This window comes from Triticum aestivum, chromosome 5D, assembly GCF_018294505.1.
Source record: "Triticum aestivum cultivar Chinese Spring chromosome 5D, IWGSC CS RefSeq v2.1, whole genome shotgun sequence".
NCBI lineage: Eukaryota > Viridiplantae > Streptophyta > Magnoliopsida > Poales > Poaceae > Triticum > Triticum aestivum.
In genome coordinates, this window is record NC_057808.1 from 103,146,694 (window position 1) to 103,218,782 (window position 72,089).

The window sequence follows — 72,089 nt, forward strand, 5'->3', positions numbered from 1 at the left end:
TGTTTGATCGGGACTAGGACGGAGCCAAATTGCTAATTAAGCTCTTGACGAGCCGGGCTGTCTTGCTGCAGAATAGTCTGGAATCTTTTAATGGTGTCCGGGGGCTTGGCCGCTGAACTAAGGTTCTGCTAGAAAAGGCCGCGCTGTATTTCTGCTGCTAAGGCCGTGGTATGCTCCTCGGTACGGAGGGAGCGTTCTGTATTTCCATTGATTGTTATGACGCCACGTGGTCCGGACATCTTGAGCTTGAGATAAGCGTAGTGAGGTACCGCATTGAATCGAGCAAATGTGTTTCGTCCGAGTAGTGCGTGATAGCCGCTGCAAAAGGGGACGATATCGAAGATTAACTCCTCGCTTCGGAAGTTGTCCGGAGATCCGAAGACGACATCTAGTGTGATTGAGCCCGTACAGCGGGCCTCTATGCCTGGTATGACTCCTTTAAAGGTAGTCCTTGTAGGTTTGATCCGTAATGGGTTAATGCCCATTTTGCATACTGTGTCCTGGTAGACAGATTGAGGCTGCTGCCACCGTCCATGAGGACTCGCGTCAGGTGGAATCCATCAATGATTGGGTCTAGGACTAGTGCGGCTGATCCACCATGCCGGGTACTGGTCAGATGATCCCGACGGTCAAAAGTGATCGGGCACGATGACCATGGATTGAATTTTGGGGCGACTGGCTCTATCGCATAGATGTCCCTGAGTGCGCGCTTGCGCTCCCTCTTGGGGATGTGTGTAGCATATATCATGTTCACCTTTTTGACCTGGGGGGGACTTCTTCTGTCCCCCTGTAGTTGGCTGCAGGGGCTCCTCATCATCGTCCTTTCTCTGTGATCCCTTTTCCTTGTTCTCGGCGTTTAACTTGCCGGCTTACTTAAAAACCCAGCAATCTCTGTTGGTATGGTTGGCTGGTTTGTGTGGGGTGCCTTGGATTTGGCACAGATGGTCAAGTATGCGGTCCAAGCTAGATGGTCCCTGATTGTTTCTTTGATACGGCCTTTTCTGCTGACCGGACTTGGAGCTGCTGAATCCGGCGTTTACAGCAGTGTCATCGGTTTTATCGCCATTGCTTCGGTGTTTGTGTCTGCTGCGTCGGAGCTTGCTGTTGCTGTTTTTGGCCTCGGAGGGGCCTGCTTTGCTGGCCGTATTTTTACTACGAGCCAGCCAGCTGTCCTCACCCGCACAAAAGCGGGTCATGAGTGCCGTGAGGGCTGCCATAGATTTCGGCTTTTCTTGGCCGAGGTGGCGGGCAAGCCATTCGTCGCGGATGCTATGTTTAAAGGCCACTAGGGCTTCGGCATCCGGACAGTAGACGATCTGGTTCTTTTTGGTTAGGAACCTAGTCCAAAATTTCCTGGCTGACTCTCCAAGTTGTTGGACTATGTGGCTTAAGTCATCGGCGTCTGGTGGCCGGACATATGTACCTTGGAAGTTGTCGAGGAAGGCTTCTTCCAAGTCCTCCCAGCTGCCGATAGAGTTTTCAGGCAGGTTGTTTAACCAGTGCCGAGCTGCCCCTTTAAGTTTTAGTGGGAGGTATTTGATGGCGTGAAGATCATCCCCGCGGGCCATGTGTATGTGGAGAATAAAATCCTCGATCCATACCGTGGGATCGGTTGTTCCGTCATATGATTCAATGTTAACGGGTTTGAACCCTTCGGGGAATTCATGATCCATTACTTCATCAGTGAAGCAAAGAGGGTGTGCGGCGCCTCTGTATCTGGCCGCATTGCGCCGTAGCACCGATGGAGTTCGTCTACAGTTATCGGCTCGGGTGTGACTAGGTTTGTCACATCCGAATAGGTAGCCATCATCATGTGTCGAGGGACGTCCTCGCGAGCCATAAATTGATTGGGTATGCCCTGCTCTACTATCCAGGGTCTGCCGGACGTCGTATGTATGACCCCGAGCTGTTTCGTCTCTGCTTTTTTGTGGCGGCAGGGCGGGCTGCTGTTCAGCTTGAGTTGCAGCTCTATCTCGACCGCGAGGTGGTCGGTTCGCCGCACTATCCCGACCGCGTAGTATTCGGTCGGCCGCGTAACGCGTGGGAAGTACGTGGTCCAGCACCTCTTCATCGAACTAAGGTAGCAATCTTCGCTTCAGGTAACACTTGGCTGGGCGTCTGAGGCCGTGTTCTTCGGCTGCCAGGACATCAGTCCATTTGTCGATGAGCAGATCTTGGTCAGCTTGAAGCTGCTGCTCCTTCTTTTTCAGGCTCCTTGCGGTGGCTATTAGCTGGCGCTTGAAGCGCTCCTGCTCGAGAGGTCCCTCAGGCGCGATAAAATCTTCGTTGTCGAGGCTTTCTTCATCCTCAGAGAGCGGACAATAACTACCATCCTCCGAGTCATTGGGCTTGGCCTGTTCGTCGCGGCTAGCTTGCCCGTTTTCTTGCTCCTCCTGTTCGGATGTTACCTCAGCAAGGTCTTCATTGTTTTCGGCATCGTCCGGAGTATTATTTTCACCGGTGCCAGCATTGTTGTCTTTTGAATGACGTGACTTAGAGCGGCGCTGAGGACGCCGGCGTTTTTGCTGTGTCTCAGGAGGTTTATTCTCAACTGGATTTTCTTTGTCATCGTCGTTGGTTGTTTTGGGTGTATCCACCATGTACACATCGTACGAAGAAGTGGCCGTCCAGCGTCCAGTATATGGAGGATTTTGGTCTTGCTCTTCCTCAGCATCGTCATCCATACCGTCGATGTCTTCGGAGCCGTAATCAAGCGTGTCGGTTAAATCCTAAATCGTGGCTATGAAGTGGGTGGCGGGTAGGAAGCAAAATTCTCCATTGTCAACCTCTTGTTCGTACCGAACATAGTTCGGCAGTGAGTCCCCTGCCAAGGCCAAGTTCTTTAATGAGTTCAGCACATCGCCCAAGGGCGAGTGCTGGAAGATGTCTGCGGCGCTGAACTCGAAGATCGATAAGCGATCAAGTTCGGCATCCGCGGACTCACATGGTTCGGAACTTATACCCGGAGAAGAGTCCAGAGTTCCGGTGACACGAGTATTGTGTGAGGTTAAGTCCAAGTGCGGCTCCAACGCCAGGGAATCAGTGGCCTCCATGGTGGGGTTGAGCCTCCAAACCTTGGATGCCGCAGTGTGCTCTGGATCTGAGGCCAGAGTGGTTACAGGAGCTATCTCCTGGATGTGGTCTGACGACAGATTTAGGTCATGTTCGTCGAGGTGACCAGGAGCGGTCGCCGCGTCTCGAATCCGGCGAAGATCAAATCTCCACGGATGTCCGCAACATAATTCAAGCTCCCAAATCTGACCTGATGGCCACGGGCGTAGTTATCGATCTGCTCCAGGTGGCCAAACGAGTTGGCCCGCAGTGCAAAGCCGCCGAACACGAAGATCCGTTCGGGGAGGAAGGTTTCTCCTTGGACAGCGTCATTGTGGATGATTGAAGGGGGCATCAAACCTTTTGGGGACGGCACAGCGGAACTCTCAATGAAAGCACCAATGTCGGTGTCAAAACCGGCGGATCTCGGGTAGGGGGTCCCGAATTATGTGTCTAAGGTCGATGGTAACAGGAGACAGGGGACACGATGTTTACCCAGGTTCGGGCCCTCTCTATGGAGGTAATACCCTACTTCCTGCTTGATTGATCTTGATGAATATGAGTATTACAAGAGTTGATCTACCACGAGATCGTAATGGATAAACCCTAGAAGTCTAGCATGTATAACTATGGTAATGCGTATCCCCTCTCCGGACTAAGTCCTCCGGTTTATATAGACACCGGGGAGATCTAGGGTTACACCAGGTTGGTTACAAAGGAAAGGAATCTATATATTCGGTCGCCAAGCTTGCCTTCCATGCCAAGGAGATTCCCATCCGGACACGGGTGCAGTCTTTGGTCTTCGTATCTTCACAGCCCATCAGTCCGGCCCATGGCTAACAGGCTGGACGCCCGAGGACCCCTTAGTCCAGGACTCCCTCACCGCCCTCCCTTCCTTGTCCTATTCGGACTCAAGGGGAAGGGGCGCACGGCCTGCCCTGGCTGGCCCCTCTCTCTCTCCACTAGGGCACATCATGGCCCATTAGCCCCTGGGGGGTTCCGGTAACCCCCCCCCCGGCACTCCGGTAAAATCCCGATTTCACCCGGAACTATACCTATGTCCAAATATAGGCTTCCAATATATCAATCTTTATGTCTCGACCATTTCGAGACTCCTCGTCTTGTCCGTGATCATATCCGAGACTCTGAATTACCTTCTGTTCATCAAAACACATAAAGTCATATTACCGATCGTCACCGAACGTTAAGCGTGCGGACCCTACGGGTTCGAAAACTATGTAGACATGACCAAGACTCATCTGCGGTCAATAACCAAGAGCGGAACCTGGTGCTCATATTGGCTCCTACATATTCTAAGAAGATCTTTATCGGTCAAACCGCATAACAACATACATTGTTCCCTTTGTCATCGGTATGTTACTTGCCCGAGATTCGATAGTCGGTATCTCAATACCTAGTTCAATCTTGTTACCGTCAAGTCTCTTTACTCGTTCCGTAATGCATCATCGCGCAACTAAATCATTAGTTACACTGCTTGCAATGCTTATAGTGATGTGCATTACCGAGAGGGCCCTTAGATACCTCTCCGATATTCGGAGTGACAAATCCTAATCTCCATCTACGCCAACCCAACAAACACCTTCGGAGACACTTGTAGAGCATCTTTATAATCACCCAGTTACGTTGTGACGTTTGATAGCACACAAGGTGTTCCTCCGGTATTCGGGAGTTGCATAATCTCATAATCATAAGACATGTATAAGTCATGAAGAAAGCAATAGCAACATACTAAACGATCAAGTGCTAAGCTAACGGAATGGGTCAAGTCAATCACATCATTCTCTAACGATGTGATCCCGTTAATCAAATGACAACTCATGTCTATGGCTAGGAAACTTAACCATCTTTGATTCAACGAGCTAGTCAAGTAGAGGCATACTAGTGACACTCTGTTTGTCTATGTATTCACACATGTATTAAGTTTCCAGTTAATACAATTCTAGCATGAATAATAAACATTCATCATGATATAAGGAAATATAAATAACAACTTTATTATTGCCTCTAGGGCATATTTCCTTCAGCCCAATACGGCGTCACCAACAGAGCCTTTGGCAGGCGAAGACCACCTTTAGCCAGGATAACTCGTAATAGTTGTCTCCCTTCGAATTTGGCCATTGTTGGATCCCTTCCCGCTCAATATTTGGGGAGAGGACCAGGGCCTCTATGAATAGGACTAGCCACCACAGTAGGAGGGGACAAACTCATCTTGGACTAGATCCACCCCATCCTCACACTCACCAAGCACAAGAACACCTCCCCTCAGGAGGCTGTTCTTCCCTTGTACTGTTCATCCTCAGCCCAACAGGCAATCCACCACACCACACTGGAGTAGGCTATTACACCACAACGATGGCCCGAACCAGTATAAATCTCGTGTCTCTTGTGGTGCGGGTTCAATCGAGCTAGGCTTTGAGATCGCGGTGAGGCTGAGGGCGTGATTAGGTAGGGGCAGATCTTCGTGCGCACCCCAGTGTTCGAACTTCAAGGGTTTTGCCGGAACCCGAAATCCGACACAATGGTAGTGTTAAAAACATTGAACATGTAATGATGATATCGATCAACCATGCTCGAATATATCTTGGCCTCTGTGCGAGCCCGTGTGTGTGTTCTCGCTCCTCGTCTCTCTCAAGGAACGGCGGGTTGGCAATTTTGCCGTCAATTGAGATCGGTTTGCTCACACTCCGGTCCCACATGACAGTGATATGCCAAGAGGAAGTGCATTGACCGACTGGCCACACGCGTACTTGGTTTTGCACCTTCAGGACATGCTTGGAATGGTTGTATTTCAATACGGAGGCGTATAACTTACACCTGTAAGTTACTGGCCGCTGTGCAAATTCCAGCCGGAACTGAAACGATGGGCACAGGTGTTTATTTTTTACAAGTGTATTCAAAAGAGAAACGGTGATCCAAACAGGGCCTCATACTACTCCTCCCTCTGTCTGTAACATCCCAAAATTCTAAATTTTGGAATGTTATAATAAACAGATAGATTGGATTGATTGTTTGATTGATTGAGTGAAATTGAGTGGAATTCGAAACTTTTTGAAAGTTAAATGAGAGGGAATAAAAGGACTTTCCCAAACTTTCATTTTTGCTGTTATGATCTCCATGAATTCAAATTCTTTTCACCACAAAACCCTGGAGAGAAGATGACATGACTTCTTCCATTTATTTAAATGACAAGGGGTGTTGAAAATATTTGAATTTTATTTGAAAATATTTTTCATTTCTGAAACTTTATGCAACTCAATGATTTTCACGAGAGAAGATAAAATGACTTCTTCAAAACAAATGAAATATGAGTTGGGAGTTTCAAAGGATTTATTCAAAGTCCCGTTGCAATTATTTTTCAATATTGGAGTCATTTGAGTTTTATTCAAATTATTTTTCTCCAAAAATAAAATATACAGAAAATAGGGAACATGATTCCCTACATCAGAAAATTGGAGAAAAATATATTTGAAATCATTTTGGTATTTTTAAAATAATTTTTATTGGAGTTTAATAAGGCAGCAGCACTGTTTGATTTATTAAAATTTGCGTGAATTTTATTTGACTCTACAAAAATGTTCATGTTGTAGGAAATCTTTTTCTGAAAATTTTGATATATTATATGCCTATATAATATTTTACTTTTATTTGTTTTTATTTTGTTTGTCGGAGTTTAAAAAAAAACCCTCCCCTCCGACTGGGCCGGCCCAGCTCCCAGGCCAGGCCGCGGCCCAGCCCAGCTCGCCCGTCGCCCCGTCCCCGATCTCCCGCAGGAGACCGGCTCCCGCACGCCGACCGCCGCCGCCATGGACGCCGCGTCGCCCCCGGCCTCTTCCTACCCCTCCTCCACGCCCCCTCTCTTAAATAGCTCTGTCCCGACCCCCTCTCCCTCTCCGCTCCCGCCGCCGCCCGCTCCCGCATAGCCGCCGCCGCCGGCGAGATCCGCCGCCTCGCCCCGCGCTCCTCCGTCGCCCTCGGCCACTGCCGTCACCACCGCCGTCACCGCCGCATCGCGCCGCGCCTCCCCGTGCCTCCGCCCGTCGCAGCCGAGCCCCGAAGCCACCTCGCCGCCCTCACCAGAGCCCCGCGCCATCTCGCCGGAACCGCCGCCGCCGGTTTATTTGCCCAAGCCAGTATAAACCGTGAACCGCCCCGGTTTATTTTTTTTATTCGTTTTGGTTTTGTTAAAAAAACCCTAGCTTAGATCTGTTTTTTTGGTTTTACTAAACTGCGAACGTCCACTGTTTAGGTCTTATAAACGAGCGTTCGTTATTTAGTCTTTTCGTTTTCTGTTTATTTACGCCAGCGACCTAGTTGCAGTTATTTTATTTACATATTAGTCCCTGATTTTCAAACGATCACTACTTTTTACTCGTTTATCCAAATCCAACGAAACCAACGCCCACATCTTCGTTATGATCCCCTCTATCCAGTAAAACAACTTAAACATGTTTTTGAAAGTTTTAAAATTTGAATTCAAACAGATTTGTATTCAAACTTCTTTTGTTCATAACTTAAGTTCCGTAACTCCGTTTGAGTTGATTCTTTTTGCAAAGCGAAGCTCTTAACCTAAACTTTCTGATAAGGCCAAATTCACATAATTTTGGTACTGTTAGAAATTGTTTTATGTTGCAAGAGTTAATTGCTTGGTTTTGAAGTTTTCCGAATTGTTTCCCTCGTTCTTTTTGATCTTTTGAGTGATTGCTTATGTGTGGTTACTATTGCTTGCTTGCGATAGATTGACCGGAGTGTGACGATGTAGATCTATCAAGAGTTTTGAGTGCGAATCATCTTCATCAACATTGCAGGCAAGTAACACTTTGATCATACTTTTCATACCCAGTTTTATTGCATTAGATCTTTTCCTCAAACAATTGCATTATTAGGATCTAATTAAATTGTGGGTATTGGGAAGTAGTTGAGGTAGAACCTATTACCTGTTTTCTATTCAAACCCTTGGGAGTTACTTCTACGCTGCTTTTATTATTGCCATGCTATGCTCGTAGACGTGGATGGGTTTGAGTGATATTCATGACAGATGTGAGATGTTTATTAATGGTTCAACTTAAGGTGGCAACTAAAACTCACATCTGGGTGGATTGAGGCACCTGGAGAACCCAGTGTTGTCTGATTTTATAAGGTCCGCCACCCAGGCTCAAAGGGATCATAAGATTGTTCATGCTAGAAACTTCCGTGTGCAGCCACAAGCTATTATGGGCTCTAGCATAGTTGAGTAGGTTACAGGATCTCTTGAAGAGGTGGGCTAGCAGATGTAGGGGAAAGTAGGTGTACCGGTCCACCCAGAGTAAAGAGTGATTGTTTCTGAAAGACTGTGTCTCGGTCATCCGTTTCTCAAACATCATGCAGTGCGAGAATCAAGCGGAGGCGATCGAGTCTTGTGGGGAAAAGTGCGCAAACCTCTGCAGAGTGTACAAACTAATCATGGTTAGCCGTGTCCCCGGTTATGGACATCTTGAGTATCTAGTTCTTGGATTATCCCGTTGATCTCATCATGTTACTTTTAATTAATTTTGCTGGGTTAATGATGACACTTAATTGGGATTGAGTTGGAGGTACCTTCTCAATGTTTCACAACCACCATGATAGTTAAATAAAATTTATTCCTTTGAAGTAGGGAAAAATTGGCTTTTCGCAAAAACATTATAACCATAGAGCTTTTCCACCAGCCATATATGCATGTAGTGATAGCCTTTGTTCATCATTTCTCTATGGTGTGAATTTGCCAGTACATTCAATGTACTGACCCGTTTTCGGGCTGCAACGTTTCATGTTGCAGGATTCTTACGACGAGTAAGTGATACGTTAGGGTTACGATTTCTACACTCAACTTTGCCGTTGGTGTTGATGGCAATCCACAACCTTGTTACTTCCGCTATTTGGATTGAGGTAATAGTATTTACGTTACTTGATACATGTGATTTACCTCTGTTATAAATCCTCGAGTACTGTGTGTGTCAGCATACCGATCCAGGGATGACACTTAAGCACAGAGACTTGATCCATTCGGGTCGGGTCGCTACAAGATGGTATCAGAGCACATGTTGACTGTAGGACGTGACCCTAGAAACTGGCAAGCCCATAGGAAGGATTTTCTCAAAAAACTTTCCTTTTCAAAAAGATCTTTTACCTCTCTTCTTTTCCGAGTCTTATTCAAATATTCCCTTTTAGTGAGACCATACCCTTTTTCCTTTTGGACCACTCGAAGATTCGACGGATGAGACCACTTCAAGAAGTACAAGATATCGGACAACTAAGACCATTCGGAATAAAGAGGATTTTATCGTGCATTATGATAATGGATACTACAACGGTTGAAGACTCCGAAGACTGGGAGAATTTGTAGGCTCTGAAGAATTCCCAGATTTGACCTAGTAAGGCTACCCCTATGGAACTTGGCAGACTATGGAAGCTGTCAATACTCGAGAGCAAGGTGTATCGGAGAAAGACCGAAACATGGAGAGTTAGAAACTCAAAGTTTTGTCAAGGAAACCCTAAGGCAGGAGATATCAACTATGGAATGATAGCTCATGGTAATGACAAGAGCAGAACCACGGATACCCATGAGGTTATCGCCCACTTATGCTATTGTCACCGTGCTGAGTTAAGCATGCATATGCATGGTAGGATTGGATGGTAGAAGGCTGATGTAGCACCTACCAGCAAGACGAAGTTTTAACCTTAGCTGGTGTATCACCAGGATCTGGAGCATTACATCAGGAAGTTAAAGATGAACCTTCAGGAAGCAGTATTCGACAAGAAGTGTTTCGTGAAGAACTCAGAACCCAGAAACTGAAATTAGCCAAGCTGGGAAAGCAAAACCTCAAGACATAAAAGACTCGTCAGGAACTGAAGGACAGTAGGATCATGGTTCATGTCAAGGATGTTGAAACCCAGAAGTTTGGAATGCAACTCCAGAAATATTCAAGGACGTCATGAGAGACTTCGCGTCAACAGAGATGGTTTGGCAAAAGAACTTGAGAAGGACAAGCATGATTGGAAGAAGCCATCGGAGACATTAACAAGACTTGAAGAGTTTGGCGACGTTGAAGATTTGTTGACCTTTAGAAGACCAAACCCCTGTTATACCTACGTTAGATGCGACGTTTGTGAGCTGTCATTTGTTTGTTGTTTTTCCGACAGCCACAATAAAAATCTGTCTTTTCAAAAATTTGTTTGTATTGTGTGCATCCCTCTCGACCTCTCTTATCTCACCCCAAACCCATGGACCCAATAGAGGATGAATGGAGATGAGCTTGTATTTTCTAGACCGATGAGTCAATTGGAGACGGACCGATGGATTCAGAACATGGAGGATCACATGAAGAATAACCCTATAGTCGGAAAGGATATGACCCGGCATGCTCTTCAATGTTTTGAAAGAGGTGCTGCTACTTCGTGGAGGATGTACCAAACCATCAATGGATGGTAAGGAGTAACCACTTGGAAAGAATTTAAGTGGACTCTACAAAGATCTCGTCTTGTGTCCCAGAAATTGAAGCCTTATGGAAAGGATATGAAGAAACCTTGTGCATACAAGCCTTGTGGAGAAATAGGCCATGACCATAAGGAACACAAGGAGGAATGCCCTAATTGTGAAGGAAGTCACCCAGCTGAAGAATGCCCAACTCGGCAGATCACTTGTTTCTTGTGTGAAGGGACTACCCACTACCCTGCTCAGTGTCACATCTACCCCATGGTACAAAGGACCGTCCAGCAGAAGAAAGAAGCAATGAAAAGAGCCCTCGTGGAAAGTTTAGAGGAATCTGTGATGAAGGAAGAGGTGGAGGACACACCCAAAGAAGAACCAAATAAACCCTGCACCAAGTCATGCTATTCATGTGGAGAAGAAGGACACATCTCCCAAAATTGTCTGAATGGGGATTTAGTAGAATTCCCGACAGAGGAAGTAGAGTATGACCCACAGGAAATAGAAGCCCTGATTGGAATGGAAAAGTCCAGGAAGAGAAGTAGATTGGATCCCAGGAACAACCCAATTTCTACAAAGAGAGACCTGAGTCATATCACATGTTTTAGGTGCAAAAATTCAGGACACTACTTCAATGATTGCCCAAAAGGGAAGATGAGGACCCCAGGAGGTTATATAATCACAAGGAAACCTCGAGATATGTCAGAAGAAATATGTTTCCGTTGTGATGAAGCAGGGCACTTTGCCAGAGAATGCCCCAAGGAGACGGAGACTTGTGATAAATAGTTGAGTGCAACGAGAAATATAGTAGTAGTAGTGTGGACATTTCTTTTATTTGTGAGGTATCGGGTTGAGGCATGTAATGGAATGCAGGAGATTGTAATAATTTGAGAATCAATAAAGTTAGCATCATTGGTATTGATTTGGATTTTATGAGTTGTTACTCTAGGAAGAAAGATTTTGACCATTTTCGAGGATATGAGAAATATGGTCTATGGAAGATTGTGCATTTTAAAGGTGGTAGTACCCTGTGAGGAAACTTGACCCTTGGAAAAAGGTAATGATATTCCACGAAGTGGATTTCGAACAAAATAAGTATGAGTTTTATCTCGATATGTTGGATACCCCAAGAATATGAGGGTATGGAGTATTATTGGATGCAAAGGAGGTAGTCTATGAAATTGGAGACAGAGCATGTCTTCGTGTGTCCCCTCTGCGAGGAGTTAAACTATTTGAAGTTAAGGGAAAGTTAGCCCCGAGATTTGTAGGACCATACCGAGTTTTGGAGCGTATGGGAGAAGTGGCCAACAAGTTGGAGTCACCCAAAGGACTGTCATGAGTTCATGATGTGTTTCACGTTTCCCAGTTGAAGAAGTGCCATGCAGAGATGGCCAATATTCCCCTGTAAGGACGCTTGACCCTGGAAAGGATAATGATGTTCCACGAAGTGGAGTATGGCCTTCATAAGTATAAGTTTTTTTTATCTTGGTATGTGGGATATTCCCCGAGGATGAAGAGATGAATTACTATTGGATATAAAGGAGGTATGATGTTGGAAATATGGATCAATGGAAATTCCATGATGAGTCTGAGTAATCATGTCCCAGTTTGGTGCCAATAGAAGGAAGGAAGACAGTACAATTGGATGGATTTAAGAATACTAGGAAGTTGGATGTTGGATTAAGGATCAGTTTCCCCGATGATAAGTTCAAGGATTACAAGTGATGAGATGGGCCATAACCCACAGGCCCCAGGACCTGCCAAGAAACAAGCACATTCTTGCTGAAGGAAAAACCCTGGAAGAAGTTACGATTTTATCGACAGACGATCTTATAGGAGTTACGCAAAACCTGAGAGTTGTGAAGGAACGATAGAGGTTTGTTTGGCTTGCAGAATCAATGGATTTATCTGAACCTAGTTCGTTGACAAGAGAAATTCTGCAATGCTTGTGAGGATGACCGAGTGTTAGAATGCGAGATTCGCTAAACCATATACAAGGTAATGATTTGGGTGCGGGATGGATTGATCACCATACCGACTTACTCTTATTGTTCGCTTTGCTATATGGTATGGTAAATCTGAGTGACCTACCTATAGTAGAGAGACGACGGTATTAAACCTTGTTTGAACCTTAGAATGGTATAAGAATGTTTCCCTTGTACACGGCAGTTGATGCCAATCGTAGGTTATACGGTGAGGATCAAGCAGACCCATTTCCTGCAGGAGAAACCGTAAATTGTTGACCACCATGAGATATCGATAGCTGTTTAGTTTTGGCGCCAGACCCGTCAGCTAAGAAGACCGAGTCATGGAAGAACCTTACCAAGATGAAAGGACAGAAGAATTGAGGAAAAAGGTTATGCCACTACCGGAAGAGCAAGAGAAGGAATTTTTCCGAGAATCTGAGAAGACTGACACTGTCAACAATAAGGATGGAGTATACGAGTTTTGATGGAACCGTAACAATGCTTTTAAGGGTGGTAGCACCCCAGACCCCTGAGATGATCGATGGATTTTGAGTAGACCCCCAAACCCTAACCTATTTCTTTCTAGCCTCTCCGAATCTCGAGGACGAGATTCATTTTAAGGGTGGTAGGTTTGTAACATCCCAAAATTCTAAATTTTGGAATGTTATAATAAACAGATAGATTGGATTGATTGTTTGATTGATTGAGTGAAATTGAGTGGAATTCGAAACTTTTTGAAAGTTAAATGAGAGGGAATAAAAGGACTTTCCCAAACTTTCATTTTTGCTGTTATGATCTCCATGAATTCAAATTCTTTTCACCACAAAACCCTGGAGAGAAGATGACATGACTTCTTCCATTTATTTAAATGACAAGGGGTGTTGAAAATATTTGAATTTTATTTGAAAATATTTTTCATTTCTGAAACTTTATGCAACTCAATGATTTTCACGAGAGAAGATAAAATGACTTCTTCAAAACAAATGAAATATGAGTTGGGAGTTTCAAAGGATTTATTCAAAGTCCCGTTGCAATTATTTTTCAATATTGGAGTCATTTGAGTTTTATTCAAATTATTTTTCTCCAAAAATAAAATATACAGAAAATAGGGTAACATGATTCCCTACATCAGAAAATTGGAGAAAAATAAATTTGAAATCATTTTGGTATTTTTAAAATGATTTTTATTGGAGTTTAATAAGGCAGCAGCACTGTTTGATTTATTAAAATTTGTGTGGATTTTATTTGACTCTACAAAAATGTTCATGTTGTAGGAAATATTTTCTGAAAATTTTGATATATTATATGCCTATATAATATTTTACTTTTATTTGTTTTTATTTTGTTTGTCGGAGTTTAAAAAAAAAACCTCCCCTCCGACTAGGCCGGCCCAGCTCCCAGGCCAGGCCGCGGCCCAGCCCAGCTCGCCCGTCGCCCCGTCCCCGATCTCCCGCAGGAGACCGGCTCCCGCACGCCGACCGCCGCCGCCATGGACGCCGTGTCGCCCCCGGCCTCTTCCTACCCCTCCTCCACGCCACCTCCTCACCCCCTCTCTTAAATAGCTCCGCCCCGACCCCCTCTCCCTCTCCGCTCCCGCCGCCGCCCGCTCCTGCATAGCCGCCACCGCCGGCGAGATCCGCCGCCTCGCCCCGCGCTCCTCCGTCGCCCTCGGCCACTGCCGTCACCGCCGCATCGCGCCGCGCCTCCCCGTGCCTCCGCCCGTCGCAGCCGAGCCCCGAAGCCACCTCGCCGCCCTCGCCGGAGCCCCGCGCCATCTCGCCGGAACCGCCGCCGCCGCCGGTTTATTTGCCCAAGCCGGTGTAAACCGTGAACCGCCCCGGTTTATTTTTTTTATTCGTTTTGGTTTTGTTAAAAAAAACCCTAGCTTAGATCTGTTTTTTTGGTTTTACTAAACTGCGAACGTCCACTGTTTAGGTCTTATAAACGAGCGTTCGTTATTTAGTCTTTTCGTTTTCTGTTTATTTACACCAGGGACCTAGTTGCAGTTATTTTATTTACAGATTAGTCCTTGATTTTCAAACGATCACTACTTTTTACTCGTTTGTCCAAATCCAACGAAACCAATGCCCACATCTTCGTTATGATCCCCTCTATCCAGTAAAACAACTTAAACATGTTTTTGAAAGTTTTAAAATTTGAATTCAAACAGATTTGTATTCAAACTTCTTTTGTTCATAACTTAAGTTCAGTAACTCCGTTTGAGTTGATTCTTTTTGCAAAGCGAAGCTCTTAACCTAAACTTTCTGATAAGGCCAAATTCACATAATTTTGGTACTGTTAGAAATTGTTTTATGTTGCAAGAGTTAATTGCTTGGTTTTGAAGTTTTCCGAATTGTTTCCCTCGTTCTTTTTGATCTTTTGAGTGATTGCTTATGTGTGGTTACTATTGCTTGCTTGCGATAGATTGACCGGAGTGTGACGATGTAGATCTATCAAGAGTTTTGAGTGCGAATCATCTTCATCAACATTGCAGGCAAGTAACACTTTGATCATACTTTTCATACCCAGTTTTATTGCATTAGATCTTTTCCTCAAACAATTGCATTATTAGGATCTAATTAAATTGTGGGTATTGGGAAGTAGTTGAGGTAGAACCTATTACCTGTTTTCTATTCAAACCCTTGGGAGTTACTTCTACGCTGCTTTTATTATTGCCATGCTATGCTCGTAGACGTGGATGGGTTTGAGTGATATTCATGACAGATGTGAGATGTTTATTAATGGTTCAACTTAAGGTGGCAACTAAAACTCACATCTGGGTGGATTGAGGCACCTGGAGAACCCAGTGTTGTCTGATTTTATAAGGTCCGCCACCCAGGCTCAAAGGGATCATAAGATTGTTCATGCTAGAAACTTCCGTGTGCAGCCACAAGCTATTATGGGCTCTAGCATAGTTGAGTAGGTTACAGGATCTCTTGAAGAGGTGGGCTAGCAGATGTAGGGGAAAGTAGGTGTACCGGTCCACCCAGAGTAAAGAGTGATTGTTCCTGAAAGACTGTGTCTCGGTCATCCGTTTCTCAAACATCATGCAGTGCGAGAATCAAGCGGAGGCGATCGAGTCTTGTGGGGAAAAGTGCGCAAACCTCTGCAGAGTGTACAAACTAATCATGGTTAGCCGTGTCCCCGGTTATGGACATCTTGAGTATCTAGTTCTTGGATTATCCCATTGATCTCATCATGTTACTTTTAATTAATTTTGCTGGGTTAATGATGACACTTAATTGGGATTGAGTTGGAGGTACCTTCTCAATGTTTCACAACCACCATGATAGTTAAATAAAATTTATTCCTTTGAAGTAGGGAAAAATTGGCTTTTCGCAAAAACATTATAACCATAGAGCTTTTCCACCAGCCATATATGCATGTAGTGATAGCCTTTGTTCATCATTTCTCTATGGTGTGAATTTGCCAGTACATTCAATGTACTGACCCGTTTTCGGGCTGCAACGTTTCATGTTGCAGGATTCTTACGACGAGTAAGTGATACGTTAGGGTTACGATTTCTACACTCAACTTTGCCGTTGGTGTTGATGGCAATCCACAACCTTGTTACTTCCGCTATTTGGATTGAGGTAATAGTATTTACGTTACTTGATACATGTGATTTACCTCTGTTATAAATCCTCGAGTACTGTGTGTGTCAGCATACCGATCCAGGGATGACACTTAAGCACAGAGACTTGATCCATTCGGGTCGGGTCGCTACACTGTCATAGTTTACAGGGCGCGCTTCATTCTGATGCATTTCTCTCCATGCATTTCCACCAGCAGAGAGACTTTAGAGCGTATTGATGGTTGCTTCTTCCGAGCAACTTACAGTGGGAAAGGTGGGGCTTATGATTTGACTCCTCATTACTACTCACTATTAGTGCGGCGCAACAACCGGGTTGAGTCTCCCATGTGGTTGTGCACTACTCCCTCCATTCTTAAATATACTACGAAGTATTTGTCTTTCTTGAGATTTCAACGAGTGACTGCATACAAAGCAAACAGAGTGAATCTACACTCTAAAATATGTCCATTTGAAATTTGTAAAAAGATAAATATTTGGGAACGGAGGAAGTATAATTTTGTGCATGGCACATGGACCAAGATGTTGAAGAGGCTTCTGGCAATGCTATCAAGATTCCAGCATTTGTTTACGTAATTGACGTACTATACAAATAATTTTCCAGCGACATGAGATTATACAATGCTCTGAGCTTTTAGCTTTTGTTTTGTGTGTCTTGCCATCGATGCTCTTTCGGAAACAATAAAAAACTAACTTCCTTGCTAATGCATCTCAATGATTAGCAGATCAGAGCTAATATTTACATCACAACTGAAGACAAAGTTGTGAGAAGGTGTTAAATTAAAATTGATCCATGCTTTCATTGGCAGGAACGTCCCCCCAGCTCTGTCTAAATCAACAAGGCATGTTGCGAAAAAAGTAGTTGTCTGGAGCATGCAACATTCCGATCATTTTGTGCAGTTCCACTAAAATAGAGCTGAGCGTCCCTATTCCAAAGATATTAAGTGTGATTACAATAATAGAGGACTGTTGATGAAACAATAACCACACATATCACCTTTGTAGTCTCTCTTAAGACTAACTAGTTGGAGAAGATTAAGCAAATATTTGGAGAAGATTAGGCTCGGAGTTGGATGAGGAGGATAGAGCAAAACCAATCTCCCTTTGTGCAGTCGCACTGAAATGTAGGCGTTGCCCGTGTGACATTTTAGTACAACTGCACAAAACACTCTTAAGAAAAAAAGTGATTTGTGCAGTTCACCAAACGGTCGCAATAGCAACGAGGTGAAATGGATAGCCCTGTTTGCAAAAAAGAGGTAGAAAGGAAACAATTACTGGCCAATAACAGTTGATGATACATGCGACGACAAAAAAGAAGCATATTCCATGTCATAAGGGAAGATAACAACCCGGTTGTGTTTGTCTAAAACGGTGTGAGGATGAGATTGCAATATGGAATGTACGTCGGACGAGCTACGTTTTGGGCAAAGAACTATGTTAGATCCACATGCGGCGACGTGGGAAGACGGGCAGTGGAGCAAGGCCGGAGGGGATACCTGGGGGTCGTCGGGATGTAACTAGGTGAGCGGCGGCGGGTGGGATCTGCCCATACTGCGGTAGCGAGCAGGTGGCGTAGGCCCTACCGCGCCGGAGCTTGGTCAGAGAGAACGGCGGGTACCGCAGATCGGGACGTGCTGCCTCGGCGCCGTTGAACGGAGAAATGATGCACATCCTCCCTTTCCGTCGGCGGACGGGATGCGGCCAGATCAGTGACCAATGGTGAGAGAGAGAGAGAGGCCACCGCCGCCTTGTGTGAGATACTCTGAAGAGAGACAAACCCAGGCAGGCAGGCTCCATTGTATATAGTGGAGCGGACTACCTTTTTCTCCATAAAAATCGTTTTATATTCTGTGTACGTGCCATTGAGCAATATAACTTTATTTAAAAATAACGCGCCAATACATCAAGTCGAACTTTGTTTCATGCACGCGTGGTACACGACCTCCATAGGTAAACAACCGCTACACGCATTCAAATTAGCACGTGGGCTGCCATTTCGTACAGAAATGAGCTCCACCATGTACCCGCGCGGGTGTGGCTGGGCACGAAGCGTGAGTATGTGCACCTATTATCTTCGTGTACGTACACCACCTACGTGGGGTTGTGTGAGAGAGATACAAACGTAGAGAGATATAGTGTGTGGGTTCATGAGTTTTTTTTTGGGGGGTGTCAATCAAAAAATGTAACATATGCTATGTGTGTGGAAATAGAGACCTGGATATATCATATATATAGAGGGGGCGATCACGAGAAGAGAGTGGAGATATCATCGGCTTGAGGTATCCATAAAATCGAAGAGAGGGATGATGTGTGTGTGTGTGCGCGCGCGCGCGATCGATAAAGAGTGCCATCGAATTTGTGTGTGCCCACGTCAAAGATATAGGGTGGCTAGCCTACTGGAATGTGAGAGGGGACAGGTGCAGTTTGTCTCTGTGGCATGGATACCTACCTACAGCGCTCGACTACCGGTGTGTGGTGGGGGGAGGCCTTATTAACTATAGAGGTACAATGGCTGGTATATGTGTGGAGCAGGAGAGAGGCCTACCTTATGTATTAAGGGAGATTGATCGACATCCATGCATATGTGTGGGAGAGGAATAAGGTTGGGAGAGAGACAGAGCTAGAGTGTTGGAGGGGGTGGTAGTGGAGTTGCTTCTAACAAATGGTGGGAGAGGTTTGCTAGACAAATGGAGGGCACGCCTGCAATATCAATAAGAGAGGGGATGGCTGCCTGTCTGTGCGCGTGCGTGTGAGAGACGGGTCAGGAGGCATGCACGAATGATGAGGGGGGACGATATGGCTGTGGTAAGCAGACATAACTACATAGGAAGATCAATCGTCCTCTGTCAAAGAAAGGAGAGACATAACTTGTGAGGTGCGTCGATCGATGGGTGGGGGTAAAATAGTTAAAGTCGGCCTAGGTATATGTAGGGAGATCGATCGGTATACATGCATGTATGTGTTAGAAGCAAATAAGGCCAGGGGAGAAGGATAGAGAGAGAGGGATGCATCTAAGAGGTGGTGCGAGAGGCATACTATATCGAGGGGGAAGGAGTGTGCGAGTACGAGATCGATGAAAAGAGTGGTGGGAGTGAGGCATGGACGGTGAGAAGAGAAGAGGGGAAGCTTGTGTTTGTGGTAGGCACACCTGGCTAGAGAGGCATATCGATCGATGTGTGCCGTAAAGAAGGAGCTGGGGGGCCTACACACACCGTGGGTGAACGACCTAAAGTGAAAAGACGAATTTGCGCGATGGAGCTAGAGAATGCTGAGGGAGGGTGAGAGGGATGCGGGCGTGTGCATGCACGAGAGAAAGTTAGCGCTAGCTACAAAGATAAGAGGATTGTGTGGGTGTAAAAGACGAATAGAGATCATAATTCATTATAAAAAGCGAATTCGGATATTTGAAGAATTTATCATAGTGTTTTAAACCGACGCATGCGTGAATATATATAACGGTGATACACATGGTGTGGTTATGAACATGTTATACTACATATAATATATTTTATCTCTACTCTTATAAAAAACAGAGTTGTTGATGATGGTGTGCCTGCCATCCTGCAATATAGGCCGTCCGATTTATATCTGACGGATAGGAAGGAAACTATGGCAATTTTGAAAAAAGATACCCACACCCCTCTCCATATTTGCAAATAAGGCCTCCCCTTGATCATGTTGATGTTCCGTGGAACGCATGGGCATCTTGCTAGTACTACATATAATATATAGAACATTGATTATAATTTGGGCTAATGTGTGGCTTTTGCAGCTCAGGGCTAAATACTTGTCATAATGTAGGGGGCGGGGCACTATACTTTGTGTGATAAACACGGTGTACGTATGGAACATGGTTTAGATTATGAATATATAGTTAGTACATCAAATGTACTATTATTTGGAATCAACATCAAGTGTATTCAAAAGATTGAATTCGAGTTCATATAGTACACATAGTTCATATCTATCTCTATAGTAATCATGTGGTGTGTTGTTAAGGTAATACACGAATGATGGTTGAAGTTGGCAACAATCATGATTGTAGATTCTTATTGAAATAGAGAAACGAATTCAAATTGCAGCGGTAGTATAAACATTTGGAATGCACTAAAATGTTGGTATGAGTAGGTTACATGCATTATACAGCCAGCGAAAAAATTTAATTGGACATAACATGGATTCATACTCTCTCTTTGTGTAGCTTTGAATAGCATTTGTATAGGAAAACGGGACAAGACTCTCTCTTTGTGTGGTGTGAATAGTTTTTATTTTTTCGTTTTTTTTCGTTGAGGGAAGTGCGAATTGATTTGGTACGTACAAGTACAATATTACAGGTTAGGCTTGTTCCTAAAATTCAACCCGCGCCTTGTTATATCCCAAAAATTCTGATATCGTGCTCCCAAAACTGGCGCCTTCACAACCCGCGCCTTATTATCCTGAAATTACAACGCGCGCGAAAACTCCCTCCAGCTGCCAAATCCCGACACGAGAAATCCCCCTTCTAACCCTGAGCCGAAAGGGCCGCTAGTTCAAATCGGTGGGGTACTTTTGTAACACACCCTACATTTTGGACAAGCGCGTCCCTAAGTCATGGTTCCCCCTCCCATTGCCTCCTTTTCGCCATTCGAAATCTGGCCGCCATAACCTCTCCGCTCCAGCCATGAAACCACACCCTCCTCCGCCCGCCACCTCACCGCTGCCCAGCCGGAGCCTCTTCCCCGACGATGACATCCACCGCAACAGCTCAACATCCCTCATCCGCCTCCCCGGATGAGGATCCGTCATCTATCCCATCGTCCCGCCGATTTAGCCCCGTCCTCCACCTCCAAGGAGCTGCTCCGACGATCGCCTCGTCTATCACGGCTGCTCCATCCCCATAGCGCCGCCTTAACCTGCTCCACCGGAACCGCAGCATCCTCACCGACTCCTCGGACGAAGCCGAGGCCTACTCGGCGCCACCAAAGAGGTTGTACACTCATCGCATCGCACCTTCTCCTTAACTCGACCTCCCGGCGCAGACGGTGCTCCATCCCGCACCCCCATGGAGCGGCTACCTCGAAGCCAGCGCCGCGGGCGACATCTCCATGGCGGCTCTCCCCAGTGCGAGGCCCCTTCGGCGGCGGCGTCCATACCAGCTGGATCTGTGTTGCTGCTCCGGCTGTCGCTTGGTCGCTCGCGCTGCTGCTGCTCCGGCTCTCGCTCGCGCTGCTGCTCTCCCCCTCGCTCGTGCTGCTGCTCTGCTCCGATTTAGCTACACTTCAGCCGACTGAATCGACTTTTGGGTCAGTCGATTTTCAGGGGGTGGTGGGTCTCGCCGGAGTTAAGGAAGAACCACCCGCAGCGGGGAGGGGGGCTTGCCGGAGAGGTACCCCACTATCTATCTTAGGGTTCTGGGTGGGGTGCTGCTCACCGGCGATGGGGGGCGCGGTGGCGTGGGGATCATCGGAGAAAAAGCTTGGCGTGGGGGTGGGGGGCTAGAGGGCTGGCCGGGGCGACGGCGGACCGACGGTGGGGAGTTGTTTCGGGGCGGCGGACCGGCGGTGGGGAGTCGTTCCGGGGCGGCGAGGCGGCGCGGGGTTCGGCCGGTGGTGGCTGGCGGCTCAGGGCGTGCAGGTTGAAGATGAACTGCAGGCCCTCCCTAAACTATCCCATGTGAAGTGCCTCTCTGCTACCATTGCGTTCAGTTTCGACCGTAACATTCAGATTCCACAGTAAATCTCAGTTTCGATAGTTAAGTTCAGAGTCAACAGTTTTACCTCATCTGTTGTAGTCAGGTGGTTTTTGGTGATGTAAATTTTACGTCTATCACTTTTTGGTAATGCATTTTACATCATCTATTGGAGATGCTATTAGAATCCCACTTGAGATTAACAATGTCTGTCTTGTGCTGCTTCAGCCTTGACGTCTTACGGCTCACCGGAGCTGCTCCAAGGACGGAACGATCCATCACAACAGAGCAGTGCCCTGGACGCCGTCTACAGATTCCTCAGATCTTCCTCCACACCTCCGACAGCCACCTCTGCCTCAACTTCTTCAGCGACCAACCCAATGATGCTGAGGTCGACACGGCTACGGCAAAGAGGTTGTACACTTGTCGCATCACTTATTACTCTACATTCATGTTGATCCATTAGGGCTATTGTGGTTCAACGGAAAAACATAGCAATAGGAAATTTTCCTATGGCACTCTACTATTCAATTATTCATGCATTTTGTTGAAAGGAATGGAGCAAAACATCCACCTGGACCTACTTTTCAAAATCCTATGCATGAAAACAAGACCAAGTGCATTAGTGGCAGAATAACATTCTAACTGTACACGCTTTCATATGGTTTCACTTTATTTTGGCCATGTTTCTTTGCATTCCTCTGCTCCTCCTTTTCCTGTGAACCAAACACCCAAGTTGACAGAAATCCTGTGTTCACAAATGCTCTGTTTCCCATGTGCATTCCTATCCTATTCCGGTGTTTTTCCTCCTATCCCTGCGTTTTTAGAATCATGCAAGCCAAATGAGCCCTTACAGAATTACGTCAGTTACAGGTAGGTGTCGAAGAAAACTTTGTGTGGTTTGTCCTGCTCCTGCCGCGACGTCGTCCACCTCACCTGAGCTGCTCCATCGACAGAAGCATCCACCAAACCAGACATCACGACTCCTGACCGTCTTTCGCCGCCTCAGATCTCCTTCCCTGCCGCTAGCACCCACCGCAACGGCATCACCATCATCGACTCAGCAGATGAACCTGAGGAGTACACGGGTCCACAAGAGAGGTCGCACTCTTTTGTTTCTGCTTATGTTATGCATTGCTTAATATTACCTGCTACTTTATTGTCTTGTTCACCTCTTAGACTCCAAGTTAGGTCCAAATTCATGTTCAAACTTGAGTTCTAAATTAGTTGTGGGGCACATATCGAGGCAGCAATGAATAGTATCTCTGTCTAATATCTGGTTCACCTAGGGTATGCCTATGTTGTTCATCTTGGGTGGCAAACAAATAGTAAAGCAATCATCATCTGTTTTTTATTAAATTAAAGCAATCATCAGCCTGCTATCATTATTTTTGGATCCATCCACTGGTTGTTACCATTACTCTAGATTGTTACCATTACTCTAGATTTCTGCATGCTCTCCTTACATAATCTCACTATATATTTTTTTGTATGCATGTCAGATATTGTACACAGTCATGCTGAACATGTAGAGAAAAAGAGAAGAGTTTTGCGCGGCAATACAATGTCATGCAGACATCACTCCATGGTAGGTTCAATGGCAAACCCTCCCCCCTCTCCAGATTGTAATCCAGAGGAAGATATCTGTTCTGAGGCGGATTCAGACGCAGCTGACCACTCCTATTTACCCCCCAAGGTGTTTGCTCTAACTTGGCATGATGATGTTAGTCATATCATGCATATGTTGCCTTGCAGTGCCTACTTTCGACATCATATATGTCATCTGCTTAGTTTAGACATGTTCTGTAATGCCACCTGTTTAGTTTCAATATCATATATGGGAATTATGCAATGCCATCCTGTTTAACCAGGCATCATATATTTGAATGATATCTAGACCATCCTTTTCTTCATTAAATTTCCATTTGTCGACAATGTTTGTACATTAAACTACTCTTCCTGTGAATCAGCCATTTGAGTGGGTGATGGAAAAATCTGGAGTGAAAACAAGGCCTTCAGAGCAGACAGTGCTACCTGTCGAAGCAGATCTCTTGCTGGGTCCCGATAGCTCCTCAGAGATGGATTCAGAGACAGATGACCAGTCCTATTCCCCCACCGAGGTGTATGCTCTAACTTGGCACGGTTCTACTGCTCATATCATGCATATGGTGTCTTGCATTGCATAGTTTAGACATCATATACACAATATTCAACACCATGTTCTTAGTTCAGACATCATATATGCGAATGCCCTCCGCTTAGCATATAAATCACATATGTGAATTAAATCATGCGATCCTGGTTACTTAGATAACATGTATGTGAATTATGTCATGCGATCCTGTTTAGTTAGTCATCATATCTTTGAATTATGTTATGCTATGCTATCCAGTTTAGATAGACATCATATATGTGAAATTATGTCATGCTATCCGTTTTAGTTAAACAATATACATGTCAATTATTTAATGCCCTCTTTTTTCCACACTATCTATTGCATCTGTCTCTCATACAATGTCTGTACATTCAACTATGTTTCCTGTTTATCAGCCATTTGAATTGGAGCGGGTGATGGCAGTATCTAGCGGAGTAAAAACACGGTCTTCAAATAAAACAGTGCTACCTCTTGGTGGAGATAGCACCCCGGTTGTACATGCACGAGAACCAGCCCTACCACACATAACCCAGACTCTCGCAGATTTTACCCCTACTGCGATGGACAGAGAACCAGCTTCACCCAATCTAACCCCAACCCCAGCAGATAGTAACCCAGTTCCTGTTGACACAACACCATCTCCACCACAGAGCTCCCAAACAAGAGCAGTTAGTAAGGCAGCTCCAGTGCCCAAAGCGCCAGTACTACCACGGCGAACCCCAACTCCACCAGTTAGTACACCTATTCCTGTGGAGGAAGCACAACCAGCCATTCATAGTTTAGCATCTATCGCATTTGATGTTGTTAAATCCTATGTGCGTATCTTCCCATCATGGAAATATTATACTGAAGATGAAGGAAAATGCCAGTTGCAGGTGTTTGTCCAGGAGTTATGTGTAAGTAATGTTATTCATGGCAATTACTTTGCTTTGTCCCATACATTCTACCTCCATGATGGTTATAATACAACAAATTTTCCCATTTTTCTCTATAGAGAAGGACCGATTTGGAAACTCAGGATGAGGTAACCTGTGCTAATACCTCTGCTATCTTCAAGAATGCTTGGTGGCAGTATCGGAATTACCTGAAGAAAACGTACTTCACTGGCAAAGAAACTCATCAAATTCCCTTACGTTCTCCTGAGACACATTTACTGGACGATGACTGGGAACGCCTTGTTCTTTACTGGTCCCGAACCAAGAATGTGGTAAGGTCTATGAGCTCATTTTATTTTAAGTACTATATGCTTGCGTCTTACTGTACTCTGTTCATGTAGAACAAGTGCTTAAACCTGAAGAACAACTGTTCTCATTTAAGATTCCATTGCTATCGTGCATACTGCTTTGCTCTTGTATCACTGTATTTACTCATACAAACTTATTTTTAAATTGAACTATCCAATGGAAACTCCAATGGCACAACAGGTATGTTTACGCATGTTTCTTTAACAGGTTTGCTCTTATAAATAGCTCTGTTGATTTCAATTTCAATTGTGTATACAGTTGACTTCTCATATCATGCACATTACTAGCATCATAACAGGGCCAATAGTGTTGTTGTACATGTAGACCCGTGGTACCCATCTGAAATCTTGTTGTGCCGTTTAGTTTCCCACGCTTTGTATTCTTTCAGTGCTGCTTTCTCTTGAACTGATATGATTTGAACCGTGTCTCTATTTTGATTTGGCAAGACAATGCAGTGACCATAGGACATAGATATATGTTTGTTTGATGCTTTTATAATGTACTACTTGGCAATAGAAGACTTGGTAGTTTAATCTTGTCCACCTTACTAATGAACTGGTTCACCGAAATGAGTTTCATATACTAGTACATGCTAAACCTGTTATGTGTCTGCTTGTTTCTTCTTTTAGAATGCTGACAGAATATTGGGGAAGAGTGCCTTATTAAGCAATGATAAAGGAAGTAATGCAGATAAGGTTCAGGATCGTGAGACATCCTTGTTGGTCTCCAACAAAGCTGATAAAACAGCTAAGGAAAACTATCTTGAAGACAGTGAGGCAACCCCAAAGTCCTGTCTTGGTTTACTGTTCGAGTTACTGGCCACTACCGCTTGCACAAGCTATTCAAACTCACTGTCTGAATCAGTTCGGTTTCTTGAGTCTCAACTACAAGCTAAAAGACATCGATCAGTTGTGCAGTGACAAGAAGCGGAAGGACTGCGGAAGTCCATGGAGCATTCAGATGCATACTTTCTGGTGCAACAGCAAGCGTTGGAGGATTTTAGCACCAAACAGGACAAAGCTAATAAGCTTGCTAAGCTTATTTCCAGCATGGTGGATACCCAGGATAACGTTTCTTGAGCTCTTCTGAAGTTGTTTCAGTTATAGACTTGTTTTGCTGCTGCGTTTATTTGCACTGGTGGCCAATTTTGACGGCCAGTGTATGTAATATGCTGCTTTGTTGCCTATATTTTCACTGGTGGCGAACTTTGATTCCCAGTGGATGTAATATGTGCAATAGTTGTAATAGGCTAGCGTTAGTTGCTTGCTTATCTATTTCCTTATTGTCTTGTTTAGTGGTTTGCTTGTAGTCACTATAGTTCCTTTTCCGTGTTTTTTAGTGGCCACAATAACCTAGTTTTGGTAACTAGGCCACAATAATCATGGCAACACACGGACTGTTGTAACCATGGGCCTCCTGCGGGCCGTAGGATCCGTGGGCCTTCTACGGGCCGTAGGATCCATGGGCCTTTTACGGGCCGTAGGATCCATGGACTTTCTATGGGCCGTATGATCCATGGGCCTTCTACGGGCCGTATGATCCATGGGCCTTCTACAGGCCGTAGGATCCATTGGCCTTCTACGGGTCGTATAATCATTTCGCCAAACATGGGCCATACTATTCGTGGACCATAACGGGCCGTTAAAAGGCCGTATTTGATAACGCTATGAAAACAGCCCAACGGGTTAACGGGCCACAAACGGGCTGAATGTAACCACGGGTTGTATTTGGCCCACAAACGGAATAGGCCAGTAACGGACCGTATCTAACCGAATTCTAGAAATGATCCCAAGAATAAATGGGCCCTTAGAAGGCTGAAAGTTAACACGGGCTAGAAACGGCCGACGGAATAATGGGCCGTTAATGGGTATAAAGCTATACACTGTTCATTATGGGCCAGTTTCATCCCGGGCCTTTAATGGGCCGAGAGTTACAAAGGGCCTCATATGGGCCGAAAGACATCATGGGCCATACATGGGCCGGAAGTTACAACGGGCTGGAATCATATTGGACGGCCCAGATGAAGCTACTGGGCTTAATTCCGATAGGCCGTAACGGGTCGGTAGTAAGCGGGTCGTAAATGGGGTATATACGAACATGTCGTTAACAGGCTTTCCGTGGGCCGGCCCGTTACCTTTTGACCAAGTCAAACGGGCCGGCCTTTTCACCGGAATGGGCCTCTGTTGGGCCGTGCCATGTGTCGACGTATCATAGGAGCCTCCTGTCCAATGAGTGGATGACATCTGTCTGAACGTTGAGCCGACATGTGTTTCCTCCGGCCAATGAGAATTTTACACGTGGAAAATTCCATTGGTCCGGGTTGTTAATGGGTTGTCGGATCCAAAACCGGACCCGATAGCTTAACGGCATCCCATTATGGTGGATGCCACGTGTCGGTCACCCTTGACGAAAGCACTTCTATGACGCGCGATTTATCGTCATGGAAGTGGACACTTCTGTGATAATAATTTTGGTAATGTCATGGAACACTTCTACGACGGCATAGGTATGACTATCTTGATTCTGTCATAAATTTGTCATGGATGTACATGCATGACAGAAAACGTGACCTACTGTGACAAACACGTATCATCACGGAAGTGTCTTTTTTTTGTAGTGCCTGAGGAGACTGCTACCTCTTGAGCATGTGTTGGTTTTCCCATGAAGAGGAAAGGGTGATGCAGCAAAGTAGCGTAAGTATTTCCCTCAGTTTTTGAGAACCAAGGTATCAATCCAGTAGGAGACTACACGCAAGTCCCTCGTACCTGCACAAACAAATAAGAACCTTGCAACCAACGCGATAAAGGGGTTGTCAATCCCTTCACGACCACTTGCAAAAGTGAGATCTGATAAAGATAATAAGATAAATATTTTTGCTATTTTGTGGTATAGATAAAGATTGCAAGATAAATAGTAAACTAGAATTGTAGATAGAAAACTTATATGATGTAAAGTAGACCCGGGGGCCATAGGTTTCACTAGTGGCTTCTCTCAAGATAGCATGTATTACGGTGGGTGAACAAATTACTGCCGAGCAATTGATAGAATAGTGCATAGTTATGATGATATCTAAGGCAATGATCACGAATATAGGCATCACATCCGTGTCAAGTAGACCGAAACGATTCTGCATATACTACTATTACTCCACACATCGACCGCTATCCAGCATGCATCTAGAGTATTAAGTTCATAAGAACGGAGTAACGCATTAGGCAAGATGACATGATGTAGAGGGATAAACTCAAGTAATATGATATAAACCCCATATTTTTATCCTCGATGGCAACAATACAATACGTGCCTTGCTGCCCCTGCTGTCACTGGGAAAGGACACCGCAAGATTGAACCCAAAGCTAAGCAATTCTCCATTGCAAGAAAGATCAATCTAGTAGGCCAAACTAAACCGATAATTCGAAGAGACTTGCAAAGATATCAAATCATGCATATAAGAATTCAGAGAAGAATCAAATACTATTCATAGATAATCATGTTCATAAACCCACAATACATCGGATCTAAGCAAACACACCGCAAAAAGAGTTACGTCGAATAGATCTCCAAGAGAATCGAGGAGAACTTTGTATTGAGATCCAAAGAGAGAGAAGAAGCCATCTAGCTAATAACTATGGACCCGAAGGTCTGTGGTAAACTACTCACGCATCATCGGAGAGGCCATGGTGTTGATGTAGAAGCCCTCTGTGATCGATTCCCCCTCCGGCAGAGCGCCGAAAAAGGCCCCAAGATGGGATCTCACGGGTACAGAAGGTTGCGGCGGTGGAAATAGGGTTTCGTGGTGCTCCTGGATGTTTTCAGGGTATATGCGTATATATAGGTGAAGGAAGTAGGTCGGTGGATCCAAGAGGGGCCCATGAGGGTGGGGGGCGCGCCTACCCCCCTGGGCGCGCCCTCCTACCTCGTGGCCGCCTCGTTGCTTCATTGACATCCACTCCAAGTATCCTGGATTGCATTTGTTCCAAAAATGATCCTCGCAAAGGTTTCATTCCGTTTGATATTCCTTTTCTGTGAACCACTGAAATAGGCAAAAAAAACAGCAATTTGCACTGGGCTTTCGGTTAATAGGTTAGTCCCAAAAATAATATAAAAGTGCATAATAAAGCCCATTAAACATCCAAAACAGATAATATAATAGCATCGAACAATTAAAAATTATAGATACGTTGGAGACGTGTCAAGCATCAACAAGCTTAATTCCTGCTCATCCTCGAGTAGGTAAAATGATAAAAAAATAGAATTTTTAATTGTGGAATGCTACCTAACAAAATTTTCAATGTAATTCTCTTTATTGTGGCATGAATGTTCAGATCCAAAAGATTCAAGATAAAAGTTCAATATTGACATAAAAATATAATACTTCAAGCATACTAGCCTAGCAATTATGTCTTATCAAAATAACATTGCCAAAGAAAGCTCATCCCTACAAAATCATATAGTTTGGCCATGCTTCATTTTCGTCACACAAATGCTCCCATTATGCATAACCCCGATGACAACCCGAGCAATTGGTTCTTACTTTTTAACACGCTTCAGCCTTTTCAACCCTTACACAATACATGAGCGCAAGCCATGGATATATCACTATAGGTGGAATAGCATATGATGATGGGGGTTATGAGAGAAGACAAAAAGGGAGAAAGTCTCACATTGACGCGGCTAATCAACGGGCTATGGATATTCCCATCAATTGATGGCAATGTGAGGAGTAGGGATTGCAATGCAACGGATGCACTAGAGCTATAAGTGTATGAAAGCTCAAACTAAAAACTAAGTGAGTGTGCATCCAACTTGCTTGCTCACGAAGACCTAGGGCATTTGAGGAAGCCCATCGTTGGAATATACAAGCTAAGTTCTATAATGAAAAAATCCCACTAGTATAAGAAAGTGACAAAACAAGAGACTCTCTATCATGAAGATCATGGTGCTATTTTGAAGCACAAGTGTGGAAAAAGGATAGTAATATTTTCCCTTCTCTCTTTTTCTCTCATTTTTTTGTTTGGGCTTCTTTGGCCTCTTTTTTATTTTGGATTCGTTGGCCTCTTTTTTTAATAGTCTTTCCTCACATGGGACAATGCTCTAATAATGATGATCATCACACTTTTATTTACTCATAACTCAATGTTACAACTCGATACTAGAACAAAAATATGACTCTATGTGAATGCCTCCTGCGGTGTACCAAGATATGCAATGAATCAAGAGCGACATGTATGAAAGAATTATGAAAGTGGCTTTGCCACAAATACGATGTCAACAACATGATCATGCAAAGAAATATGACAATGATGGAGCGTGTCATAGTAGACGGAACGGTGGAAAGTTGCATGGCAATATATCTCGGAATGGCTATGGAAATGCCATAATAGGTAGGTATGGTGGCTGTTTGGAGGAAGATATAAGGAGGCTTACGTGTGATAGGGTGTATCGTATCACGGGGTTTGGATGCACCGGCGAAGTTTGCACCAACTCTCAAGGTGAGAAAGGGCAATGCACGGTACCGTAGAGGCTAGCAAATTGCAGAAAGGTAAGAGTGTGTATGATCCATGGACTCACATTAGTCATAAAGAACTCATATACTTATTGCAAAAGTTTATTAGCCCTCGAAGCAAAGTACTACTACGCATACCCCTAGAGGGATAGATTGGTAGGAAAAGACCATCACTCGTCCCCGGCCGCCACTCATAAGGAAAGCACTCAAAGAACACCCCATGCTTCAAATTTGTCACACAACGTTTACCATACGTGCATGCTATGGGATTTGCCAACTTTAACACAAGTATTTCTCAATTAAACAATTACCCAACTAGCATGACTCTAACACTACCACCTTTATATCTCAAAACCATTATCAAGTATCAAATTTATCATAGTACTTAATGCACTCTATATGAAAGTTTTTATCATACCCATCTTGAATGCCTATCATATTAGGACTAATTTTATAGCCAAAGCAAATTACCATGCTGTTCTAAAAGACTCTCAAAATAATATAAGTGAAGCATGAGAGATCAATAATTTATATAAAATAAAACCACCACCGTGCTCTAAAAATATAAGTGAAGCACTAGAGCAAAATTATCTAGCTCAAAAGATATAAGTGAAGCACATAGAGTATTCTAATAAATTCTGATTCATGTGTGTCTCTCTCAAAAGGTGTGTACAGCAAGGATGATTGTGGTAAACTAAAAACCAAACACTCAAATTATACAAGACGCTCCAAGCAAAACACATATCATGTGGTGAATAAAAATATAGCCTCAAGCAAAGTTACCGATAGACGAAGACGAAAGAGGGGATGCCTTCCGGGGCATCCACAAGCTTAGGCTTTTGGTTTTCCTTGAATTTTACCTTGGGGTGCCTTGGGCATCCCCAAGCTTAGGCTCTTGCCACTCCTTATTCCATAATCCATCAAATCTTTACCCAAAACTTGAAAACTTCACAACACAAAACTCAACAGAAAATCTCATGAGCTCCGTTAGTATAAGAAAACAGACCACCACCTTAAGGTACTGTAATGAAATCATTATTTATTTATATTGGTGTTAAACCTACTGTATTCTAACTTCTCTATGGTTCATACCCCCCGATACTAGACATAGATTCATCAAAATAAGCAAACAACACACGAAAAACAGAATCTATCAAAAACAGAACAGTCTGTAGAAATCTGTATCAAACGTATACTTATGTAACTCCAAAAATTCTGAGATAAATTGTTGGACGTGAGGAATTTATCTATTAATCATCTGCAAAAAGAATCAACCTAAAATCACTCTCCAGTAAAAAAATGGCAGCTAATCTTGCGAGCGCTAAAGTTTCTGTTTTTTTTACAGCAAGATCACAAAGACTTCACCCAAGTCTTCCCAAAGGTTCTACTTGGCACAAAAACTAATTAAAACATAAAAACACATCCAAACAGAGGCTAGATGAATTATCTATTACTAAACAGGAACAAAAAGCAAGGAACAAAAATAAAATTGGGTCGCCTCCCAACAAGCGCTATCGTTTAACGCCCCTACCTAGGCATAAAAACAAGAATAGATCTAGGTATTGTCATCTTTGGTATGCAATCCATAAGTGGCTCTCATAATAGATTCATAAGGTAATTTAATTTTCTTCCTAGTAAAGTGTTCCATGCCTTTCCTTAATGGAAATTGGAATCTAATATTTCCTTCTTTCATATCAATAATTGCACCAATCGTTCTAAGGAAAGGTCTACCAAGAATAATAGGACATGTAGGATTGCAATCTATATCAAGCACGATAAAATATACGGGCACATAATTCCTATTTGCAACAATAATAACATCATTAATCCTTCCCATAGGTTTCTTAATGGTGGAATCCGCAAGATGCAAATTTAAAGAACAATCATCAAATTCACGAAAACCTAGCACATCACACAAAGTTTTTGGAATTGTGGAAACACTAGCACCCAAATCACATTAAGCATAGCATTCATGATCTTTAATCTTAATTTTAATAGTAGGTTCCCACTCATCATAGAGTTTTCTAGGGATAGAAACTTCCAATTCAAGCTTTTCTTCAAAGGATTGCATTAAAGCATCAACGATATGTTTGGTAAAAGCTTTATTTTGACTGTAAGTATGAGGAGAATTTAACACGGATTGCAACAAGGAAATACACTCTATTAAAGAACAATTTATCATAATTAAATTCCTTGAAAACCAAAATAGTGGGTTCATTGATACCTAAAGTTTTGACCTCTTCAATCCCACTTTTACCAATTTTTGCATCAAGATCTAAAAACTCCGAATCATTGGAACGCCTTTTAACTAAAGTTGACTCATGTCCAGTCCCATCTTTATCAATATTCATATTGGAAAACAAATACTTAATAGGAGACACATCAATCACTTTTAGATCTTCATTAATATTGTTATTATCTAGATCTTCCGGTTTAGCGGCCATCTTATTGACTAAGGTGGCCTGCTAATCCAAAATTTGGGCTATCAAGTTTTCAAGATGAGCAAACTGAGATTTCAACCCATAAAATTCTTTAGACATATCATCGAGCTCTTTATTCATGTACTCCATAAAACTTTTTTGTTCTTTAAGCTCGTTTCTGAAAAAAAATATGCTCAAACTGCAAAGTCATAAAACTTCTAACATTGTTTTCAATTTCTTCCAACCTTCTAAGGTGAGGATCAACGCCTTTTGGCAGAGCCCTCAAGGCAAAAGGGCACAAAAGAGGCAAGCAAAAAGCGACGAACGAAAAAGGGCGAATAAAACGGCAACGGTGAAGTGGGGGGAGGAAAACAAGAGGCAAATGTAAAATAATATAATGCGAGGGATAAGAGTTTGTGATGGGTACTTGGTATGTCTTCACTTGTGTGTAGATCTCCCCGGCAACGGTGCCAGAAATCGCACGTTGGCGGGAGATCAAATCTTGACTTGACTTGGTGTGAGCCTCCCTGGCAACGGCGCCAAAAATCCTTCTTGTTACCTCTTAAGCATGCGTTGGTTTTCCCTTGAAGAGGAAAGGGTGATGCAGCAAAGTAGCGTAAGTATTTCCCTTAGTTTTTGAGAACCAAGGTATCAATCCAGTAGGAGACTACACGCAAGTCCCTCGTACCTGAACAAACAAATAATAACCTTGCAACCAACGCGATAAAGGGGTTGTCAATCCCTTCACGGCCACTTGCAAAAGTGATATCTGATAAAGATAATAAGATAAATATTTTTGGTATTTTTGTGGTATATATAAAGATTGCAAGATAAATAGTAAACTAGAATTGTAGATTGAAAACTTATATGATGTAAAGTAGACCTAGGGGCCATAGGTTTCACTAGTGGCTTCTCTCAAGATAGCATGTATTACGGTGGGTGAACAAATTACTACCGAGCAATTGATAGAATAGTGCATAGTTATGATGATATCTAAGGCAATGATCATGAATATAGGCATCACGTCCGTGTCAAGTAGACCGAAACGATTCTGCATCTACTACTATTACTCCACACATCGACCGCTATCCAGCATGCATCTAGAGTATTATGTTCATAAGAACGGAGTAACGCATTAGCCAAGATGACATGATGTAGAGGGATAAACTCCAGCAATATGATATAAACCCCATCTTTTTATCCTCGATGGCAACAATACAATATGTGCCTTGCTGCCCCTCCTGTCACCGGGAAAGGACACCGCAAGATTGAACCCAAAGCTAAGCACTTCTCCCATTGCAAGAAAGATCAATCTAGTAGGCCAAACTAAACCGATAATTCGAAGAGACTTGCAAAGATATCAAATCATGCATATAAGAATTCAGAGAAGAATCAAATAATATTCATAGATAATTAAGTTCATAAACCCACAATTCATCGGATCTCGGCAAACACACCGCAAAAAGAGTTACATCGAATAGATCTCCAAGAGAATCGAGGAGAACTTTGTATGGAGATCCAAAGAGAGAGAAGAAGCCATCTAGCTAATAACTATGGACTCGAAGGTCTGTGGTAGACTACTCACGCATCATCGGAGAGGCCATGGTGTTGATGTAGAAGCCCTCCGTGATCGATTACCCCTCCGGCAGAGCGCCGGAAAAGGCCCCAAGATGGGATCTCACGGGTACCGAAGGTTGCGGCGGTGGAAATAGGGTTTCGTGGTGCTCCTGGATGTTTTCAGGGTATAAGAGTATATATAGGTGAAGGAAGTAGATCGGTGGAGCCACGAGGGTGGGGGCGCACCTACCCCCCTGGGCGCGCCCTCCAACCTCGTGGCCGCCTTGTTGCTTCCTTGACGTCTACTACAAGTCTCCTGGATTGCATTTGTTCCAAAAACGATCCTCGCGATGGTTTCATTCCGTTTGGATTCCGTTTGATATTCCTTTTCTGCGAAACACTGAAATAGGCAAAAAATAGCAATTTGCACTGGGCTTTCAGTTAATAGGTTAGTCCCAAAAATAATATAAAAGTGCATAGTAAAGCCCATTAAACATCCAAAACAGATAATATAATAGCATGGAACAATCAGAAATTATAGATACGTTGGAGAGATATCAGTGACCACATGAGAAGGCCAAATACCAACGACCCCAGGAGGTGATGTGAACGGGACCGGACCGCCAGACAGAGCTCAATCATTGGGTTTATCGACGTTGTAGGGACGGACCCGAGCACAGACGCTGTGCCCAGTCTTCTCATGCGAAAATCCTGAAGAAAGACAACCGGCGCGCGGATCCCGTGGTGGCGAGGCACTGAGTCGCGCGCCCTAGCTCGTCCGCTCATGATTAGCTCATGCGAGGACCAAGCACCAAGGACCTTGGGAGGTGACGTACATGGGAGCTGGCCCGCGAGCCAGAGCTCAACCTCTTGGATTTATCGACGCTGCATGGACGGACCCGAGCACAGACGCCGTGCCAGCCCTTAGTCATGAGGCGGTCGTGGGTGGGTTTGCAAGGGCGTACGACGTTCATGGTAATGAAGTACCAGGCAGGCATATCGTAAAGCAACTCATGGGAAGAGGTAAAGCTAGTTCGGATAGATGCAAGAACGATACATGCCGCAGGGACGGACCCATACGGCCTGGGGATGATGCAGCCCGAGGGGCGCCCCCAACAAAGTAAATCAAAGACACGTAAGGATACATGTCGCAGGGACAGGCCCATGCGACCTGGGGATAATGCAGCCTGAGGGGTGCCCAACTGAATGAACCGGAAAGAGTCACCTGGCACCGTTGCTGGAGAGATGTTGGAGTAGCTGAAGACACGTGTTGAGGAAGCTGCTCCTCAAGAGCCGCTAGGGTCTTGAACCTCGGGAGGCTCTGGGGCTCAGGAGGCTCGTGAAGAACAGTCGCCATCTCTGCCAGGACCGCGTGGTGCCTAGCCTCCTGAGCCGCCAGAACGCTCTGCAGGCGACCCTGGAAGGTAACAGCCGCGCTCGGCAAGCCGAATGGCATGCGAACATAGCTGTGAGGGGGACCCCCACACTGACCAACATGCGATGGCCTAAAGCGCTCCTGAGATGCGGCCCAGTTGAGCCCTGGAATGTTGACGCAGACGCGCAGCTCGTCGTCCTCACCAGGACAATGAGTTGCGCCAGGCGTTGGGCGGCGGTTGCCGCGCATGGCTCTTGCCTCTTGAAGCTCCTCGGTCGCCTTGGTGATGAACTCCTGAGCACTTGGCACCTCGTGCCTTGTGCCCTCGTGAGGGAAGCATGCGATAAAGCATGCCTCCACGTGGTGCACGAGCGCCTCCCTCGTGACGTTGGCTAAGTCTGAGGCCCTCCAGAAGAGAGCCCCCGAGCCCAGCTTGAGGAGGGCGCCGGGCGTGCCTTCCTATGTGAGGGAGGGACGCGCCCCATCCGTGGGCGCAGGTCCTGAGGTGGTGCGGCTGGAGACACCGCTCTCCTGAGGCTCTTGGCGGAGCAGCTACTTCTTCTTCTTGGGGACAGTCTCAGGAGGGTAGATGGCGCCTTTGCGATAAAGCACACCACGTCCTTCTCATCGCAGGTGATCGTGGTGATGTCGCGGTTCCCTGGCATCTTGAGGACGTTATAGCCATGGTGGGTCACCGCCATGAACTTGGCCAGGGCCGGATATCCAAGGATGGCGTTATACGGGAGGCGGATGTGGGTGATGTCGAAGTCGATGAGCTCGGTACGGTGGTTGTCGTGTTGGCCGAAGGTGACTGGGAGGCGGATCTGCCCTATCAGAATGGTGGAGCCGTCGGTTACCCCTGAGAAGGGCTTAGCGGGGTGCAGCTGGTCATATGGCACCTGGAGGCGGTCGAACGTCTCGATGGAAAGAACATTGAGCCCCGCACCGCCATCAATGAGGGTCTTGGTGACAAGGACATTGCTGATAACGGGCGAGCAGAGCATTGGGAGGGCGCCGGCAGTCGCCACACACTTGAGCTGGTCGGACGAGCTAAAGGTGATGGTGCACTTGGACCACCTGAGCGGACGTGTGGCCTCGAGCCTAGGAAGGGCCGCGTTCACCTCATGAGTGAACTGTTTGAATATGCGTTGGGAGGCTGGAGCCTGAGCGCCGCCCAGGATGCAGGCGATGGCGCGAGGTTCCTGGAAGCCCCCAACCCCCTCGTCCTGGTGGTGATCGTCATTCCTTCTTGGTGGTGGTGGCAGCGGAGGGAGGCCGTTGTTGCCCTGAGGACGGTCCTCATGAGGCTGATCTCTCCAGGCGCCCTCGCGAGACTAGCCCTGCCAGCAGTCCTCACGAGGCTAGTCACGCCACTCCTGGCGGGGGCCGCGGTCGTCCCAGCGTCCTCCACTTCGACCTCCTCCATGGTCATAGCCTCGATTGTTGCACTCGGGGCGTCGACCGAGGCGTCCGTCGCGTATGGCCCTGAGCTCTTGGCAGACATTGGTGTTCTAGCTGTGTACATTGTGGAATACGCAGAACAGACAGCTGCCCTTGGATGACTCTGGGTGGTCGCAGCCGCGCTTCATCTCTGGTTCAGCCGCAAGCACGGCCGCCCCCTTGCGATTCACATCCTTGGCCTTGGCCTTCTTGTCTCCTGGGTCAGCCGCCGGGAGCTCGAGGAGGGAGAGGCGCCCTTCCTCAGCTCTCGCGCACTTGGTTGCCATGTTGACCATCTCCAGAGCCGTGCACAGGTCGTCATGGATGGCGAGATCCTCCTTCATCTTTACATTGCGGACGCCATCGGAGAACGCCGAGATGATGGCTTCATCCGAAACCTTGGGGATCTTGAGGCGAACTTTGTTGAAGAGCTGGATGTACTTCTGCAGGGTTTCCCCTGGCTGCTGCTTGATGCGCCGCAGGTCACCTGCGGCAGGCGGGCGGTCGCGCGTGCCCTGGAAGTTGGCGACGAAACGCTCGCGCATCTCGCCCCAGGAGGAGATCGATCCCACGGGTAGATTCAGGAGCCACGAGCACGCGCCATCTTGAGGGCCATGGGAAACCAGTTTTCTATGACCTTCTCGTCGCTGTTGGCCGCCTCGATGCTCAGCTCATAGAGCTGCAGGAACTCGGCAGGGTCGGGGGTGCCGTCGTAGCGCGGAGGCAGGTCAGGCTTGAACTTCCCCTACCAGACGATGTTGCACAGCTCGGGAGTGAAGGCACGGCAGCCCACAGTGGTCACTGGAGTCCGTCGTGGAGGTGGAGCCTGGTCTTGGTACTCACACGCCACCATCGCAGGTGGCGCGCGGTCTTGACGTGGGGGTGCAGGAAGCGCTGGAGCACCTTCTTGCGGCCGATGGACCTCCTAGCGGCTTTCTTCTTCGCGTGTGAGCGCCCTGCGCGGTGGGTCACGCCGCGGGGCCGCGCGCCTCGGTCCGAGGACCACGTCTTGATGGGAAGGTGGTGGAGGCGCTCCATGGGCTACGTCGCCCGCTGCGGGAGGCGGGCGAGGTAGCGAGAGGGACGGTGCAGGAGAGCCCCCAGCGGCGCTGACAAGCTCGGCGATGTGGTCCAACCAGTCTTCATAGAGGTCATCAACGGGGCGGTAGCGCAGGAGCCCGTGCGCCATGAGCAGCGCAGCCTATGCGTTCGTCGGCCCGCGACGAGTGTGAGATCACGAACCAGCCGGAGTCAGCGACGGGGTGGCGGTGCATCCGCCCCGCCGCACGGAGGGGTGCAGCGACGAAGCTTGCTGCTCGTGCCCCGCCGGGCCGGTGGCTGCGTTGGCAGCGGGTGATGGAGAACGACGGGGAGGCCCTCCGATGGGAGACGTCTGGGCGACGCGAGCGGCGAGAGCGGCTCGACACTCAGCACGGGCTCGATGAGCATCAGCCATGGAGACCGTGGAACCGCGGTGAGTCGGTCGACGGAAGAGAGGTTTCGACGCACCCCTACCTGGCACGCGAAATGTCGGATTCGGGGTTCCGCAGACCCATGAGAGGTTCGAACTCTGGGGTGCGTGCGAAGAACTCTCTCTTCTCTATATGCCTGCCTGACGATCCCATAGCCTAGCTCGACGAACCCAAGGGACAAGGGACACAACAGTTTATCCTGGTTCGGGCCACCTTGCGGTGTAATACCCTACTCCAGCTTTGTGGTGGAATGCCTTGAGGGGCCGAGGATGAACTAGTACAGTGGATGAACAGCCTCAGGAGGAGAGGTGTTCTTGAGCCCGATGAGCTGGTGAGATGGTTCAGGTGGAATTGATCCGTCCCCCCTATGGTGGTGGCTAAGTCCTATATATAGAGTCCTTGGCCCTCTTCCCAAATGTAGGAGAGAAGGGATCCTTCAACGGCCAAATTTGAAGGGGAACAACTAGTACAAGCTATCCTGACGAAGGTGGTCTTCGCCCGCAAAAGGCTCTGGTGGTGACGCTGCGGTGGGCTCTGCGATGACCTTCGTCCTTCCGTCCTGGCAGTCTTGGTCTTGTTGCACCGATATGGAAACCTTTTCTTGATTCCTCGGGACCCCGCGCCTGCGCTTGCCTCCTTAGCACCAAAGAGGAAACCGGTACACTGCGCCTGCTGGCACCCGCCTGGCCTTGGTCGTCATGGCTCACATCATATGAACCTCGCAAGGTGCACCCCACATAGATATCTCTGCTCCTCGGGAGCCAGCTTAGTGAGGCCACCCCCAGGGAGGTCTTGGTGTCGTCCGCCTCGCGAGGCTTGTCCCCTCGCGAGGGTCTTGGGCGGTTGTTGCTGAAGCTGGGCTGTACCGGGCCGTTGACGGAGCCACGCCGTGGCCCACAGGCAGGCAAGTCTGGGTACCCCCGTTCCCAGGACACCGACAGAAGAGTGTTACCTTAATGTTCTGATGATGTCTAGATATATGTAGAAGAGCAGCAGCAACAACAACAACAACAACAACAACAACAACAACAACAACAACAACAACAACAACAACAACAACCACAACAACAACACAGCCCTATTTGGATACTCAACTTAGCTAGAGGTTAGAGTTAGTTTCTAGCTCATGACTAACCCTGAACTAACTCCATCCAAAGAGGTGTTTGGAAGACAGGGTTAGATTGACAATAAATGCACTAGGAGAACTAGCTTCAATTAGCACCTCTTGGGTTGGATATTTTTTTGGGTGGGTTAGATGCAACTAGCTCAAACTAGCACTACTGGAATCAGCAGATTTGTTGTCTGCCCTCTCTTTGACGTACACTAGCGGACAGCAAAGGTAGGCTTTGCCATAAGCCACTAGAAAGCGGACGACAAAGAGGCAGCGGATGGCAAAGGTGTGCTTTGCCATCAACCAAATCTTTGTCGTCTGCTAGCGGACGGCAAAGAAGCTTTGCCGTCAGCTAGCAGACGGCAAAGAGGGTCAAACCCTAACGGGCCCCCTCTTTGCCGTCTGCCAGCAGACGCTAAAGTGTTCTTTGTCGTCCGCTAGCTGACGGCAAATCTTCAAAATTTACTTAACGGTGTCGTGCCCGACCCGTCGCCCTCTCTCTGTATCCTCTCCTCTTTCCTCCCTCTTCCACCCCGCATCGTCACCGCCGCACTCTCTCCGCGCCGTCGCCGCCGCACCCTCCCCACGTCGTCACCGCCGCACCCTCCCCGCGCCGTCACCGCCCCCTCCCTGCCCCGTCGCCGCCCCCTCCCTGCCTTCCCACCCCCCTCCCGAGCCACCCCGCCGCCGCCTCCCCGTCGCAGCGTGGGTCGACCGCCCCCGAGGAACGCCGCCCATCGCCGCCCCTTCCCTGCCCCACCGCCACCCCCGCCTCGCCGCCGCCCCCACGGTGATCCCCTGCCACCCCCTCTCCTGTTTTTTCTGTTTTTCTTTTCTGTTTAGTTTAGGTTTTTTTGGTTTAGTTAGTTTAGGTTCAATTAGTTTAGGTTTTTTAGTTTAGGTTTAGGTTTAATTAGTTTAGGTTATTTAGTGTAATTAGTTTAGGTTTTTTAGTTTAGGTTTAGGACTAATTGATTTAGGTTTTTTAGTTTAGTTAGTTTAGGTTTAATTAGTTTAGGTTATTTAGTTTAAAACTCCAAAGAATACTAAGCACCCAAACTCAGCCTTAGTTTAGTTTAATTAGTTTAGGTTTTTTTCTTCTGTTTTTAAGAATAAACAAGAAAGATGAAAGAAAAGTAAGTAAAAGAATAAGAGGAAGAAGAAGAGGATGAAAAAAAAAGAAACAAAAGTAGAAGAAGAAGGAGAAGAAGAAGAAGAACAAAGAAGAATATGAAAAAAAAGTAGAAGAAGATGATGAAAAAAAGAAGTAGAAAAAGTAGAAAAATAGGATCGCTGATGCTCGAGGTTCGCCGAGGGGTCGAGGATCGAGGGGAAAAGGAGTTGAGGGTCTAGGGGTCGAGGGGAAAAGGGGTCGAGGGGTCGAGGATCGAGGGCAAAAGGAGTCGAGGGTCTAGGTGTCGAGGATCGAGGTGTCGAGGGGTCCAGGGTCGAGTGGAAAAGGGGTCGAGGGGTCGATGGTCGCCGAGGGATTGAGGGGTCAAGGATTTGCCATCCCGACCCCGACACCCCGACCCCCTGACCCCGACACCCCGAGACCCCGACACGGCACCCGTTGACCCTGACACGGCACCCCCGACCACGACACCCCGAGACCCCAACACGGCACCCCGACCCCGACACAGCACCCCGATGCTATTATTCAATTAGTTCATGTTATTAGGTATTCAATTTTTTATTATGTTCATGATGATGATACACACTTATTTTATTATGTTTATGTTGTACTAATTTTGTTTACTCTTTGTCATTGAAGGTGTTGACAGATGGTGGGCGCGGGTCGAGAGCGCTCCGAGGCTCCTTCCTCGGCGCGTGCTGGGAGGGGTGTTATTATTCCACCACCAGCACCTTTGGAGAGCACTGGATGACAGTATGCAGACACCGGCGGGCGTTTCTTCTTCGGCTGGGAGAGGTCGGGGGAAGCTGAAGAGGGCTGCTAGAGGTGGACATGGTGGCAGGAGAGGTAGGAAGGCTGCTGCGCCTTCCTCGATGCCACCCCCAGCTGATTCTCCGGACCATCGTAGTACTCCGTCTCAGGTGGACCCGTCTCGGACTCCGGTCCACGAGCCTCGGGTCGACGAGCCTTCGTCCCAGGAGACTCGGGTCCCAAAGCCTTCGTCCTAGCAGACTCGGGTCCCAGAGTCTTCGTCCCAGCAGACTCGGGTCCCAGAGTCTTCGTCCCACGTGACTCCGGAGACTAGTGGCCATGCTGATGGCGAGGAGACCTGGTCTGACGATAGTTTTAGCGAGGGAAAGCTGGTTGAGCAAGGCAAGAAGGTCTACCAGTGTGGTGGTACGAAGCTCCTGGCCGTGCCCACGGCCCGCGATCAGAGGTTGTTGATTCAGCCTAATGGGGAGAAGTAAGGGCATTTTCTCTTTTTTAACCTTTGTCCTTCATGTTTCTTCAAATTAATATCTAATGTGTTGGCCTTGTCATAATGCAAGGGTTGGATACACGCCGATGGTGTCCGCGGGCCCAACCAGGTCCTTGGTGTGCTTTGGCGGCTCCACTTCCTGGGGTGGGTCACGTTGCCCGGTGAGGGTCAGGTTCCACAACTAGCACTGAGCTGGGAGTTGTACGCGGCTTCCCCGGCACCGCTGGAGGAGAGGGTCGACGGTGTCTTGTGCGAGATGGTGGCCGACATTGTGAGGCGACGGTTTTGGGTAATTTCTCCTTTACAGAATAAAAAATCAACAGTACCTAGTGATTGTGCTAATCAGTGTTGTCTTGTTCGATTGCAGACACTACTACAGGATGCTGCTAACATGACACTACGATTAGAGACCCTTCGACAAAACTGTGTGCGATGCCATAATCGCAAACGGTGGTGTAAAAAACCGTCAAAAAAGGTGCAAAACGTTTGTGATGGAGGATGCAGGAAACACGATTCAGATTTTAGTTGCGTGTGCGATGCAGGGCATACGGTTCAGTTCAATCAACCGTTTGCGATGAGGAGGAACAAAAGAAATGGGCAGACAGATGAAGGTGTGTGCGATGTACAGCATACGGTTCACTCGGATGAACTGTTTGTGATTAGGCAACACAAAATAAACGGTCAGCCAGATCAAGGTGTGTGCGATGTACAGCATACAGTTCACTCAGATGAACTTTTTGCGTTGAGATAGGGGAACAGAAACGGTTCAACTTAACAAGATGTGTGTGATATGCGGCAAACAGGTCTATAATCAGAAATGTGTGCGAAGACCGATAATAACACAGATGATTGCTTCTAATAAGACGTATGTGATATGCTCTGTCTACACAACATCTATTGGCCATTGGGGCACGGGCGGTCATCCGGATACGCCATAAGGATGCGAAGAGGCATCCTATATCAGCAAGGACTAGCTATTCCACCAGTAGCTCATGTAAGAGAACTCTCAAGTTAAGTGTGCTCAGGCTGGAGCAGCCATCAGATGGGTGACTGGAAGGGAAGTTCTATTGATGTTAAATTAACTGATAGGATGGGTCATATTTGTCAAATTAAATGACTGATGCGACCCATCCCATGAGTTAATTTAACCTTGAGGTCCTTGTTTTTTTTATTTTTTAACACATGTTAAAGAAGGTCTGCCACATTACTTTTTGACAATGTACGATACGTGGCATACAGTTGATCCATTCGACCTGTTTGTGATGGAATAAGCCGTGTGTGTTGTGGGCAAACGCTTGCTAGTATTCAACCATTTGCGATTGATGAATTCATCACCGACGGGTTCCCTAGTGTGGGCCGTGTTCATCTGATCATCATCTACTTCTTGTGCTAGCTCGATGTTCCTTCTATGCTAAGTTTCCATTAATTGATGGCGTTTTATGAACAATCCACCATTTCCTCACCTGTTTCCCGCCACCCAGCGATATTGCGCATAAACCTAGGCGGCGCATGACGCACAGAGGCGACAAACGTAGCCTGTAGCACATCCACCTTTTCCAAGCATGCCAACCCACCAAAGCGCCGCCTCTGCCATCTACCCCGTCGACAAGGAAAATGAGCAGGCGCCACGTCCCGTCGAGGCCGAGGCGCTCCCCGGCAATGTGGTGGACGACGCCGCGATGCGCGTCATCGCCAGGGTTGAGCAGACCTTTGGCGCATGGCGCTTGAACGCCGCGGATCAAGATAGGCATGTCAGCGCCAACAGGCTGCAGCTCGCTGCACAACATGATCGATGGCACGCCGCAGAGAAAGCTAGGCGCGTCTGTGCTGATAAGTTGTGGCTCGGCGCATGGCGAGAACGTTGGAGCGCCGCAGTGCGAGAGGCGCGGCGCGCCGCACAGCAAGAGCCGATCCATCGGCGCTTGCCTGCTGTCGTCACGGCGTCTCAGCTGGGTACACGTCCCGTTAGTACCCCCATTCCTCGCCAGGAGTGGGCAGAGGCCCTCAGCACCATACTTGCACTAGAGGTCGGCCGCGCTGTACTTGCACCGGATGCCCGCCGCGCCGTTTGCATGGGTGCCGTCGTTCGCCTTGTCCGCGGCCCGCTGGATGCCAACGCACTGGTCCGTAGGCTCGAATGCCTCCTTGGCCCAGGTGTCCACCTAGGTGCAGTAGAGGAACATGGCTATCGCATCCTCGAGCTGGTGATCTCCGATGAAATAGCCAACTTGGAGCTCGAGGTCGCGCTCCAGATGTACCGCGAGCGTGTCGACCGCTTGGACAAACGCCTGCATAAGTTCAGGCAGAGCCAATAGCTACCGTAGGCAAGGGCTGCTGGTCATGGTCTCATGGACGCATTTTATTTTGTTGAGTCGTTTCGACGTGGATAGCTATGTATTCACAGCCATCATAGTATTGCTTTGTTTATTCCTCTGTTTCAATGTGTGTACTCTGTTTTCCGTTCTTATATGTTCTGTCTCAATGTGTGTATATACGCTTTCCTTTCTGTATGTTTGGATGATAACAGCTAGATTCAAATTCGTACACAAAAACAGATAGAAAATGGAATTCATAATATATATATATATAAATTGTTCATTAGTTCATCACAGAATATATATATATATATAATACCATCACATATATGTGACGATACTTAACTACTAAGTACGATGCATAAAAGTGAAAACGAACAATACTAAAACTAATAATCCCTCCTGGGGCCAGTATTCCGGCAGTCCCTCGCCGGCAGCTCCCTGGTGCGCGGCGTCTTCCCAGTGCGGAGGCAGTACTCCGCCTCCTCCGCCTCGCAGCGCTTGACGTACCGATCTGCCTCTTGCTGGCAGACGCGCATGAATGATCTTGCCATTTCGTTGGGCGCCCACCGGAGCTCCTCGCCGGTGGCACGCTAGAGCTTATCGGCCCACCTCCATGCAGCGACGAGGCGCCCGGCCTCTATGACCTTCCTCGCGAAGTACCCATCTTCGTACACCTCCTCGGCACGACAACGCGCCCGCCCCCAAAGCTCCGCCGCCTCCTTTTTCCAGGCGGCATCACGGGCTTCACAGGCCACCTGGTACCTGGCTTCCTCCTCCACCATCTCCTTCTTGAACGCCACTTGCCTGGCTTTCTCAGCCGGCGGCGGCGACTTCCACAGACAAAGATTGTACTGGCCCCAAAACCAATCCAAAGTTGGGGGGTCCAGCGCAACCTCGTCAGGCAGCATGTAGCGGTCCTCGTCGCTGATATTTGAGTGATCGTCCTCGGGGGGCGGCGACTCCTCGTCGGCGCGTGGGCAGACCGGCGACGCCATGGCAGAGATTTGTGTGTGAGAGAGAGAGAGAGAGCGAGCGAGGGGAGGATGTAGATGAGAATGCAGGCGGGACGATGTGAGCAAGGGAGTATTTATTGGCGGCGGGAATCTAGATCGACGGGGACAGTACACACGCCGGTCGCTGGAATTTACGAGTACTGTAGTTTGAATTACACACGATTCCCGCAGCAAAATTCGTGTGTGAACATAATAGCTGACAGTTCCCAATACAGAACCGTGTCTAATTAATGATCCCCGCCACTCACCTACCAAACCTCGAGCCGCGAGATAGAGTGCCAATCGTATGGGGGCCGGTTGTCTTGCCAGATCTTTACATTTTCTTTTTTCAACACCAGATATTTACATCCTGATGATTTTTTAACCCGCACACAAGTACACAAAAATATGATTTTTCTAACCGGTATGGTTAGGCATTGCATGTAGATATAGTTCAAATTTGAATTACGGTAGAAAATCACTTAAATGTCTTTAAAACATCAAATGACCCCTGAAAATTTCCAAATTTTCACATGACAGTTGTATTAGTGCATGTTAAACGTAGAAAAAAATTTGAAGGCCGTAAGAGGAAGCTACTCCCGTTCGTTATCAAACATGCATTTATCCCTCTCGGAACCACGAACCTTCTAGTGAGTTGCTCTGGTTTGTGAGGGGTCTGTGTCCAAACTTTCGTCAAACAGGCCAATTTTTTTACCACATCATCTTGGTGGCATGACATTAAATCAAGCAAGGTTTCATGTTTTTTTGATCATTTTTTAATTTTTTGGAATTAAAATGCCATGGCACTCCATGCATGTGCCCATGCCTTCAGACCAATATGTTTGAAAATTCCTTCTAATTTACTGCACATGGAATTAACTCGCACACAAGTACACAAAAATATGATTATTCAAACCGTTTTGGTTAGGCGTTGCATGTAGATGTAGTTCAAATTTGAATTACGGTCATTAAATGGTTAGAAAATCACTTAAATGTCTTTAAAAGGTCAAATTACCGTTGAAATTTTCCAAATTTTCACATGACAGTTGTATTAGTGCACATTAAACTTAGAAAAAAAATTGAAGGCCGTAAGAGGAAGCTATCTCCCGTTCGTAATCAATCATACATTGTTCCGTCTCGGAACTACGAACCTTCTAGTGAGTTGCTCCGGTTTGTGAGGGGTGTGTGTCCAAACTTTCGTCAAACATGCCAATTTCTTTACCACATCATCTTGGTGGCATGACATTACATCAACCATGGTTTCATGTTTTTCTGATCATTTTTTAATTTCTGAATTAAAATGCCATGGCACTCCATGCATACGTATGCATGTGCCCATGCCTTGAGACCAATATGTCTGAAAATTCCTTCTAATTTACTGCACATGGAATGAACTCGCACATTAGTACACACATATGATTTTTCAAACCGTTTTAGTTAGGCGTTGCATGTAGATGTAGTTCAAAATTGAATTACGGTCGTTAAATGGATAGAAAATCACTTAAATGTCTTTAAAAGGTCAAATGACACCTAGAATTTTCCAAAATTTCACATTACAGTTGTAGTAGTGCACGTTAGAAGTAGAAGAAAATTGAAGACCGTAAGAGGAAGCTATCTCCCATTCGTCATCAAACATGCATTGTTCCCTCTCGGAACCACGAGCCTTCTAGTGAGTTGCTCCGGTTTGTGAGGTATGTGTGTCCAAACTTTCTTCAAACATGCCAATTTCATTACCACATCATCTTGGTGGCATGACATTACATCAACCAAGGTTTTATGTGTTTCTGATATTTTTATTTTTTGGAATTAAAATGCCATGTCACTCCATGCATACGTATGCATGTGTCCATGTCGTTAGACAAATATGTTTGAAAACTTCTTGTAATTTACTGCACATGGAATTAACTCGCACACACGTACACAAATATGATTTTTCAAACCGTTTTGGTTAGGCATTGCATGTAGATGTAGTTCAAATTTGAATTACGGTCATTAAATGGCTAGAAAATCACTTAAATGTCTTTAAAAGGTCAAATGACCCCTAGAATTTTCCAAAATTTCACATTACAGTTGTAGTAGTGCACGTTAGACGTAGAAAAAAATTGAAGGTCGTAAGAGGAAGCTATCTCCCGTTCATCATCAAACATGCATTGTTCCCTCTCGGAACCACGAGCCTTCTAGTGAGTTGCTCCGGTTTGTGAGGGGTGTGTGTCCAAACTTTCGTCAAACATGCCAATTTCTTTACCACATCATCTTGGTGGCATGACATTACATCAACCAAGGTTTCATGTGTTTCTGGTATTTTTTTATCTTTTGGAATTAAATTGCCATGTCACTCCATGCATACGTATGCATGTGTCCATGTCGTGAGACAAATATGTTTGAAAATTCCTTCTAATTTACTACACATGGAATTAACTCGCTCACAAATACACAAATATGATTTTTCAAACCGTTTTGGTTAGGCGTTGCATGCAGATGTAGTTCAAATTTGAATTACGGTCATTAAATGGCTAGAAAATCAATTATATGTCTTTGAAAGGTCAAATGACCACTAGAATTTTCCAAAATTTCACATTACAGTTGTAGTAGTGCACGTTAGACATAGAAAAAAATTGAAGGCCGTCAGAGGAAGCTATCTCCCGTTCGTCATCAAACATGCATTGTTCCTTCTCGGAACCACGAGCCTTCTAGTGAGTTGCTCCGGTTTGTGAGGGGTGTGTGTCCAAACTTTCTTCAAACATGCCAATTTCTTTACCACATCATCGTGGTGGCATGACATTACATCAACCAAGGTTTCATGTGTTTCTGATTTTTTTATTTTTTGGAATTAAAATGCCATGTCACTCCATGCATACGTATGCATGTGTCCATGTCGTGAGACAAATATGTTTGAAAATTCCTTCTAATTATCTGCACATGGAATTAACTCGCACACAATAACACAAATATGATTTTTCCAAACCGTTTTGGTTAGGCGTTGCATGTAGATGTAGTTCAAATTTGAATTACGGTCATTAAATGGCTAGAAAATCACTTAAATGTCTTTAAAAACCCAAATGACCCCTAGAATTTTCCAAAATTTCAAATTACAGTTGTAGTAGTGCACGTTAGATGTAGAAAAAAAATTAAAGGCCGTGAGAGGAAGCTACCTCCCATTCGTCATCAAACATACATTGTTCCCTCTCGGAACCACAAGCCTTCTAGTGAGTTGTTCTGGTTTATGAGGGGTGTGTGTCCAAACTTTCGTCAAACATGCTAGATTCTTTACCACATCATCTTGGTGGCATGACATTACATCAACCAAGGTTTCATGTGTTTATGATTTTTTTTGGAATTAAAATGTCATGTCACTCCATGCATACATATGCATGTGTCCATGTCGTGAGACAAATATGTTTGAAAATTCCTTCTAATTTACTGCACATGGAATTAACTCGCACACAAGTACACAAATATGATTTTTTTTCAAACCGTTTTGGTTAGGCGTTGCATGCAGTTGTAGTTCAAATTTGAATTACGGTCATTAAATGGCTAGAAAAACACTTAAATGTCTTTGAAAGGTCAAATGACCCCTAGAATTTTCCAAAATTTCACATTACAGTTGTAGTAGTGCACGTTAGACGTAGAAAAAAATTGAAGGCCGTAAGAGGAAGCTATCTCCCGTTCGTCATCAAACATGCATTGTTCCCTCTCGGAACCACGAGCCTTCTAGTGAGTTGCTCCGGTTTCTGAGGGGTGTGTGTCCAAACTTTCGTCAAACATGCCAATTTTTACCACATCATCTTAGTGGCATGACATTACATCAACCAAGGTTTCCTATGTTTCTGATTTTTTTTGGCATTAAAATGCCATGTCACTCCATGCTTAATTGTGTCATAGCCGTTAGACCAATATGTTTGCAAATTCCTTCCAATTTACTGCACATGGAATTAAATCGCACACAAGTACACAAAATATGAGTTTTCAAACCGTTATGGTTAGTTGTTGCATGTACATGTAGTTAAAATTTCAATTACGGTCATTAAATAGCGAGAAAATCACTAAAATGTCTTCAAAGGTCAAATGACCCCTGGAATTTTCCAAAATTTGACATGACAGTTCTATTAGTACTACAAAATTTCTCGTTCATTTAAAACACCATCCGTTGCCACTTTACTCCAAATTCATCTTTCACAGCTAATAAAAAATATCTACAACATCACACACAGTTGTTCTCTAGGAACCATTTGTCACTAAAATATCTAGGTCTATTTAAGTCTCCCTCCTTAAGCTTCGCCGGCTCGTCTGCTCCAGTGCCGGCAACCCCCGAATCCATGAATCCTGATCCCATTCCCGCACCCCTTCTTGCAAAGATGACGTTGTGGAAACGCTTCGTGAAGGCCCGTACGATGGCCGCGTCCCCCCGCCCCCGAGCGCTACCGCCTGCGCCGAGAGCGCGACCGCCTACACCGAGAGTGCCGCTGAATCCGCATTGAGCGCGGCCGCTTCCGCCGAGAGGGCGTCTATGGTAGCCGACAGGGCAGCTGCAGCAGCCGAGACGGCTGCATCTGCTGCTGCGCCGGTGGCCGCAAACGTCGAGAGCGCTTGAGCTGCCGTTCGTGCCGCCGACGTCGCCCTGGCCTGGGTCGAGGCCATCCACGCCAAGATCGAGGATGCACACGCCAGATATTCCAGGCCACCTCGGACTCTAGCATGCAACCCACGTCTGAAAAGGCGGCAGTGGCCATGGAGCACCTGCTTCCTCATGAGGTCGCCGAGCGGGAGCTGGAGATGCAGGAGGCGGCAGAGATCGAGGAGCGCCGGGAGGAGGAGTTGTGCGTGGCCGAGGTCGAGGTAGAGAAGAGTCTGTTCGTCGAGGAATTGGCGGTGCAGTACCAACTTGAGCTCTAGCGCAGCCACTACTATGAGTACTACAACCTTGAGGGAGGCGCCGAGGACGAGGACGAGGACGTGGTCAACTTCAGCAGGGGGGACGCAGAGTCCACCAACGACGGCATGTCGCGAGGACAAGTTATCGACGTCTCATCTCACACCGGCAACGCATAGGCCGGCGCAGCGGCGGATTTGTTAAAATTATGGGCTTTGTTTTTAATGCTGGTCTTTTGTTAGAGCAATGTTTAGGTCAACTGGCTCTTTGTAATTACTAAAATTGCTCGATTCAGTAAGTGAGGTTTGTCTGATGTACGCTCTTTTGTGTGCCCAAATTAGCAAGCGATGTTAAATTATGCAATGACGTACCCGGGGAAATTTCCACCAAAATTTGAATTATCAAACTCATCATATGCGCGTAAAGCGGAAGAATCATTTGTGATGCACACAATCGTTCAAACTGAATGGTCCAGCGGCACCGCGCGCAAAGTTTCCCTCCACATTTCCAAAATTTTGGCCGACCGCCAAAATATCTACCCCTTCCCCCCTTCCCCACCCCCTTTTCTCCCCGACCACAAGTCACATTTCCCATGTTTCCTCCTTCCTACCTTCCTTTCTAAGCTATAGCCGCTTCCTCGCTCTCACCGTCTCGCATCCTACCGTCGGGGTCGCCATGGTCTTCTTCAATGACCTCTCCAGCGGTTCCTCCTCCAATGACGACTCCTTCACCACCCGGGTATGCCTCTCTTCTCTCTCACGGGCTATGACTTGAATGAAGGATTTTTACCCGGCGGTCGATTTGAGTCATTTCTTCCTCTTATACCTCCCTAGGACCATCAGTGGCAACGAATGGAGTGGGGTGGCTGAAGATCTATCTGCTCATTGTCACCATGAATCTCCATGCGTGAAGCTAGTTGCGTTTGAATCTGTGGATAGTGGGAGGAAGTTTCTGGCATGTGCAGAGAAGGTTAGTGAGGGAAATATGCCCTAGAGGCAAAAATAAAGTTGTTATTTATATTTCCTTATATCATGATAAATGTTTATTATTCATGCTAGAATTGTATTAACCGGAAACTTAGTACATGTGTGAATACATAGACAAAGAGAGTGTCACTAGTATGCCTCTACTTGACTAGCTCATTAATCATAGATGGTTATGTTTCCTAGCCATTGACATGAGTTGTCATTTGATGAACGGGATCACATCATTAGGGAATGATGTGATTGACTTGACCCATCCGTTAGCTTAGCACTATGATCGTTTAGTTTATTGCTATTGCTTTCTTCTTAACTTATACATGTTCCTATGACTATGAGATTATGCAACTCCCGAATACCGGAGGAACACATAGTGTGCTATCAAACGTCACAACGTAACTGGGTGACTATAAAGATGCTCTACAGGTGTCTCCGATGGTGTTTGTTGAGTTGGCATATATCGAGATTAGGATTTGTCACTCGGATTGTCGGAGAGGTATCTCTGGGCCCTCTCGGTAATGCACATCACTATAAGCCTTGCAATCAATGTGACTAATGAGTTAGCCAGGGGATGATGCATTACAGAACGTGTAAAGAGAATTGCCGGTAGCGATATTGAATTAGGTATGATGATACCGACGATCGAATATCGGGCAAGTAACATACCGATGACAAAGGCAACAACGTATGTTGTTATGCAGTTTGATCGATAAAGATCTTCGCAGAATATGTAGGAACCAATATGAGCATCTAGGTTCCGCTATTGGTTATTGACCGGAAGTGAGTCTCGATCATGTCTACATAGTTCTCGAACCCGTAGGGTCCGCACGCTTAACGCTCGATGACGATCGGTATTATGAGTTTATGTGTTTTGATGTACCGAAGGTAGTTTGGAGTCCAGAATGTGATCACGGACATGACGAGGAGTCTCGAAATGGTCGAGACATAAACATCGATATATTCGAAGGATATGTTTGGACACCGGAAGGGTTCTGGATGAGTTCGGGCATTTACCGGAGTACCGGGGGGTTACCGGAACCCCCCGGGGAGTCAATGGGCCTTATTGGGCCTTAGTGGGCGAGAGAAGGAGGCGGCCAGGTGGAGGGAGCCCCCCCCCAAGCCCAATCCAAATTGGGTGGCGGGCTGGGCCCCCCTTTCCTTCCCTCTCTCTCCCTCTTCCTTCTTCTCCTATTCCAACAAGGGAAGGGGGTGGAAACCTACTCCTACTGGGAGTAGGACTCCCCCCTTGGGCGCGCCTATGACAGCCGGCCCTCCCCTCCTCCACTCCTTTATATACAGGGGAAGGGGACACCCCATAGACACACAAGTTGACAGTTGTCTTAGCCGTGTGCGGTGCCCACCTCCACAGATTTCCACCTCGGTCATATCATTGTAGTGCTTAGGCGAAGCCCTGCGTCGGTAACTTCATCAACACCGTCACCACGCCGTCGTGCTGACGGAACTCTCCCTCGGCCTCAGCTGGATCAAGAGTACGAGGGACGTCACCGAGCTGAACGTGTGCAGATCGCGGAGGTGCCGTGCGTTCGGTACTTGGATCGGTTGGATCGCGAAGACGTTCGACTACATCAACTGCGTTACTAAACGCTTCTGCTTTCAGTCTACGAGGGTACGTGGACACACTCTCCCCGCTCGTTGCTATGCATCACCCAGATGGATCTTGCGTGTGCGTAGGTAAATTTTTTGAAATACTATGTTCCCAACAGTGGCATCCGAGCCAGGTCTATGCGTAGATGTTATATGCACGAGTAGAACACAAAGAATTGTGGGCGATAATAGTCATACTGCTTACCAGCATGTCATACTTTGATTCGACGGTATTGTTGGATGAAGCGGCTCAGACTGACATTGCGTGTACGCTTACGCGGGACTGGTTCTACCGACGTGCTTTGCACACAGGTGGCTAGTGGGTGTTTGTTTCTCCAACTTTAGTTGAATGGAGTGTGACTATGCTCGGTCCTTGTTGAAGGTTAAAACAGCAAACTTGACGAAAAATCGTTGTGGTTTTGATGCGTAGGTAAGAACGGTTCTTGCTCAGCCTGTAGCAGCCACGCAAAACTTGCAACAACAACGTAGAGGGCGTCTAACTTGTTTTTGTAGGGCATGTTGTGATGTGATATGGTCAAGACATGATGCTAAATTTTATTGTATGAGATGATCATGTTTTGTAACAGAGTTATCGACAACTGGCAGGAGCCATATGGTTGTCGCTTTATTGTATGCAATGCAATCGCCCTGTAATTGTTTTTACTTTATCACTAAGCGGTAGCGATAGTCGTAGAAGCAATAGTTGGCGAGATGACAATGATGCTACGATGAAGATCAAGGTATAGCGCCGGTGACTATGGTGATCATGACGGTGCTTTGGAGATGGAGATCAAAGGCACAAGATGATGATGGCCATATCATATCACTTATATTGATTGCATGTGATGTTTATCATTTATGCATCTTATTTTGCTTTGTTCGACGGTAGCATTATAAGATGATCTCTCACTAAATTTCAAGGTACAGGTGTTCTCACTGAGTATGCACCGTTGCGAAAGTTCGCCGTGCCGAGACACCACGTGATGATCGGGTGTGATAAGCTCTATGTTCACATACAGCGGGTGCAAGCCAGTTTTGCACATGCAGAATACTCGGGTTAAACTTGACGAGCCTAGCATATGCAGATATGGCCTCGGAACACTGAGACCGAAAGGTCGAGCGTGAATCATATAGTAGATATGATCAACATAGTGATGTTCACCATTGAAAACTACTCCATCTACGTGATGATCGGACATGGTTTAGTTGATATGGATCAGGTAATCACTTAGATGATTAGAGGGATGTCTATCTAAGTGGGAGTTATTAAGTAATATGATTAATTGAACTTTAATTTATCATGAACTTAGTACCTGATAGTAAGTTGCATGTCTATGTTGTTGTAGATCAATGGCCCGTGCTACTGTTCCTTTGAATTTTAATGCGTTCCTAGAGAAAGCTAAGTTGAAAGATGATGGTAGCAACTACACGGACTGGGTCCATAACTTGAGGATTATCATCATTGCTGCACAGAAGAATTACGTCCTGGAAGCACCGCTAGGTGCCAGGCCTGCTGCAGATGCTGCTAATGACGTTAAGAACGTCTGGGAAAGCAAAGCTGATGACTACTCGATAGTCGGTATGCCATGCTTTACGGCTTAGAACCGGGACTTCAATGTCGTTTTGAACGTCATGGAGCATATGAGATGTTCCAGGAGTTGAAGTTAATATTTCAAGCAAATGCCCGGGTTGAGAGATATGAAGTCTCCAATAAGTTCTACAATTGTAAAATGGAGGAGAATAGTTCTGTCAGTGAACATATACTCAGAATGTCTGGGTACCACAACCACTTGACTCAGTTGGGAGTTAATCTTCCTGATGATAATGTCATTGACAGAGTTCTTCAATCACTGCCACCAAGCTACAAGAGCTTCGTGATGAACTATAATATGCAAGGGATGGATAAGACAATTCCCGAGCTCTTCGCAATGCTAAAGGCTGCGGAGGTAGAAATCAAGAAGGAGCATCAAGTGTTGATGGTCAACAAGACCACCAGTTTCAAGAAAAAGGGTAAAGGGAAGAAGGGGAACTTCAAGAAGAACGGCAAGCAAGTTGCTGCTGAAGTGAAGAAGCCCAAGTCTGGACCTAAGCCTGAGACTGAGTGCTTCTACTGCAAAGGGACTGGTCACTGGAAGCGGAACTGCCCCAAGTATTTTGTGGATAAGAAGGATGGCAAGGTGAACAAAGGTATTTGTGATATACATGTTATTGATGTGTACCTTACTAATGCTTGCAGTAGTTCCTGTGTATTTGATACTGCTTCTGTTGCTAATATTTGCAACTCGAAACAGGGACTGCGGATTAAGCGAACATTGGCTAAGGACCAGGTGACGATGCGCGTGGGAAATGGTTCCAAAGTCGATGTGATCGCCGTCGGCACGCAACCTCTACATCTACCTTCGGGATTAGTTTTAGACCTAAATAATTGTTATTTGGTGCCAGCGTTAAGCATGAACATTATATCTGGATCTTGTTTGATGTGAGACGGTTGTTCATTTAAATCCGAGAATAATGGTTGTTCTATTTATATGAGTAATATCTTTTATGGTCATGCACCCTTGAAGAGTGGTCTATTTTTGTTGAATCTCGATAGTAGTGACACACATATTCATAATATTGAAGCCAAAAGATGCAGAGTTGATAATGATAGTGCAACTTATTTGTGGCACTACCGTTTGGGTCATATTGGTGTAAAGCGCATGAAGAAACTCCATTATGATGGACTTTGGGAATCACTTGATTATGAATCACTTGGTACTTGCGAACCATGCCTCATGGGCAAGATGACTAAAACTCCATTCTCCGGAACAATGGAACGAGCAACAGATTTATTGGAAATCATGCACACCGATGTATGTGGTCCAATGAACATTGAGGCTCACGGCGGGTATCATTATTTTCTGAACTTCACAGATGATTTGAGCAAATATGGGTATATCTACTTGATGAAACATAAGTCTAAAACATTTGAAAAGTTCAAAGAATTTCAGAGTGAAGTGGAAAATCATCGTAACAAGAAAATAAAGTTTCCGCGATCTCATCGTGGAGGAGAATATTTGAGTTATGAGTTTGGTCTTCATTTGAAACAATGCAGAATAGTTTCGAAACTCATGCCACCCGGAACACCACAGCGTAATGGTGTGTCCGAATGTCGTAATCGTACTTTACTAGATATGGTGCGATCTATGATGTCTCTTACTGATTTACCGCTATCGTTTTGGGGTTATGCTTTAGAGACAGCTGCATTCACGTTAAATAGGGCACCATCTAAATCCGTTGAGACGACACCTTATGAACTGTGGTTTGGCAAGAAACCCAAGTTGTCGTTTCTTAAAGTTTGGGGCTGTGATGCTTCTGTGAAAAAGCTTCAACCTGATAAGCTCGAACCCAAATCGGAGAAATGTGTCTTCATAGGATACCCAAAGGAGACTGTTGGGTACACCTTCTATCACAGATCCGAAGGCAAGACATTCGTTGCTAAGAATGGATCCTTTCTAGAGAAGGAGTTTCTCTCAAAAGAAGTGAGTGGGAGGAAAGTAGAACTTGATGAGGTAACTGTACCTGCTCCCTTGTTGGAAAGTAGTTCATCATAGAAATCAGTTCTTGTGACTACTACACCAATCAGTGATGATGATCATATCACTTCAGATCAAGTTACTACTAAACCTCATAGGTCAACCAGAGTAAGATCCACACCAGAGTGGTACGGTAATCCATTTCTGGAGGTCATGTTACTTGACCATAACGAACCTACGAACTATGAGGAAGTGATGATGAGCCCAGATTCCATGAAATGGCTTGAGGCCATGAAATCTGAGATGGGATCCATGTATGAGAACAAAGTGTGGACTTTGGTTGACTTGCCCGATGATCGGCAAGCCATCGAGAATAAATGGATCTTCAAGAAGAAGACCGACGCTGACGGTAATGTTACTGTCTACAAAGCTCGACTTGTTGCAAAAGGTTTTCGACAAGTTCAAGGAGTTGACTACGATGAGACATTCTTACCCGTAGCGATGCTTAAGTCCGTCCGAATCATGTTAGCAATTGCCGCATTTTATGATTGTGAAATTTGGCAAATGGATGTAAAGACTGCATTCCTAAATGGATTTCTGGAAGAAGAGCTGTATATGATGCAACCGAAGGTTTTATCAATCCAAAGGGATGCTAACAAAGTGTGCAAGCTCCAGCGATCCATTTATGGACTAGTGCAAGCATCTCAGAGTTGGAATAAACGTTTTGATAGTGTGATCAAAGCATATGGTTTTATACAGACTTTTGGAGAAGCCTGTATTTACAAGAAAGTGAGTGGGAGCTCTGTAGCATTTCTAATATTATATGTGGATGACATATTGTTGATTGGAAATGATATAGAATTTCTGGATAGCATAGAAGGATACTTGAATAAGAGTTTCTTCAATGAAAGACCACGGTGAAGCTGCTTATATATTGGGCATCAAGATCTATAGAGAAATATCAAGACGCTTAATTGGACTTTCACAAAGCACATACCTTGATAGAGTTTTGAAGAAGTTCAAAATGGATCAAGCAAAGAAAGGGTTCTTGCATGTGTTACAAGGTGTGAAGTTGAGTCAGACTCAATGCCCGACCACTACAGAAGATAGAGAGAAAATGAAAGCCATTCCCTATGCTTCAGCCACAGGTTCTATCATGTATGCAATGTTGTGTACCAGACCTGATGTGTGCCTTGCTATTAGTTTAGCAGGGAGGTACCAAAGTAATCCAGGAGTGGATCACTGGACAGCGGTCAAGAACATCCTGAAATACCTGAAAAGGACTAAGGATATGCTTCTCGTTTATGGAGGTGACAAAGAGCTTGTCGTAAATGGTTAAGTCGATGCAAGCTTTGACACTGATCCGGATGACTCTAAGTCACAAACCGGATACGTATTTATATTGAACGGTGGAGCGATAAGTTGGTGCAGTTCTAAGCAAAGCGTCGTGGCGGGATCTACATGTGAAGCGAGGTACATAGCTGCTTCGGAAGCAACAAATGAAGGAGTCTGGATGAAGGATTTCATATCTGATCTAGGTGTCATACCTAGTGCACCGGGTCCAATGAAAATCTTTTGTGAGAATACTGGTGCAATTGCCTTGGCAAATAAATCCAGATTTCACAAGAGAAGCAAGCACATCAAGAGACGCTTCAATTCCATCCGCGATAAAGTCGTGGAGGGAGACATAGAGATTTGCAAGATACATACGGACCTGAAAGTTGCAGGCCCGTTGACTAAGCCTCTCTCACGAGCAAAACATGATCAGCACCAAGACTCCATGGGTGTTAGAATCATTACTGTGTAATCTAGATTATTGACTCTAGTGCAAGTGGGAGACTGGAGGAAATGCCCTAGAGGCAATAATAAAGTTGTTATTTATATTTCCTTATATCATGATAAATGTTTATTATTCATGCTAGAATTGTATTAACCGAAAACTTAGTACATGTGTGAATATATAGACAAACAGAGTGTCACTAGTATGCCTCTACTTGACTAGCTCGTTGAATCAAAGATGGTTAAGTTTCCTAGCCATAGACATGAGTTGTCATTTGATTAACGGGATCACATCGTTAGAGAATGATGTGATTGACTTGACCCATCTGTTAGCTTAGCACGATGATCGTTTAATTTTTTGCTATTGCTTTCTTCATGACTTATACATGTTCCTATGACTATGAGATTATGCAACTCCCGAATACCGAGGAACACTTAGTGTGCTATCAAACGTCACAACGTAACTGGGTGATTATAGAGATGCTCTACAGGTGTCTCCGATGGTGTTTGTTGAGTTGGCACAGATCGAGATTAGGATTTGTTACTCCGAGTATCGGAGAGGTATCTCTGGGCCCTCTCGGTAATGCACATCACTACAAGCCTTGCAAGCAATGTGACTAAGGAGTTAGTTGCGGGATAATGCATTATGGAACGAGTAAAGAGACTTCCCGGTAACGATATTGAACTAGGTATTGAGATACCGATGATCGAATCTCGGGCTAGTAACATACCGATGACAGAGGGAACAACATATGTTGTTATGCGGTTTGACCGATAAAGATCTTCGTAGAATATGTAGGAACCAATATGAGAATCTAGGTTCTACTATTGGTTATTGACCGGAGACGAGTCTCGGTCATGTCTACATAGTTCTCGAACCCGTAGGGTCCGCACGCTTAACGTTCGGTGACGATTGGTATTATCAGTTTATGTGTTTTGATGTACCAAATGTAGTTCGGAGTCCCGGATGTGATCACGGACATGACGAGGAGTCTTGAAATGGTCGAGACATAAAGATTAATACATTGGACGGCTATGTTCGGACACCGGAAGGGTTCCGGGAGATTTCAGATAAAACTGGAGTGCCGGAGGGTTACCGGACCCCCCCCCCCTCGGCGAAGTTATTGGGCCCTTAGTGGGCTTTAGGGGAGAGAGAGGGCAGCAACCAGGAGGTGGAGCCCCCCCCCCCAAGGGAGTCCGAATTGGACTAGGGGAGGGGGCGCGGCCCCTCATTTCCTCTCCCTCCCCCTCTCCTTCCTTCCCCCTCCTAGTAGGACTAGGAAAGGAGGAATCCTACTCCTACTAGGAGGAGGATTCCTCCTCCCTTGACGCGCCCTCTAGGGCCGGCCGGCCTCCTCCTCCCCTCCTTTATATACGAGGGAGGGGGCACCCCAAAGACACACAAGTTGATGGTTTAGCCGTGTGCGGTGCCCCCCTCCACAGATTTCCACCATTGTCATATTGTTGTAGTGCTTAGGCGAAGCCCTGCATCGGTAACTTCATCATCACCGTCATCACGCCGTCGTGCTGACGAAGCTCTCCCTCGACACTCAGCTGGATCTAGAGTTCGTGGGACGTCACCGAGCTGAACGTGTGCAGATCGCGGAGGTGCCATACTTTCGGTACTAGGATCGGCAGGATCGTGAAGACGTACGACTACATCAACCGCGTTGTCATAACGCTTCCGTTTTCGATCTACGAGGGTACGTGGACAACACTCTCCCCTCTCGTTGCTATGCATCACCTAGATGGATCTTGCGTGTGCGTAGGAATTTTTTTGAAATTACTGTGTTCCCCAACAGGAACTGCCCAAAGTATTTGGCGGAGAAGAAGGATGGCAAAGTGAAAGGTATATTTGATATACATGTTATTGATGTGTACCTTACTAATGCTCGCAGTAACGCCTGGGTATTTGATACTGGTTCTGTTGCTATTATTTTCAACTCGAAACAGGGGCTACGGATTAAGCGAAGATTGGCTAAGGACGAGGTGACGATGCGCGTGGGAAATGGTTCCAAAGTCGAAGTGATCGCCGTCGGCACGCTATCTCTACATCTACCTTCGGGGTTAGTTTTAAACCTGAATAATTGTTATTTGGTGCCAGTGTTAAGCATAAACATTATATCTGGATCTTGTTTGATGCGAGACGGTTATTCATTTAAATCAGAGAATAATGGTTGTTCTATTTATATGAGTAATATCTTTTATGGTCATGCACCCTTGATGAGTGGTCTATTTTTACTAAATCTCGATAGTAGTGATACACATATTCATAGTATTGAAGCCAAAAGATATAAGTTTAATAATGATAGTGCAACTTATTTGTGGCACTGCCGTTTGGGTCATATTGGTGTAAAGCGCATGAAGAAACTCCATTATGATGGACTTTGGGAATCACTTGATTATGAATCACTTGGTACTTGCGAACCATGCCTCATGGGCAAGATGACTAAAACTTCGTTCTCCGGAACAATGGAGCGAGCAACAGACTTGTTGGAAATAATACATATTGATGTATGCGGTCTAATGAGTGTTGATGCTCGTCGTGGGTATCGTTATTTTCTGACCTTCACAGATGATTTGAGTAGATATGGGTATATCTACTTGATGAAACATAAGTCTGAAACATTTGAAAAGTTCAAATAATTTCAGAGTGAAGTGGAAAATCATCGTAACAAGAAAATAAAGTTTCTACGATCTGATCGTGGAGGAGAATTTTTGAGTTACGAGTTTGGTCTTCATTTTAAACAATGCGGGATAGTTTCGCAACTCACGCCACCCGGAACACCACAGCGTAATGGTGTGTCCGGACGTTGTAATCGTACTTTATTAGATATGGTGCGATCTATGATGTCTCTTACTGATTTACCGCTATCGTTTTGGGGTTATGCTTTAGAGACGACTGCATTCACGTTAAATAGGGCACCATCTAAATCCATTGAGACGACACCATATGAACTGTGGTTTGGCAAGAAACCCAAGTTGTCGTTTCTTAAAGTTTGGGGCTGCAATGCTTATGTGAAAAAGCTTCAACCTGATAAGCTCGAACCCAAATCGGAGAAATGTGTCTAGGATACCCAAAGGAGACTGTTGGGTACACCTTCTATCATAGATCCAAAGGCAAGATATTCGTTGCTAAGAATGGATCCTTTCTAGAGAAGGAGTTTCTCTCGAAAGAAGTGAGTGGGAGGAAAGTAGAACTTGATGAGGTAATTGGACCTGCTCCCTTATTGGAAAGTAGTTCATCAAAGAAATCAGTTCCAGTGATTCCTACACCAGTAAGTGTGGAAGCTAATGATAATGATCATGAAACTTTTGATCAAGTTACTACCGAACCTCGTAGGTCAACCAGAGTAAGATCCGCACCAGAGTGGTACGGTAATCCTGTTCTGGAAGTCATGTTACTTGACCATGACAAACCTACGAACTATGAGGAAGCGATGATGACCCCAGATTCCATGAAATGGCTTGAGGCCATGAAATCTGAGATGGGATCCATGTATGAGAACAAAGTGTGGACTTTGGTTGACTTGCCCGATGATCGGCAAGCCATAGAGAATAAATGGATCTTCAAGAAGAAGACTGACGCTGAAGGTAATATTATTGTCTACAAAGCTCGACTTGTTGCGAAAGGTTTTCGACAAGTTCAAGGAGTTGACTACGATGAGACCTTCTCACCCGTAGCGATGCTTAAGTCCATCCGAATCATGTTAGCAATTGCCGCATTTTATGATGATGTAATTTGGAAAATAGATGTCAAAACTGCATTCCTTAATGGATATCTTAAAGAAGAGTGTATATGATGCAACCGGAAGGTTTTGTCGATCCAAAAGGTGCTAACAAAGTGTGCAAGCTCCAACGATCCATTTATGGACTAGTGCAAGCCTCACGGAGTTGGAATATATGCTTTGATAGTGCGATCAAAGAATATGGTTTTATACAGACTTTAGGAGAAGTCTGTATTTACAAGAAAGTGAGTGGGAGCTCTGTAGCATTTCTGATATTATATGTGGATAACATATTATTGATCGGAAATGATACTGAATTTCTGAATAGCATAAAAGGATAATTGAATAAGAATTTTTCAATGAAATACCTCGGTGAAGCTACTTATATATTAGGCATCAAGATCTATAGAGATAGATCAAGATGCTTAATTGGACTTTCACAAAGCCCATACCTTGATAATGTTTTAAAGAAGTTCAAAATGGATCAAGCAAAGAAAGGGTTCTTGCCTGTCTTACAAGGTGTGAAGTTGAGTCAAACTCAATGCCTGAACACTGCAGAAGATAGAGAGAAAATGAAAGTCATTCCCTATGCTTCAGCCATAGGTTCTATCATGTATGCAATGCTATGTACCGGACCTGATGTGTGCCTTGCTATTAGTTTGCAAAATACATACGGATCTGAATGTTGCAGACCCGTTGACTAAGCCTCTCTCACGAGCAAAACATGATCAACACCAAGACTCCATGGATGTTAGAATCATTACAATGTAATCTAGATTATTGACTCTAGTGCAAGTGGGAGACTGAAGGAAATATGCCCTAGAGGCAATAATAAAGTTGTTATTTATATTTCCTTATATCATGATAAATGTTTATTATTCATGCTAGAATTGTATTAACCGGAAACTTAGTACATGTGTAAATACATAGACAAACAGAGTGTCACTAGTATGCCTCTACTTGACTAGCTCGTTAATCAAAGATGGTTATGTTTCCTAGCCATTGACATGAGTTGTCATTTGATGAACAGGATCACATCATTAGAGAATGATGTGCTTGACTTGACCCATCCGTTAGCATAGCACTATGATCGTTTAGTGTATTGCCATTGCTTTCTTCATAACATATACATGTTCCTATGACCACGAGATTATGCAACTCCCGAATACCGAAGGAACACTTAGTGTGCTATCAAACGCCACAACTTAACTGGGTGACTATAAAGATGCTCTACAGATGTCTCCGATGGTGTTTGTTGAGTTGGCATAGATCGTGATTAGGATTTGTCACTCTGATTGTCGGAGAGGTATCTTTGGGCCCTCTCGGTAATGCACATCACTATAAGCCTTCCAAGCAATGTGACTAATGAGTTAGTTACGGGATTATGCATTACGGAACGAGTAAAGAGACTTGTCGGTAACGAGATTGAACTAGGTATTGAGATACCGACGATCAAATCTCGGGCAAGTAACATACCGATGGCAAAGGGAACAACGTATGTTGTTATGCGGTTTGACCGATAAAGATCTTCAAAGAATATGTAGGAACCAATATGAGCATCCAGGTTCCGCTATTGGTTATTGACAGGAAGTGAGTCTCGGTTATGTCTACATAGTTCTCGAACCCATAGGGTCCGCACGCTTAACGTTCGATGACGATCGATATTATGAGTTTATGTGTTTTGATGTACCGAAGGTAGTTCGGAGTCCCGGATGTGATCACGGACATGACGAGGAGTCTCGAAATGGTTGAGACATAAAGATCGATATATTGGAAGGCTATGTTTGGACACCAGAAGGGTTCCGGATGAGTTCGGGCATTTACCGGAGTATCGGGGGGTTACCGGAACCCCCCGGGTAGTCAATGGGCCTTATTGGGCCTTAGTGGGAGAGAGGAGGAGGCTAACAGGTGGAGGTCGCCCCCCCCCCCAAGCCCAATTCGAATTGGGTGCCCCCCCTTTCCTTCCCTCTCTCTCCATCTTCCTTCTTCTCCTACTCCAACAAGGGAAGGGGAAACCTACTCCTACTGTGAGTAGGACTCCCCCCTTGGTTGCGCCCTATGAGGGCTGGCCCTCCCCTCCTCCACTCCTTTATATACAGGGGAAGGGGCACCCCATAGACACACAAGTTGACAGTTTGTCTTAGCCATGTGCGGTGCCCCCCTCCACAGATTTCCACCTCGGTCATATCGTTGTAGTGCTTAGGCGAAGCCTTGCGTCGGTTACTTCATCAACACCGTCACCATGCCGTCGTGCTGACGGAACTCTCCCTCAGCCTCAGCTGGATCAAGAGTACGAGGGACGTCACCGAGCTGAACGTGTGCAGATCGCGGAGGTGCCGTCCGTTCGGTACTTGGATCGGTTGGATCGCGAAGACGTTCGGCTACATCAACCGCGTTACTAAACGCATCCGCTTTCGGTCTACGAGGGTACGTGGACACACTCTCCCCGCTCGTTGCTATGCATCACCTAGATGGATCTTGCATGTGCGTAGGTAAAAATTTTGAAATACTATGTTCCCAACAGTTAGACCCTCTTTCATTGTTACAAATCATTTGTTAGATGTGACTCAGACACTGTCACGGTCCCAACCCATTCATACCACACCTTCAACCAAACGCATCCTAAGACAGTGTCACAGTTTGTACCTAGTATCTTAAATTGTTGCCATCTCCAGCGGTGCCATTAGAAAATTATTTGGCACCGCTTCAACAGTTTGTGCAGCCAACTTTGGTCCACACGTCCGAGCAGCCAAGCAGTAAAATACTAAATCTTTATGGCACGAAGGAACTGTGCATCGGAGCAACTACGTACTCCAGAGTCCGGGTCCCTAATTTTTTTCCGCTGCATTGGCTCGCCAGTGTAGGGCACCGGTGCGAGATGTAGCAACAGTTGTCTTTACCCCAGTTTTGGCATACATAGTGGACGGCCTTGGTGCTATTAGTTCTATGTTACTAAATTTGTGCATGTACACACGTGTTAGTATCAATTTGCTGTCATTCAAACACTGTCACTATGTTGTTGCAGTTATATTTACCTTCCTCATAAAATGTTCAATTTGTTATTTATTGTACATGAGTAAGAACTTGTAGCGTCATTGTAGTTAATTATAGCTTCTGATGTTCCAGAATTTGGTTGTTGTCTCAGTAGCAATTAATTCATTTGCACATTGATCTTTTTGAGAAGATATGTCATAATTAACATGTTTCTTCAGCTTTTCAAAATAAGCATTGGTGATTTTCTATGTTGCTATAAACCCATTTCCCCTACAATTGTTACTGGTCTAGTTTCAAATATTATAGGATGAACGTAACTGTTCTTACTTGGAGTGGGTTGATCAAGAGTGGCCACAGTCTTTGAAGATGTGCCTAGCGAAGCTCTGGAGCATGTATGAGGAAGAGAACAGACGTAGGCTTAGAGAAACTGTTGTCAACGCTGAAGAATATTTGAAGATGCGGGATAAAAAGTTGAAGGTGGAGAATGAGCTCAGATTTTTTTTAAATCAGACTTTGCTAAGATGGCGTTGGCGAAGGAGGAGGCACTTTCCCAGTTGGCCCGTGCACAACAGGTTCTTACTGAACTAAAAGCAGAGGTGGATAAGATGAGTCTGGATGATCTCGATTAGGGAAATGAATATATTGTTCTTATGAAGTTGAACTAGCTATATGTTGTACTGTGTTGTTTTCATGTAGCTACCGTACTGTGATGTTATAATATATTTATGTGCTTGATATGAAATTGGCAAATAGTTGTTCGATATGAAATGTGAATTTGTGTAATACTAGAATTATTAATTGTAAACTAATAAACCTGCTAAATATGTCATGGACATTTGCAAACGGTTATAGCAGTAAAAGCGCTTGTGATGGATAGCCCAATACCACACAGTTTTCTTCATCAAATCTTGTGTGATATAGTTGATAAAAGCAAACAGTTAACCAAGGCAGACCGTGTGTGATAGTTACACCTTTCACACACGAGCCTACACACAAAACTTTGTGGGATGTACGTACGTACGGAAACGTTTTCCCTGGATTGACTGTGTGGGATGTACATAAGAACGGAAACATATTCCTTGGATTGACTGTGTGTGATATACATACGAACGGAAATGTTTTTCTGGGATTCACCGTGTGGGATGTACATACCTACGGAAATATTTTTCTCGGATTACCGTGTGGGGTGTACATACCTACGGAAATGATTGGGTTTCGATGCCTCGCTCAATCGCACACGGCCCCAGCCTGTGTCCCAGGAGGGCCTATCCCCGACGATTTCTGGGTCATGTGGGAAGGACCCCCCTATCGTCCACACTCACTTGGCGACGGTTCCAAATGTCGTCGCGGAAAGGGGTTAAAAACCGTTTGTATAGCACCGAAGCACACAAGTGAGACCTTCTACAGGTGTATTGAGGAACACGAGGACGAGGAGGCTAGGTTCTCGAAGCCGAGTGCAAGCGCCTACTTCAGAACTTACAGCACGAGGCTAGGGTGCAGGCTGTTCGATACTACTACGCCTTGACTAACACTAGGAGGGCCAAGAAGAAGTGCCGCGGCAAGTATCTGAGTAAGGAGAAGTACATGAAGGTATTTACCTACTCTTAAGGCCTTGTACTTAGTTACCTATTCGTAGGCGTAGCGCTGAAATTTCTCGTTGCCAAACTTAGGTGCCCCCGAGATGGTGTGCGGATATGATGGACTGTTGGGAGGCGTTGGTGGATGAGTGGTGCTCTCCCCAATGGCTAGCCGAACACAACAAGGCTAGGGATAAGTGTTCCCAAATGCGAGGTGTGCCACACCATCAAGGCAGCTCCAACCTGTTTGAGTACGGGGATCACTGGGTATGTGGTTTGAGCCCTTAACGATTCATGCAATTTCATTCTTCATGCTAGCTAGAGCCCTTAACTAATATGTTGTTCCTCTCTTTTAGGCGAAACACAACAAGAAGGACGTGCCACCGCTGTACGACCTCTATGCCATGGCCCATACTGCCCCGTTCAAGAAGGCCAAGGCATTCTCTAAGTCTGACCTCGATCATCCAGAGAGCTTCACCAACATCTCCTCCCACAAGAAGCTCGTGGGGTACATAGACTTTGGGAAGGCGATGAAAGGGGATGACTTCAACCCGAGCCAGAGTGCTTTTGATCCAGAGCTCGTGATGCTATCTGGTGAAGGGAGGAAACATGGCTCGGCAGCCATTGGGGATGAACTGATACGGTCCTAGAACTCTCCGGGAGATCAAGAAGAGCCAGACGAACTCTCTTCCTAAGATGAGTCCTCGTCCACAGCCAATGGAGCTCGCCGTCGAGGCTAGGGCCCAGGAGCTTCTGGCGGAGGCAAACAAGCAGGCGGCGCAAAGGGAGAAGGAGTTGGAGGAGAGGACGGCTAGGATGCTGGAGGAGGAGAGGAACCAGAACGACGCGGGTCACCGGGCCCTATACGAGCTCCTCGTGGTAAGTTTCTCCTGCATATTAGCCAAATCATGCATGTAATGTCTGTTTCATTACTAACTAATATGACTGGCTCGTGAAAACCAAATGTGCAGTCCGTGTGCAAGAAAAACAGTCAGACCCATCTGCCGATGCCCCAGATTGGTATAGCGGACACGGTGAGTTTCGTTAGTTACTAGTATTCACATTTCAGTTGCATCATGCTAACAAGACATTGCAAATGATCTTTGGTGCAGCATGCCTCCCGACAAGCATCGACCGATCCTTCTCCGTCTCGCAATTGCGCAACCCCGACCGGTCCTTCTCCGTCTGGCACTAGCGCACACCGGACTGGTCCTTCACCTCCGTGATGATGGTAAGTTTTCCCAAGTGACATCATAACCTTACTTAGCTCCAAGCTGACATACTTTACCTAGGATAGCTATTAAATGACCTATACTTAGCATTTTTTTCCTCCAAAATGACAAAATATGCTTAGTTAGCTCAAAAATGGCATAACTACCTAGGTTAGCTCAAAAAAGACCTATACATAGCTTCTTCAGTTCATTTATGACATACTTAGCATACTTAGGTAAAAAAATGGCATGATAACCTTGGTTTAGCTCCAAAATGACATAGACTTAGCTTATTTTCCTCCAAAATGACAAAATAACCTTACTAAGCTCCAAAATGACCTATTTACCTAGCTTAGCTCTAAAATGACCTAAACTTGGCATTTTTTCCTCCAAAATGACAAGATATGCTTAGTTAGCTCAAAAATGGCATAACTACCTAGGTTAGCTCAAAAATGACCTGTACATAGCTTCTTCAGTTCATTTATGACATACCTAGCATACTTAGGTAAAACAATGGCATGATAACCTTGGTTTAGCTCCAAAATGACATAGACTTAGCTTATTTTCCTCCAAAATGACAAAATAACCTTACTAAGCTCCAAAATGACCTATTTACCTAGCTTAGCTCTAAAATGACCTACACTTAGCATTTTTACCTAGCTTAGCTAAAAATGGCATTTTTACCTACCTTAGTTAGAAGAAGAACAAGATAAAGAAGAGGAGAGGAGAAAACGAAAGAGAAGAAAAATTCTTCTTTTTCTTCTTCTTCTTCTTCTTCTTCTTCTTCTTTTTTCTTCTTCTTCTAGCTAGTCTTCTTCTTCTTCTAACTTTCTTCTTTCCCAATTTGCAGATTTGCTTTAGATGAGGAGCTTTTGTTCATGGAGTCTACTCTTCTCTTTCTGCCTCTTTTATGTTTGATATGTTGTTGGAAATGTGTTGGATAACTTGTTGTTGGATATGTTGTTCGATATGTTGTTGGATAACTTGTGTTGGATATGTTGTTGGATAACTTGTTGTTGGAAACTTGTTATATATATGTTGTTGGAAACTTGTTATATATATGTTGTTGGAAACTTGTTATATATATCTGTGAAATTGAATGAATTTAAGAAAAAACAGGGGCTATACAGGCTCTTTGCCGTCTGCTGGCAGACAGCAAAGAGCTTTGCCCTCAGCCAGCAGACGGCAAAGCTGCCACGTGGCAGCTACCTGTGCAACCTGGGGCACTGTGGCTAGCCTATTTGGTCAGTTTGCCGTCTGCTGGCAGACGGCAAAGACCTTTGCATCTTTACCGTTTGCCAGCAGACGGCATAGCATGCCATGTGGCAGCTACCTGGGCTAGCCTATTTAGGAACTTTGTCGTCCGCTGGTGGATGGCAAAGATGAAAAGGTCTTTGCCATCTGCTGGCACGCGGCAAAGCACGCTGTTAACCCCCTAACGGAACTAACCTGCCATGTGTGCCATCCAGGCCCTTTGCCGTCTGCCAGCGGATGGCAAAGGCCTCGACATCTTTGCCGTCAGCCAACACACGACAAAGAGCCCTTTGCCGTGGTTCGTTCAGCCGGATGGTTTGTCGTCTGCTGGCTGGCGGCAAAGGTCTTTGCCGTCCGCCAGGCATGCCTTTTCCGTCAGCCATGGCAAACAGCAAAGATCCTGATTCCTGTAGTGTAGCCCACATGTTTGGATATACTTTAGGGCTATTTGAGCCCGAACTAGCTCAAACTAACTCTAACCCGTGGATACAGCAGCAGTTAATCAGCCGATAATTTGTAAGAATGCAATAAACTCCTTCTGGCCCATAATATAAGATGTTAATTCATCTAATATGTGAGTATATTGGATGTTATAAGATACTATAAAAGAGTGTTGTACTACATCATTGTGCAATTGCTTTTAGGTACATATGCCATTGGTAAAGATCCACGCTTCGACCCTTTTTGTGTATGGGGCAATGAGATATCGATGAACCAACATCAAGTGAGGAAGCTAATAAAGATTGTTAGTAAAATGGGTCAAAAGATGGCAATTAAACTATTTGTTTACACTTTATCCAAGACAACAGCGAACTGCAGGATGGTAAGTAAGAACTCTGCAGCCTTCTTTTTACTGCCCATAATGAGTTGTGTTAGATGACAATGTCTGAATCTTTTTCCTTTGAAGTGGTTGCCAAAGCAGTTTATTCAAGATTACTTCTCAAACTACATGATTGTTGGACATGCAAAGGTTAAAGTATTTCTACCAGAACACGATGATTATCTAGATGTTTTCATGAAGACCGTGAAGGATGGGCGGTCGGCCATTACAAGGGGTTAGACTAGAGTCATGCGTGCCTTCTACATTGGAGGAGGGCACAATATGGGCATTCCGCTTCACCTTGTTCAGCAACCAGAATGTATTTCACATCTTTCTTTACAGTCTTTAATAGTACAAGTATACAACTGTGGTTCATCATTCTTTATTTGGTTCTTATGTAATTCTTGAACATATGTACCTATGAATCGAATAATGCATTGGTTGTTTTGAACCTGATGGATATGAATAAAGCTACAACATACATTCAAATTCAAATTAAAATCCAAATCCGGTACAATTTGAAATAGCAACAATTAAATTACGGTGAAATTACGCCTTCCAGGTCGTTACGGCACACATGGTTGGTAAAACACAAATGTTTGCGATATACACCATAATCCGACACGATTCACAAAGAGGAAGCCGTTTGCAAAGCGTGTGCGATGTCAGACAATATCACAAACGGTGCGGGCAAACTAAACATTTGCGTTAGTTGCCTTATCGTACACGATTCGCAACCATGAACTATTTCTGATGAAGTATGCATCGTAAACATTGCACCACAGAATAGCGTGTGCGATAGTTGTCGTGTACGACGATGTTACTACGGTCCAACGTTTCGTAATCCTATCCGACACTCGTACGATGATTAGATAATCTTTTTAATTAGTTATCGCATACTATTTGGGAAAAGCGAATGTGTGTGATTGTATGCTTATCATACACATTCTATAATATTGAACCGTTTGTGATGGGCCGCGCATCGTAAATGTAGCATCACAGAATACCGACTGCGATGGCAATGCGAGAACAAACGAGTAGGAGTATTGTACATGGATCTTGGCTCCCTATCCTCGACGGTTTCTGGGTCATGTGGGAAGGACCCCCTATCGCCCACACTCACTTGGCGACGGTTCCAAATGCCGTCGCGGAAAGGGGTTAAAAACCGTTTGTATAGCACCGACGCGTAACAGTGAATTAACAAGTGTAACAAAAGTGCAGCAAGGTGGCCCAATCCTTTTTGTAGCAAAGGATAAGCCTGGACGAACTCTTATATAAAGCAAAGCGCTCCCAAGGATACATGGGAATTATTGTCAAGTTAGTTTTTCATCATGCTCATATGGTTCGCGTTCGTTACTTTGATAATTTGATATGTGGGTGAATCGGTGCTTGGGTGCTGTCCTTACTTGGGCAAGCCTCCCACTTATAATTAACCCCTCTCGCAAGCATCCACAAGTACGAAAGAAGAATTAAGATAAATCTAACCATAGCATGAAACATGTGGATCCAAATCAGCCCCTTACGAAGCAACGCATAAATTAGGGTTTAAGCTTCTGTCACTCTAGCAACACATCATCTACTTATTACTTCTCAATGCCTTCCCCTAGGCACAAATCATGGAGAAGTGTCATGTAGTCGACGTTCACATAACACCACTAGAGGAAAGACAACATACATCTCATCAAAATATCGAACGAATACCAAATTAACATGATTACTTATAACAAGACTTCTCACATGTCCTCAGAAACAAACGTAACTACTCACAAAGCATGTTCATGTTCAAGATCAGATGGGTATTGAATATCATTAAGGATCTGAACATATGATCTTCCACCGAATAAACCAACTAGCATCAACTACAAGGAGTAATCAACACTACTAGTAACCCACAGGTACCACTCTGAGGTTTTGAGACAAAGATCGGGTATAAGAGATGAACTAGGGTTTGAGAGGAGATAGTGCTGGTGAAGATGTTGATGGAGATTGACCCCCTCTCGATGAGAGGATCGTTGGATGACGATGGCTTC